Source organism: Hemitrygon akajei, chromosome 9, assembly GCF_048418815.1.
Source record: "Hemitrygon akajei chromosome 9, sHemAka1.3, whole genome shotgun sequence".
Lineage (NCBI taxonomy): Eukaryota > Metazoa > Chordata > Chondrichthyes > Myliobatiformes > Dasyatidae > Hemitrygon > Hemitrygon akajei.
In genome coordinates, this window is record NC_133132.1 from 142,841,080 (window position 1) to 142,903,906 (window position 62,827).

Sequence of the window (62,827 nt, forward strand, 5' to 3'; positions counted from 1 at the left end):
AGAGGTACAGTACTTAACAGTCCCTCTTGGCCCAATGAATCTGTGCTGCCCAATTACACCCATGTGACCTATTAACCTACTAACCTTTTCACTTTTGGAATGTGGGAGGAAAACAGAGTGTCATGGGGAGAACCTCCAAACTCCTTCCAGACAGTGGCAGGTTTGAACCTGGGTCACTGATGCTGTAGAAACTATTTCACATGCCACTCCTTTCTGCTGCAGTTGTATAAGTAATTGGAATTGGGTGTATCGTTGTCACAAATACCCAGAAACTGGCCTTGCATGTTGTTTATATGGATCAATTCATTACACAATGCATTGAGGCAGCTCAAGGTAAAACAGTAACAGAACGCAGAGGCAGCTACAGAGCAAGTGCGGTGCAGGTAGGTGATGGTACACAAGATCATGATGAGGTAGATGGTGAAGTCAAGAGTCCATCATGTAACAGTAGGGTAGAAGCTGTCCTTGAGCCTGGTGGTACAAGTTTTCAAGCTTTTGCATCTTCTGCCTGATGGGACAGGGGAGAAAAGAGAATGAGCATGGTGAGTGGGGTCGCTGTTTTACTGAGACAGAATCCGTGGAGCTCTGGCTGGTTTCTGAGCCTGCCGAGCTGTGTCTACAACTCTCTTCAGTTTCTTGTGGTTACAAACTGAGCAGTGGTAAATCCAGATAGGTGAGGCCACACTTAGAATACTGTGTACAGTTTTAGTCACCCTGTTATGAGAAAGATGTGGTTGAACAGGAAATAGTGTAGAAAATATTTACAAGGATATTGCCAAATCTAGAGGGTCTGAGTTATAGACAGAAGTTGGTAGGCTGGGTCTTTATTCTTTGGAACATAGGAAACTGAGGGACAACCTTGTAGAAATATTTAAAATTGAGGCATAGAAAGGTGGATGGTAATAATCTTTTCAGCAGGATAGGGGAGTCCAAAACCATGGGGCATAGACAGGGTGAGAGAGGCAAGAGTTAAAAGGATCTTTTTCACGTAGTGTGGGGTGGTTATATGGAATAAGCTGCCAAAGGAAGTGGTAGAGGAAGGTACAGTATTATCATTTATGAAGCATTTGCATAAGTACATGGAAAAATGAGGCTTAGAAAATTTGGATCAGCATTGTGGGCACTGTGTTCAGCATGGATTCATTGGGTTGAAGGTTCTATTTCTGTGCTGTTTGGTTTATGATAATAACACACACAGAAAGCAATTGTTGTGCATGTCATATCTCAAAACCTGAGATTGAAACCACTATTAAGCATGAAGGTCAGTACTGTTTTCTTAATGCAAAACCAACTCTTCAAACTTTCCATTTGTAGAGTACATGTAAATAAATGTCAACACATCTGATTCATGAGGGTGCATTTTAACTCCCGAGTGGGAAGCCAGAGGGAGCCAAAGATCTTCTGCAGCTAATGGTCTCCGGAAGAGGCCTTGGTGATCTTAATAGTAATGATTAATTTATAACCTACTGTCAATCAACCTGTCCAAATGAGGTGGAAAGAAACAGCTCATTAATTTCAGCACAAATGAAAATCATGCAGTTCAGTGCAATCTATTGGCGTCAAGAAAGGTTAGGACAGAACGTGAGGAAGTAGAAGCAAGAATAGAGCACAAGGTCTCTCAAGCCTACCTCACCATTCCATACAATGATGTCCGACCTACGCTGACCTGTTCTGTGCTAATTCCTTATAATCCTCAATTCCTCAATCCTTCAAATATTCATCCAGCTCTATCATGAATTTAGCTAATGATCTGGCTGACACCATCTTTGGGGGCAGAGAATTACAGAATTTCACTACCCTTTGGGTTTTAAATGACTGGTCCATTATTCTATAGGGATGTCCCTTTGCAGGTGCTGCTCCCACTAATGGAAGCAATCAGAGGGAATTAAGAGGAAATGAAAAAAAAAATTCATAATCATCTTCAGCAGGAAGCAAGTTTTTGGGAGAGATGATTGAGGTGGGTGGGCTGATGGTTGTGTTGCTGGTGTTAGGTAGAAAAGTTGATAAAGTAATGTCAGGGAATTTCAGTCCTTGACAACATCATAACTTTCTTTTTATAGTGTGGAGCTTACTCCCACCCCCCTGTGAATACAGCAAATGAATGGACAGGACCAGTAACTGGCATCCAGCAGACAAAAGGACACTATGAGATGTATTGATTTTTATGCTTATATATCTCACTTTCATAGGTGTCTGGAGAATGGATTTCTTTATGTTCCACTCAGTGAGAACTGAGTAAATAATAATAAAATAATAATTATATTAGCAATAAATGTCCAAATCACTCATGGCACTCCACGTTCATGAACCATGCAGTTGAAAATTACAATCTATTGCTCCTGGGTTTTGAACTGCTGACCTTTAGTCTCCTAATCTTGACTAAACCCTGCTCTGCTGGAAGCCGGAGGTCCTGTCCTGGCATTGTAAGAGCGTGTGTGTACGTGGGTGGGAGGATCAGGCCTTATTCTGCTGTTTTCCTCTTGTTGCTCGTTGTGTTCTGTGTTCTCCTGCCGAGCATTGTGGGCAGACTACGTAGGCGCTGAAATGTGTGGCGTCACTTGTGGGCTGCCGCAGCAACAAGTATGTTGGTCGTTAACACAAATGGCACATTTCACTGTGTGCTTGTTTCGATGTTCATGTGATCAATAGATTTGAATCTTGAATCTTAAATCTCATTCTCATTCTGCTCACCACCACTGGTACCCTTGCTGCCTCCATCCCCTGTCCCCTGCAACTGACTTGCTCGAAATTTTATAGGTGGTTTTGATTACTTGTTACTTCGATGGTTCTTAACAGTTCATAGTGAGCTCTTGGCACTAGCTCACCCTGTTCCTTTGGTTTCACCCAGAACAGTGTCTCTTAATAACACAAAGAACTGGGTTTCTTCTTAACCACCAACTGCTACAAAGTCCCACCATCTATAGCCCATACTCATTCAGCTGGTACCGCATTCTGCTCTGGATTTGGAATTATTCAATCTCTTCATAACCTTCAGCCCAAGATCTTCATTCAGCTTGCTTGGATCCCAACCTTACTTATGTAATTCAATTCAATTCTTCCTACGTGAGCTTCTGATCATGTCAGAGTGGTTTGCTCTCTGAGATTTTCCTGATGACTCGGTTGATATTGATATTAGGTGAATGCAGTCCACTGTCCTGATAATAAGATCTGAGGTTCAATGTTTTGTGCACCTCAAGCCTTTGTTGTCTTTCAGCATTCTTCCATTTCTAGGACCTTGTATTAACCTTGCCCAGATATCCCACCCTGCAAAAACTCATTTTAGGGAGGTAGCGCCACCACCCCTGTCCCCTGCAACCCCATATCCCCCCACCGGTCAACCTCTGAGGGTGTATGTATACAGGTCATTTGATTATGAAAGAACACAACAATTTATTTGATCACATATTGAAACTATTTACACAGACACACACATACATATATATATTCCTTGTTGAGTATTTTGTTGGCAGTCTCAATGCTAATAGCTAAATGCTAATGCAAATAGCTTTTCTATTTCTTTTACAAACTTTCCTTGTACTGTGATGTGGCTTGCTTGGCAGATTTGAGCATTTTGCCGGAAGTCTCAACCTCATAGCAGTCTGTGTCAATGAATTTGTTAATTTTGCAAGACATCAGATTCACAAGTGTTTTGTGAGACAGCTGACTCCTGAATTCTGTCTTTAATGTGACGCACCATGCTGAATGCCCTTTCTACATCACAATTACAATTTGGCAGCACCAAAAGCAGCTTCATCAACTGGCAGAGCTCTTTGAATCTCAACTGCCCTGTGCTCACAGATTTTACTTTGGACAGCTTCCCCCAGAACTCATCAACTGGCAAACTTTTGTAGTTTGGCACCAGTCCTTCAAGGTTAGTTGAGATATAATCCAGGACTTCCAAGTGGAGCTGTTCTCTTGCATCTGCCTTGATCACATTTGGAAATCTCTCTGCCAAAGTCAAAATCTGCTCTGGATTCACCTCATCCTGGCTCTCTGTAGATTTTTCAAGATTTGGTCTCTCATTGGGAACTTCTCCAAGATTTTTTGAAAGCACCTGCTATAGAATGCTCTGGCATCTTTGAAGAACTGCTTTATCTTGTAAGGGGGGATCTCTTGAGCTTATATTCTATTATCATGGAGTCATTTTTTAAATTCTATTACTACTTTAAGCAAGTCTACAGGGAGTTTGGCCTCATCACGTAGGACATCAATAGAGTAGCACCTTAGCAGCTAGCCAGCTAGTTTAAATAATGTTAGCTATGCTAATGAATGAATGACACCTGTTAAACTCACCTCAACATGTCTTTTACAGTCATTTAACCCACCATGGGCAGTAGAAAATTCACTGTTGCAAACAGTGCAGCGAGCAACACTGTCATTATTTTTGACCCCTATTAGGCAGGGGTGCACTTTAGTGTAGTCTGAGGTGAGGTACGTTTTATATTTTCTTTTTTTGGAACACTCTGCCATGGCGCTGCAGGACACTAAACTGAACTGATGGACAATGAAAGAGAGAGAGGGAGGTCAATTGTAAAGCCCGCATACAGAGAAAGCTGATAGGTCTACTTAGCATGAAGAGAGACCAAGCAGGATGCTCTCTTGGTCACTCTCTCCCTACGTCTGTCACTCACTCTCTCTCTCTCTCCCTCTCGCTCGCTCGCTCTCAAAAAAATCGATTTCCGGGATATTGTATATAATTTGTGGGTGTCAGGGAGCCACTATAAATATGCGGGAGACTCCCGGAACTTCCAGGACAGGTGGGGTGTCTGCTTGCCTTATAATGAAACAGTGGCATTTAGATTATATTCTTATGATTATTTATAGGTGTGCGCCGCTTAATGTCCGTCCAGACAACGTCCGATTGCATATACGTCTGTAGTCCCAATTGGAGAACGTGACGTAGTGGACATAACCAATCTTGTGTTTTGCATGTCTCTTGAGTGTAGCAGCTTTATCTCTCTGTTTAATTTTCTTTTGAAAATATTACCGTAAAGTGCATCATGGCTTCCAAACGCAGCAAAACCACTCCTAGTGACAGCAGCAGTTTAAAAAGTGAAAAAAATTAAAAAGTTTAAAATGAAATAGAAAATTATAGTGTATGTATTATAGTGTACAGTGTACAGTTTTAGTGTAAGTTCTTGGCTATTTAGTCAATACAGGTACACTACAGTACTCCATATAGGTTTGCTAAGTATATAATATGGTGTTCGCACAACTTCCAAATCACACAACGTCCGATTTCACAGAACGTATCATGGACGTTAAACGACACATACCTGTACTTATTCATTTGCTGTGAATTCTGTATTCATTATGATAGCACTAAGGTACTCACTAGAAAGAAAGCTAATTTTTTCTTAATGTCAAGTGGTAACATCAACCATTCCCAAATCAGTAAAGCAGTGTCACTTAGTTATTTTTACTGTGCTGACATGATTTGTTTTTTTCAGTTCACTGCAGACTGCTATTTATTTCTGGAATTTAATTCTTGGTTTCTCTATCAGGACTGCATGCGTACTTATTTGTTAATTAAGCTGCTTTTATATATGAACTGTATTCAAAGAAACATTGGTACATACATGCAATTACCAGTACGTGCCTTGCAGTGAAAAGAGAGAACTAATAGTAGCGCAGACATGTAATTGGGAAACAAATCTCTAATCTATTATTAAGCCTGTCAACAGAGTTGCTGGAAAAGCCACCTTCTGTGCCTTCAGATGGAAACAAAAAACGGAATTCTCTGCATGAATCAACTGTTTTTATTGTGGCTGGAAACTTACCCCTGATCACCTACCGCTGTTTCTGAACTGAAGTGTCACTGCTCCTCCACTTTGACTGGAATGAAGTGCCAACATTTGGGACAGAACCAAATGCAGTCTGGTTGGGACTGAGGCAGGCTAATGTTCAGTCATTAGAAAACAAGACTGAGGACCTCAGAGTAAGATTGCTTTATTAGAGGGACTACTGTGTATTCTGTTTCACAGAGATATTTCTCACTCCCAACTCTCCTGACACAGAACTCCAGTCTGAGGATTTTACGATCCACTGAATGGACTGAACAGCAGTGATAAGGGGAATAGGGACAGCGTCTGCTTTATGAAAAAATCATCATGGTGCATGGACGTGACAGTCTCGTATCATTCCTGTTGCCTTGACCAGGAACATCTGGCAGTGAAGTACTGACCATTCTACCTTCAACAGGAATCCTGAACCATAATCCTGACTGCAGTCAACATCTCATCGCAGGCAGGTATCAAGCTGGCACTGGAGGAACTAAGTGTTGCGATCTACAAGAATGAAACAGCATACCCTGATGCCTGTCAGGGTGCAGTGGGAGACTTTAATCAGGTTAGTTTGATGAAATCTGCCTAACCACTGTCAACACATTATCGGTAATATTGGAGGATCCAACACATTTGACCACTGCTGCCCCACCACCAAGTGTGCCTAGCACTCTATCCCTCACTGCATGTTGGTATACCAAGGAGCTGGCTGCCCTTTTCCTGCCTGTGTGCAGACAGAGACCGAAGAGTGTGGCACCAGTGAAGGGGGCTACTAAGAGCTGGATGGAAGAGGTGAAGGAGATTGTTCAGGATTGTTTCAAATTGGTGGACTGGACCATGTTCAAGGACGCATCAGCAGATCTACATGAATATGCCACAGTCATCACCAGTTTCATAAGGACATGTGTAGACAAGTGTATACCCACCAAGACATGTTGAGCCTTCTCCAACCAGAAGCAGTGGGTGAACGAGGAGATCTGTAATCTGCTGAACACTTGGTCTGTGACAATTAGGGTTATAAGAAGTCCAGGTGTGACCTCCAGAAGGCCATTGCTGGTGTACAGAGGCAAGTTTGGACTAAACTGGAGTAACAGATGGATGCTCAATGGTGGTGGCAGAGCTTGCACAATATAACCTCCTACAAGGCGAGATCGGGCAACATGAGTGGCAGCAAGCACTTCTCACAGACGCAATGCCATTGATAGGCAGAGCTAATACATACCCACAAGTAACCCCACATTTCTGGATGGCCCTGTAATTTGAGTCTCCAAGGCCAACATCTGGGCATCCTTCAAGAGAGTGAATCCATGAAAGGCGCCTGATCCAAATGATGAACCTGGCCGAGTTCTAAAGATCTGTGCGGACCAGCGTATTATTGGGCACATTCACCTCTGTGCTTCTGCGCTCTGAGATTTCCACCTGCTTCAAAAAGACCAAGAAGACTGTGGTACGGTGTCTCCATGACTACTCTGCAGAGGCACTTCCATCAGCTGTAATGAAGTGCTTTGAGAGATTGGTTATGGCATGAATCAATTTTGCCTCAGAAATGTCCTGGATCTGTTCCAATTTCTCTGCCGCCACAGTAGGTCAACAGTAGATGTGACTTCTCTGGCTCTTCACTCTGCTCTGAACTACCTGGACAACAGGAGCTCATATGCTGGGCTGCTGTTGATCAATTACAGTTCAACATTCAACACAATCATTCCACACAAACTCAGGACCTGGCCTTCAAGACCTGGGACTCTGTATCTTCTTCTGCAACTAGATACTTGATGTTGTTATTGGGGTACCTCAGACAGTGAGGACTAGTAACAATATTAAAGAAACTTGTCAGCACTGATAATAGAATAACTGAAGTAACTGGGCCCAGAACACATGCACTCTTACGACTTAAGCAATCCTTTTATTTTACTTGTGCTCCAGGAGAATGGCATGGCCCCTCTCACCCACACTCTTCTGCAGACTGAATACAAAATTGATATTTTTATACAGAATTGGCTGTATTTTATACAGTTCAGGGTATTGATTATTGTAAGTTGTATATGTTTGAATTCCTTATTCGCAAGACCGTATGCCATTCACAACAGAGGTAATAAAGCCTGACTGTCCGGGTAAGCCTATTGCCCCTGCTTGCTCCTGCCCCACTCCATTCTATTCCCCCTTAGTTCAGTCCCTTCCCTCCTACATCCACGGCACTTCTCAAAGTCTCAATCTCCTCCGTAACTTTCAATTCCTTAGCCCTAACCAACTTCTATGCTTGGTTTGAGGTGGAAAATGACGTGGTGGCGAGGAAGTCCACCCCTCCTCCAAATGACCAGGTTCTGTGTCTCACCATGGCCGATGCGAGGGTCAACCCATGGAAGGCTGCTGGACCAGTCAACATCCCTGGTAGAGTGCTCAGAGGATGTGCAGACCAGCTAGCAGATGTTCTCACTGACATCTTCAACATCTCCCTGAGCAGCACCACCATTCCAATGTGCTTCAAGGCCGCCACCATCGTCCCCGTGCCGAAGAAGTCTTCAGTGTCCTGGCTAAATGACTGTCGTCCTGTTGCACTCACATCCATCATCATGAAGTGTTTCAAGAGCCTCGTCATGAGGCATATCAAGACCCTGCTGCCCCCCTCACTGGACACCCTACTGTCCCAACCGTTCAACAGATGACACCATTGCCATCACCCTCCACCTGGCCCCAACCCAACTGGACAAAAAAGACAGGTACGTTTGAATGCTGTTTATAGACTTCAGTTCAGCATTCAACACAATCACCCCTCAGAAACTGATTGGAAAGCTGAGCCGACTGGACCTGAACACCTCCCTCTGCAAGTGGATCCTAGACTTCCTGACTGGGAGACCTCAGTCAGTTTGATCGGAAGCAGCATCTCTAACACCATCACACCGAGTACAGGGGCCCCCCAGGGCTGTGTGCTCAGTCCACTGCTGTTCACTCTGCTGACCCACGACTGTGCTGCAACACACAGCTCCAATCACATTATCAAGTTCGCCAATGACATGACCGTGGTGGGTCTCATCAGCAAGAACGACGAGTCGGCTTACAGAGAGCAGGTGCAGCGGCTAACGGACTGGTGCAGAGCTAACAACCTGTCTGTGAATGTGAACAAAACAAAGGAGATGGTTGTAGACTTCAGGAGGGCATGGAGCAACCACTCCCCGCAGAACATCGACGGCTCCTCGGTAGAGATCGTTAAGAGCACCAAATTTCTTGGTGTTCACCTGGCGGAGAATCTCACCTGGTCCCTCAACACCAGCTCCATAGCAAAGAAAGCCCAGCAGCGTCTCTACTTTCTGCGAAGGCTGAGGAAAGTCCATCTCCCACCCCCCCATCCTCATCACATTCTACAGGGGTTGTATTGAGAGCATCCTGAGCAGCTGCATCACTGCCTGGTTCGGAAATTGCACCATCTCGGATCGTAAGACCCTGTAGCAGATTTTGAGGTCAGCTGAGAAGATCATCGGGGTCTTTCTTCCCACCATTACAGACATTTACACCACATGCTGCATTCGCAAAGCAACAGCATTATGAAGGACCCCTTGCAACCCTCATACAAACTCTTCTCCCTCCTGCCGTCTGGGAAAAGGCACTGAAGCATTCGGGCTGTCATGACCAGAGTTTGTAACAGTTTCTTCCCCCAAGCCATCAGACTCCTCAATACCCAGAGCCTGGACTGACACCTTACTGCCCTCTACTGTGCCTATTGTCTTGCTTATTATTTATTGTAATGCCTGCACTGTTTTGTGCACTTTATGCAGTCCTGGGTAGGTCTGTAGTCTAGTGTAGATTTTTCTGTGTTGTTTTTACGTAGTTCAGTGTAATTTTTGTACTGTTTCATGTAACACCATGGTCCTGAAAAACATCTCGTTTTTACTGTGTACTGTTATGGTCGAAATGACAATAAAAAGTGACTTGACTTGACTCATTTTCACCATGAATGTTCAGTTCCTATACCCCTCTATCCCCCATCAAGAAGGCTTCGAAGTTCTCTGCTTCTTTCTCAATAAAAGAATCAGCCAGTTCCCCTCCACTACCACCCTCCTCCATCTGGCAGAACTAGTCCTCACCCTCAACAATTTTTCCTTCAGCTTGATGCACCATCAATAACTCACGCTGAGACTTAGGAAGCGAGATATCGGCTTTTATTGACTGGAAGAATAAACAGCACTACATCCTGGGGAAAATGAGGGAGAGCAGCAGCCCACAGTCGCCTTTATACAGGGGTCTGTGGGAGGAGCCACAGGAGCAGTCAGACAGGTATATCTAGTTCACCACACAGCTCCTCCCACTTTTCCAGACTCTGGGCTTAGCCATGGGCACCTGCATGGGCCCCAGCTGTGCCTGCCTCTTCATTGCTTACGTAGAACAGTCCATGTTCCAAGTCTTCCCTAGTAATGCTCCCAAACTCTTCCTCCACTATGTTGACAACTGCATTGGCTCTGCTTCATGCACCCATGCTAATTTCGTCAATTTCATCAACTTTGCCTCTAACTTCTGCCCTGCCCTTAAATTCATTTCTGACACCTCTCTCCCCTTTCTCCATCTCTGGAAACAAACTGATGTCTTTTAAAAATCTACCGATTCCCATGGTTATCCTGACTATAACTCTTCCCACACCATCTCCTGTAAAAATTCCATCCCGTTTTCTCAGTTCCTTCGTCTTTGCTGCATCTGCTCCCAGGATGAAGCTTATTTTCCAGGACATCAGAGATGCTCTCCTTCTTCAAAGAACGTGGTTTCCTTTCCTCCACTGTTGATGCTGTCCTCACCCACATCTCCTCCATTTCCCAAATATCCACACTTACCCTGTCTTCCCGCTGCCTTAATAGTGACAGAGTTCCTCTTGTCCTTACCTACTATCCCTACTATTAGTCTCCACATCTAACATGTCATCCACCGCAACTTCCACCATCTCCAAAGGGGTCCTATCACTAAACAAATCTTTTCCTCCCCCACTCTCTCTGCTTTCCACAGGGATCCTCCCTCCATGATTTCATTGTCCATTCGTCCCTCCAGGCACTTCTCCCTGCACGCAGCAGAAGTGCTACACCTGCCCATTCACCTGTCAATCTGCCGGGGTTGTCTATTGTGTCTGGTGCTCCTGATGCCACCTCCTCTATACTTAAGATACCTGTTGTCAATTGGGGGAATGTTTTGTCAAGCGCTACTGCTCCATCCGCCAAAAGCAGAGCTTCCCTGTGGCCAAACACTTGAATTCCAATTCCCAGTCCCTTTCCGACACAGTGGTTGATGGCTTCCTCTCGTGCCAAGATGAGGCCACCCTCAGGGTGGAGGAGAACCACTTTATATTCTGTCTGGGTAGCTTCCAACCTGACGGCATGAATATCAATTTCTCTCCATCTTCCTACTCTGGCCTCTTACCTCTTCTCAGCTGCCTATCACCTCCCCTTGGATCCTCTCCTCCTTCCCTTTCTCCTAAGGTCCACTCTCTCCTATCAGATTCCTTCTTCTTCAGCCCTTTTTCTTTCCAACCCACCTGGCTTCACCTATCACCTTCTTGCTATCCTCCTTTCAGCTATCTTCCTTCCCTGCCCCCAGGCCTTTTCTTCTGGCATCTTCTCACTTCCTTTCCAGTCCTGATGAAGGGTCTCAGGCCGAAACGTTGACTCCTTTTTTTCATTTCCATTGATGCTGCCTGACCTACTGAGTTCCTCCAGCATTTTGTGCTGCAGAGATATTAAAAGTCAATTGAAACTTTGAGCAGAGAGCAGACAATATTTTGAAGTCAGTGAGCCTTGTTGTTGGGTATGTTTCACATCCTTCTGTTGTTTTTTTATTTATTGAGATGCGGTGCAGAATAGGCCCTTTGAGCCATGCCACATGCTCCTCTTTAAATGCCACCCATTGTTCAAATACGGTTGTACCTGGCAATTTTTAAATCTGATCCAGATCCCTTCCCATCACTTTGAAATGAGCTCTTGTCCAATCAACATGTTTTACTTTAGGTTGCTGATTGTCCTTTTCCATTACAAATCTAAACGTTATGATAATGTAATCCCTATCCCCTTAAACACTACTAACACAGAGACTGCTTGGTCCATTCACCTCTTTGCTCAGAACCAGCTATATTTTGTTTGTTTGTAGACAAGCTTAAAATTCTCTTAAACACACATTTGATATCCCTTCCACTCTTTGCCCTTTACTCTGATACTGCTTCAGTCAGTACAGTATTTCAATTTTTGGAATCCCCTAAACTCAACTCTCGGCCCGAAACGTCGACAGTGCTTCTCCCTATAGATGCTGCCTGGCCTGCTGTGTTCCACCAGCATTTTGTGTGTGTTGTTGTTTGAATTTCCAGCATCTGCAGATTTCCTCATGTTTGCTCACTATGGTTCTCGTAGTTCTCTAACTGCCTCCTCAGCCTCTTTCCCTCCATTTGCTAGCTCAGAGTAAACACATTGTGGTGTAATGGTGCCCGAATTATTTCCTAAACATAACCAGTACCAAACTTGTTTCAAGTTAGAATGGAAGGACTCCAACGCTTTGTACTGTCAGTGTGGAATTCCTCTACGCTTCTTGACAAAGGACTAAACGCTTTCCTGGCGTACCAGATACATAGGTGCATAAAGTACCAATATTTTCAAGACTGAAATCTCGTTCTGTATACAGTATAGGTAGCCTACAATAACCTTGGCCTTTTGAGGTGGCCGGTAATTCATCAGAGAACTCTACCTTAATTCCCACTAATCCCCATCCGAGTAGGCCATTGGATGTCTGATCCTCTGAGGATTTGCAGGTGGTAAGGCATGCATTGTTCGGACAAATTCTTTCTTCTCACCTTCCCCTCTCCAACCAAAAATCAAGACCCATTGCAAATGTTTCTACTGCAACTAATTGGTTTCCGTGAACCCGTGTAATGGGCCGCCATAGCCCCTTCAGACTGTATAAGCAATCCAAGCCTTTTCCAATACTTGCTAATTTATCCAGTCCTTCTTTTTCTCAGCCATGGTGCTGTTTGGTACTCTGGACTTTAGCTTATTCAATTTTCTTTCACAACGGTACAAAAAGTGCTTCACAGATTAATTATTATCTATTCTGCAAATTTACATTGAAGTAGGCAGATCACTGTCTCTAAACAGATAAAGTCCAGGGATACATGGGATGCAGAGAATGTCGGCTAGTGCTGAACCAGGAATTGATAATTTTAATTTCTTTGAAGAATTTACATGCTACTTTGATATTTTATGGATGTTCTGATCAGACAGCAGTGTTATGGAAAATAATATATGCACACAATAGGAATTTAAAGCAAGCACAATAAACTGCTGGTAAGTATAAAACTATTTGAACATGTAATGCAGTTAAGGATCAAATTTGCTGATGCATGTAACTATCACACACATAGCAAGTGGTCCTGCAAGGGGTCATGATGCTATAATGAGTGGAATGTGAAGAAGGTGATGGAGTAATGTGATTGGTTGTGAGGGTGTAATAATGTGATGGGTTTGGATTTGATACACTCTGATATCCAATGAAAGTGAGTAGAATGTGGCAGGTAATGTTGTAATGGGACGGTATGTGATCATAATGATGGGCAATTGGATGGATATGCGGGAGCTAGTTTATTGACCTGGGGAGTGAGGAGTAATAATGTTATTATGGGTACAAATGATGTGTAATGACAGTGTAATAGATGCAATGCACGGCAATAATGGTGTAATGGGCAGAATGTGTGGTAACAATGGTGCGATGGAGTGGAATACAAGAGTAATGATGGTGTAATGGAACGGAAGGTATAGTGATGACCATGGAATGGAATGGAGTGCATGGTAGTGACAGTGTAATGGGATGGTCTTTGTGGCAATGACGGTGTAATGGAATGTAATATGAGAGTGATGGTAGTGCAATTGGAATGGAGTTCGTGGTAATGAAGGAATGTGTAAAAGAATGGGCTAGAGATAAGTAATAATAGCAAAATGGGAAGGGTTACGAGAAGTAGTGTGGCTGTGGGATGGAGAGACACTAGTGGGCTGAGACGTAATATTGGTGTAATGGGCTGAGACAATGGGGAATAATAATTTTGCACTGGGCTGGGGTGGCGAGCAGTAATGATGTATTTGGGGGACAACATTGTATGCTGGATAATTCTCTTTGTTGTTTGATCAGAGAAACAGGTTGATACCCAAGATGAAATCCAGCTCCCTTACTTCACAGCAGCCGCAACTTACTGTGCTGAGAGTCATGCTGGTTTACCAGTTCTGTAATGCGGGTAAGTATCTACATTTCATACACAACACTAATCATCATTCACAGACACATTGTTTCCCAAACGTGCTTGCTCATTCAAAGGCTTAACTGTCCAGCACTTCCCTTTCATGACATCAGCCAAAATGAATTCTGGGAGAGGTGCGAAACAAAATGTGAACGTGCTGGAAAACCAGCCGTGCAGGTTGAGAGAGAAGCATAGTTAACATTTGATAATCTTTAATCTTTCAGCAAAACCAGGAGAAGTTCCAAAATAGAGAAATAAACATACACTAAGTGGCGGAAAAATGAGGAGCGAGCGAAGGGAACATTAGTGATATGGTGGAGGCAAAGTGGGACTGAATGACAGACGTACCAGCTGAGAGAGGAAAGTGAAGTGTTGTTAACAACAGCTGATTCAGTTGCTTATTAGTTTAACATAAACAAACTGCTGGAGGAACATAACGGGCTGAGCAGCATCTGTGGGAGGAAAGGAATAGTTGACATTTCAGGTTGAAATCTTGCATTTGGTGGGTTTCCTTGCAAAGGTGTGGCCTGCTGACTATTTTCATTATTTTCAATGTTTCCTGCTGGATTTCTAGCATCCACTTCTTTTAATTTAAAATGCACAGCAGGAGCAGAGTATTCCCGTGGCCATTCCCCTCAGTAATAAATATACCACTTTGGATACTGTTGAGGGGGATGGCCTCCTAGGGGCAAGCTGCAGCGACTGGGCCTCTGGCCCTGATTCTGGTGCTGTGGCTCAGAAGAGAAGAGAGGTGAAGAGAACTGCAATGGCGATAGGAGATTCCATAGACAGAGGAACAGAGATGAGATTCTGTGGACGTGGATGATATATTACCTCCCAGGTACCAGGGTCAGGGATGTCCTGGATTGCATCCATGATACTCTCAAGGGGGAGGGGGAGAAGCTAGAAATCTTGGTGCATATTGGCACCGATGACCTAGGTAGGAAAGGTGAGGAGGTCTTAAAGAGAGATTTTAGGAAGCTAGGTAGAAAGCTGAAAAGCAGGACCTCCACAGGGTAGTAATCTCTGGATTGTTGCCTGTGCAACACGGCAGTGAGGGTAAGAATAGGATGATTTGGTAGGTGACTACATAGCTGAGGAACTGGTGCAGGGGGCAGGGTTTTAGATTTATTTATAATTGGGATCTCTTCTGGGGAAGGTATGACCTGTACAGAAGGGTCGGGATACACCTGAACCCAAGGGGAACAATATCCTTGCGGGCAGATTTGCTGGAACTGTTCGGGAGGCTTTAAACTAATTTGGCAGGGGGAATAGTGCTGAGGATGATGTAGTTGGTTTACAAATAGAGGCAGTGCGTAGTGAGCCTGCTAGCAAGGAGAGGCTGATAGGGCAAAATTGCGGGCAACAGGATGAGTTGCAACGTAGGAGGAGGACAAAATCGATAAGGGTGAATACAGGACTGAAGGTGCTATATTTCAATGCATGCGGTATATGGAATAAGGTAGATGAACTTGTAAATGATGTTGTGGGCATCACTGAATTGCGGCTGAAAGAAGATTAGAGCTAAGAAACTGTAAGGGTGGGAAAGACCCTGATGGGAGTTATATACAGGTGCCCAAACAGTGGTCTGCAAATTACAACAGGAGTTAGAAAATGCATGCAAAAAGGGCAACGTCATGGTCATGAGGGATTTCAATATGCAGGTTAATTGGGCAAATCAGGTTGACGATGGATCCCAAGAGGGGGAATTTCTGGAATGCCGATGAGATGGTTTTTTGGTGTAGCCCACTGGGGTCAGCTATTCCGAAGACTTGAGGTAAAGGAACCTTTAGGGACAAGTGATGATAATATGATAGAATTCATCCTGCAATTTGAGAAGGAGAAGCTAAAGTCAGATGTATCAGTACTGCAGTGGAATAAAGGGAATTAGAGAGGCATGATTGATTGGAAAAGAACACTGGCACAGATGGCAGCAGAGCAGCAATGGCTGGAATTTCTGGAAGCAATTCCTAAGGCACAGGATATACACATCCCAAGTATTCTAAAGGCAGGATGATGCAACCATGGCTGACAAGAGAAGTCAAAACCAACATAAAAGCCAAAGAGAGGAAATACAATCAAGCAAAAATTAGTGGGGAGTTAGAGGATTGGGAAGCTTTTAAAAACCAACACAAGGCAGCTAAAAAAGTAATAAAGAAGGAATAGATGGAATGTGAAGGTAGGCTGACCAATAACATTAAAGAGGATACCAAACGTTTCTTCTGATACATAAAGTGTGAAAGAGAAATGAGAAAAAATATTGGACAACTGGACAATGATGCTGGATAGATAGTAAAGGGGAACAAAGAAATGGCAGATGACCTGAATAAGTATTTTGCATCAGTCTTCACTGTGGAAGACACAAGAAGTATGCTGGAAGTTTGAGAGAGTCAGGGGGCAGAAGTGTGTACAGTTCCCATTATTAGGGAGAAGGTTCTTGGGAAACTGAAAAATCTGAAGGTAGGTAAGTCATCTGGACCAGATGGTGTATGGCCCAGGGTTCTGAAAGAGGTGGTTGAAGTGATCCTTCAATAATCAATTTATTCTGGCCTGGTTTTGGAGGAATGAAAACTTGCAAGTGTCACTCCACTCTTCAAGGGAGAGAAGTAAGGAAATTATAGGCCAGTTAGTCTGACCTCAGTGGTTGGGAAGATGTTGGAATTGGTTGTTAAGGATGTGGTTTCCAGGTACTTGGAAGCACATAATAAAGTAAGCCATAGTCAACATAGTTTCTTCATGGAAAATCTTGCCTGACAAATCTGTTGGAACTCTTTGAAGAAATAACATGCAGGATATACAAAGGAGACTCTGTGCATGTTGTGCATTTGGACTATCAGAAGACCTTTGACAAGGTGCTGCACACAAGGCTGCTTAACAAGTTAAGAGCCCCTGGTATTACAGGAAAGATACCAGCATGGATAGAGCAGAGGCTGACTGGCAGGAGGCAATGAGTGGGAATAAAGGGAGTCTTTTTTGGTTGGCTGCTGGTGACTAGTGGTGTTCCACAGGGGTCTATGTTAGCACTGCTTCTTTTTACATTAGATATCAATGACTTGGATGATGGAATTGATGGCTTTGTGGCCAATTTTGCAGCTGATATAAAGATAGGTGGAGGGGCTATGTAGTTTTGAGGAAGTAGAGAGGCTACTGGTGGATTAGGACAGATTAGGAGAATGAGCAAAGAAGTGGCAGATGGAATACAGTGTCAGGAAGTGTATGGTCATGCACTTTAGTAGAAGAAATAAAAGTGAAGGTTATTTTCTACATGGAGAGAAAATTCAAAAATATGAGGTGCAAAGGGACTTGGGAGTCCTTGTGCAGGATTCCCTAAAGGTTAATTTGCAGGTTGAGTCTGTGGTGAGGAAGGCAAATCTGATGTTAGCATTCATTTCGAGAGGACTGGAATATAAAAGCAAGGATGTACTTTTGAGGCTTTGTAATGCAAGTGAGGCCCCAGTTGGAATATTGTGTGCAGTTTTGGGCTTCTGATCTAAGAGAAGATGTGCTGACATTGGAGAGGGAGGAGGTTCATTAAAATTATTCCAGGATTGAATGGCTTGTCATATGAGGAGCATTTGATGGCTGTGGGCCTGTATTCACTAGAATTCAGAAGAAAGAGAGGTGATCTCACTGAAACCTATCAAATTTGTTGAAAGGTCTCAATAGAGTAGATGTCTTGTATTTTTGGGGAGTCTAAGACCAGAGGACACAGCCTCAGAATAGAGGGGTATCCTTTTAGAACAGCAATGAAGAAGAATTTCTTTAGCCAACGAGTGGTGTATCTGTGGAACAGGTTGACACAGGCGACGGTGGAGGCCAAGCCATTGTGTATATTTAAGGCAGAGGTTGATAGATTCTTGATTGGTCAGGGCATGAATGGATACGGGGAGAGGGCAGGAGATTGGGGCTGAGAGGGAAAATGGATTAGCCATGATGAAATGGCAGAGCAGACTTGATGGGCCTAAATGGCCTATTTTTGCTCCTATATCATATGGTCTTATGAAAACAAACTGCTTGCACTTTTCACCCATTTTACACAACAGTACTAAATCAAAACCTGCATACACGAGAAAGGCTACGTAATACTGCAATGAGATTTGATCACAGTACCTCGCAGAAAGATGTCTTGCATGTACATTACATGTAAATCATGTAAACGTCTTACAATTTTACTGTATGTCTCGCAGAGGAAATCAACTGCAGAAATAGAGTCTATAAAAACCATGTGGAGCACATTGGAGTATAAAATTCTAATAAGCAGTACATAAAGGGAAGCTGACTGGAGAATGGCTGCGATGGTGAGAGACAGATGTACCAGGATTACTAACGACTTAGTCTCTGTCCAATTGAGTTGTTAACATTTCTTCCTCTCTGTATCAATACCCTGGTGTTAAGAATACACTGAAGAGTGACAAGTTGCCAGGATCCAGTGATGTTCATCAGAGCACGCCAAAAATGCTGTTGATCCCCTTTGTAGCCTTTCCAAATTCCCTTATTTTGAAAACCATTCCACTGCTTAGTAAATATAATAGAAAATAATTTGAGAATGTAGATTAGTTATCCTAATAGCTGTTGTTAGGAGATCACTAAATACCTTAAAAAGCTTAATTTATTCACCAAGAGCTAGAGTAGATATGTGAAGAGTAAATGAAGCCAGATGGACCCAATTGACTTTCTTGAAGTTGTGAATTATAATGGACAGGAAAATGTCTATGCATATCATTTATTAGGTGGTATCCAGTGACGTTCCCTTGGTTAGGAAGCAGAAGTAAGGGATCATGGGTAGGAATTCAATATTTCAGGATCTATTTGGGCCTCAACTATTCAATTTATGTATAAACAACTCAGATTACAGGATAAGTGTAGGTGGCAATATAAGAAGTGTGAATGGAAATGATAAAATAAGAGAGCATTGTCACAACTGTACTAACGAAGGTGATCACTTACTTTGTACCAGAACAATGTACTCCATAAACGGTAAAATAACTGAGGGAGTAGAACTCCAAACAAAAACTTTGGAGACCATGTTCAAAGGTCTCATGGTCAAACACAATTAGTAATAAAAGACTAATGGAATCCTGACCGTTACACCTACAGAATATTGCAGGGGTTAAAAATCACAATATAAAATGCAGATTAAAATAGATTTGGAGCACCACAGTCAGATCTAGGCACTTTGCATCTAGGCATCTAGGCATCTTTGGAAAGATGTACAGTATAGAGTTGATTAGATATCTGATTACCAAGGAATAAAAATAAGAGATTACATAGAGTTAGTTCATATTTCCTGAAATTAAACGTTTAACGTAGTAAGCCATATGAATAGGGCAGTTTGAGGTGTAATTGGTTCGGATATCTAGTGCTAGGGAACATGTCTAAAGCAGCAAATGGCTTTTGATACTCAATCAATGGTTCATGTTAAATCTGAGATTATTTTTTATGAAACAGATATATTGAGAAATTCAAAGCAAATGTGAATACATGGATCATGGTCACAGATCGGCCCTGGTCTCAAGAGCAGTTTTGGCTGAAAGGGGAGGAGAAGAACTGGAAGGAAAATAATGAGAAATTTTTCACTTCTGTTCCTGTGGGTGGAATTAAAAGATTGCAGATCTGAAAATCTTGAACAGAAACAGAAATCTGCTGGAAGTACTCAGCAAATCAGGATCTGTGGGGACAGAGAGAGCAAGAGAGCATAAATTTGCAGTTAATTACCTGCACTCTTTGCTTTTCTCTCCACAAGTTGCCTTACCTGTTATTTCCAACATCTGCTTTTCTTTTTCCTATTCTTACATGTTTTTCTAGTGTTCCCTGGCCATAACGTGCCCATGGTGTTTATAATGATTTTTTTACTGTTGCTTCTACCATGTCTGTGGTGCCTTCATGAGCTCTGCTTGTAATATCAATGGTGGATTTGTTAATGATTTTTGCCTTTGGTCCCAATGTGCCTGAGGAGATGTTTTTTGCCTCTATTCGCCGCTTGAACACGCAACATTAATGATGAGTTTTAATTGTAGTAAAATAATGCATTTGGTGATGCTAATGATTAACATGTTGTCATAAGTGAATGCTGAGGAACTCATCAGATTAAGGGTCTTGATCCGAAATGTTGACTTTCGCTCTACAGATGCTGCCTGATCAGCAGTGTCCCTCTAGTATCTTGTCTATTGCTTACTAATGATTAACTCGCTAAGTTAATACAATGTTTAATGCCATTTTGCAGTGATGTCACAGTGCAGGATTCTCAGATGCAATTCTCAGTTTGTTTCTGCTACGTCCCGTCTCGAGGCTTCTTTGAATGAAGACTACTGCATTGCCTTACGATCTTACTCACGCTGTACCCAACGAACTGCTTGGTTCTGCCGCGGGGACCTGGCCTACCACTCTGCTGTGCAAGGAATTGAGGATTTAATGATCCAGCATAACTGCTCCAAAGAGGGAGAAGTCTCATTGCCACGGCGACGGGAGCCAGCAGAGAACCAGGAAAATCCACACCTGCCGGACACTTGCACGTACGAGAAGAGTTTCTTCTTCAAGCAGCGCCAAAAGCCAACCTACCTCTACTGTGGCATCTTTGGGAACCTCCACATCCGCACATTTCACAATGATTTTCAGACATGCCGAGTTCAGGGAGCATGGCCAGTGATTGACAACAATTACTTATCTCTGCAATTGACTAATGCACCAATCTCATCACATCATAACATATCAGCAATCAGTAAGGTAATATCCTTTGGTGTAGCTGACAGATTTAATAAATGAATGAATTGGTTCATTGATTAAATAAATGAACTAACTTTCCAGTGTACTATAGTCATCACTACTGCTGGTATAGTGCACCAGAAAGTTGATTTAATTAATTTCAAATTTGCTTTACTTCGACGTTTGCAAATTAAGTTGCATTAACAATCTCTAAAGGAATGATATTACTGTTCAGTAACATTTACTGTGTTACTGTCAGTGATACCCACATCCTACCAATAAGTTAAAATGTTGACAAATAATGATGTTAATAGTGTAAAGCAGAATGTTGCAAATACTCATTAAAAGAATGGCATTAATTATCACCACAGATGTTAACTTCCATTGATATGGTACTAATGCTGAATGAAATTGTTTCCCAATAGGAAGGTGATTGTGCAAAGTCACTGACATTCAGATAGAAGGACGAAGGTGCCTGTTACAAAGTCAATTTGCTCATAAACACCATCCTAAAGAGTGAGGTCCTGTGAGGCATGTGGGCAGAGCAGAATAAGTTATCCCACTGCAACAACTTGAAAAACGCTTCCCCAGTCTGCAAGGCCTTTGCTGCAAGCATTACCGGCTGTTGAAACAGTCGAGGGAATTGAATGCTTCCAAGTGTCCCTGCGGTTCACAAATATATAAAAGGGATGAAAAATCAGTTAGATGATTTTTTTTAAAGTTGCATCAGTGCTGACATGACAAGTGTGTTTACAGCAAACGACTGGGGAATTAATAACAGCTCTGCTTATCAGGCTACCCTTTCAGTTCAAAGATTAAGATCGCTGAAAAACTAAAAATAGCTAACAATAAATTCAATATTGTACATCACCTTTTTTCCCTTCCTGTATCCTTCTTAACCCTTCATTCCACAGAGCAGGCACAGATGGCTTCCCCAGCATAACTACAAGACAATTCACTTGGTGTTCTGTGAATCCAGGCGAGGCGCAGTACAGGAGTGCAGCAGGGGAAATGCTCACCCCATCTTCCCACCTCCCTAACAGGGCCAGAGTTCCGCTTGGCCTCTCCTACCACCCCACTAGTCTCCGTATCCAACGCAACATCTCCACAACTGCTGCCATCTTCAATGGGATCCTACCACCAAACACACCTTTACTTCTCCCCTTTCTCGCTCCCTCTGCAATTCCCTTGACCCTTTGTCACTCCCTCTTGGCACATATGTCTGCAAGTGACAAGTATGCTCTACTTGCCCAGTTACCTCCTTTCTTATCTCCATTCAGGACCCCAACCAGGTCAGGCAACACTTCACTGAGGGAGTCTCCAACCTGATGGCATGAACATCGATTCCTTCTTCCAGTAAAATTTTTTCCCCTTCCCCTTCTATCGTTTTCTATTCCCCACTCTGGCCTCTTATCTCTTCTCCTCACCTGCCTATCACCTCCCCCCAGTGCCCCTCCTTTTATCCTTTCTTCTATGGTCCATTTTCCTCTCCTGTCAGATTCCTTCTTCTCCAGCCCTTTGCCTTTCCCCTCCACTTGGCTTCACCTTCTATCTGATCCTCCATTCCCACCCTCCACCTTTTTATTCTGCCATCTTCCCCCTTCCTTTCCAGTCATGATAAAGGGTGCTGAGCCAGAAATATCAGCAGTTTATTCTTTTCCATCGATGCTGCCTGGCCTGCTGAGTTCCTCCAGCATTTTGTGTGAATTGCCTTCAAAGTGTGTCCAGCAAATTCGGCACATTTCTTCCAAAATAAACTTAATTCATGATAAAGTACATTTACAAGAATAAACCATGCAATGCCTTTTCATTCTTACACTCGTAGACAATGTGCTTAGTGTTAAATTACATAGTTTATAATGTTGCCACTCATGCGGCCCCTGGGATGGTAGAGTGCTACAGTAGTTGAAGAACTTCCTCACCCAATCCATGAGAGAAAGAACCCTATTCTGTGGACTTCCTCCACTCAGCCTTGCAGTGGCTACACTAGTCCCTCAGCACATAATCCTGCAGCCTGGAGTGTGGCAGTCAGCAGCATTCCTCTATGGACATCTCGATGTGCTGGCAGACCAAAGAGCGCCTTTTACTGAGTTGATGATCTTCCAGCAGCACTTGATGTCCATAGATCAAAGGGTCATCCGTCACACAACTGTGACACAGGCCCTTGCATCTTTCTCCACACCCTCCTTGTATACTAACGACCTGGAATGAGGTCAGTGACCCTCGCGTCCCCACTACCACCCTCTTGGGGACAGTGAGAGCCATCACCTGGGCAGGAAGTAAATCCTAGCAGCTTGGTATAGAATTGCAGGTGTTTCCCAAAGAGTTCCAGAGCATTGACTGCCACTAGAGTATTACGAGGGGAAAGCAACACTGATGAAGAGCACTCAATATGTGAGAGGCACTGAAGATGCAGAGGAACAGGATAAAGGAGAATAATATTGGACTGTTTCAGTAAATGTGAGTGACAGAGAATGTAAATTACAGAGATGATTGACTTTTTCTTTCATTGGTTTACAGGTCACAGCTATTTTTAAGAACTCCAAGGAATGCATAGACCAGAAAGTGTATCAAGCTGAAATTGGTAACGTTCCTGCTGCGTTTGTTGATGGCTCTGTAAATGGTGGTGATAGAAATGGGGCGAACAGTCTGGTTATCAAGAGAAAGTTAAAGGCCAGCCACGTGGAGATCCAGGCAAGTTACATTGGCACAACTCTGATCGTGCGGCAGGTGGGACAACAGCTGAGCTTTGCCATCCTCATGCCAGAGGAAGTGGCCAGTTCACACACAGAGGAGCAGGACCTGCAGCTTTGCTTATCAGGATGTCCGCTAACAGAGCGGATTCCCTGGAGCTCCCTCTTCCACAATGCACAAAGGGCCAAAGCCAAGTGCAAGGAGGGTCTCCCGGTCGAAGACGCCTATTTCGAGTGTTGTGTCTTTGATATCCTGGTGACTGGTAATCCTAATATTTCAATAGCAGCATTCAAGGCCGTGGAAGATGCAAAAGCTTTATACCCAGATAAGGAGCTGCTTCATGTTTTCAGGAACTGTGTGCCCGGTAGGACAACCCCTGGCCACCTTCTACCTTTTGCTTCTGTGCTGTGGATGCTCTTCTGCACCAAGAACATTTTCTTCCAGATCCTGGGTTTTTAAACACTGCACAGGAACCTGTTGTACTTACCTACAATGAAAACCATTCTGAGAAGTGACCCAGCATTGCAGCCTGTTGAAATCAGTGTAATGCTGCTATTTCAGTCATTTGGCCTCTGATGTTCAACTCATAAATGCTCAATTGCAGCAGATAGTCGTGAACATTGCCATGCTGGTGTAGTTAGTTTGGCTGCTATATCCACTTCTCAGTCTTGTCAGATATCCACTCTGTCCAGTATCCATCCATATACAGTCCAATCAAATGCTTTCCAGTGCCTATTTTTTGCTCAAAGATACAGTCCTATAGAGTTCTATCTCATACACAGCCATGCCAGGCAATCGTCACTGCGTAATCACTGTACTATGTAGAGAGACAACATGGCACAGGTACTCCTGGCCCAACCAGCACACACTGCCCAATTACACCCTTGTGATCAAATAACCTACCAAACCGCACATCTTTGGAACGTGGGAGGAAACCCATGTGGGCACGGGGAGGAAATATAAACAACTTACAGACAGTGGCGGAATTGAACCTGGGTCACTTTGCTGTAATAGCATTCTGCCAACCGTTAAGTTACTGTATAATTAAGTACCTATTTACACTCAATGTAAAACAGGTGTTCACTTGTAATGTCAGATATTTATCCAGTCCATGAAATCACTCTCTCTCAGATTTACAAATCTGTAAAATCAGCCTTGCATCAAAGCAACGAAGGCCACAGAGGTAAGAGGGGAGCAACCAAAATATCATACAAGGTGAAAACCCAAAATAAAGTTAAAAATGCTAGAAATGCTCGTCAGGTCGGGTGGCATCTGCAGAGGGAAGAAAGTGAACAACTGTGTTGAGCAGTGTGGAAGTCCTAGGCCATTCAGAACCAATTACATCAACCAGAAAGATCCATTGCAATAAAACTGCTGCAATTCTATAAGTTGTCGGTTGAATGAGTGAGAATCCAAGCCACATTGAGACATATGGACACATTGGTTCAGATAACGTATGTGGCCATGAGACATTCTTTTGTAGATAGCTCTTCAGATCCAGGGGTATCCTGACTTTTTTCTATTTGTTATTTATGGAGTAGAACATGTCTAAACATGACTGAGAGGATAAGTTCAAGAGCACACAATCAGAACTGTTGTTTTAAATGAAAGCTAAATCAATAAATAACATTGAAGGAACCTTGATTCAGCCAACTGCAGCTAGTAGATTTCAGTCAGGCAAAAGAAACCTTTGTGCAAAAGCCACAAGAAAGGATGGTGTACCATTCTACACTAACATATAGAAGCAACTGTTGGACAGTATCAAAGCAAAATGAGGGAAGACTCAAAGCTGCAGAAATGTGTTTTTTTGAGAAGGATGATGAAAATATTATGGAAGGACAGAGTAACAAATGAGGAAATGTTGCAAGAAACCTGAATAAGAAGAGAGCTGATATCAATCAGGAAACGGCGGATGGAATTTCTGGGACATGTACTGAGGAAAGAGAAGCTCAAACATCTTGCAGTGACAGGAAAAATTGATGGAAGAAAGTCACAATCGACAGTGTATGACATTCATGAGTTACATCAAGGAATGGGCAGGAAAAAGTTTTGAAGAGCTTTTTAGAACTTCTCAGATAAAAGACAGATGGAAGACCGTGATCACCCATGTCATACAACACGGCACAAATGATGATGATGTACAAATAGTGTGGCTGAGGTGACTTCAATAGAGATGTATGAAACCCTTTCTTTCACCTGAGTGATTTTTTGACATGGTGGAAATCAACTGTGATTAAATTGTTTCACAAAGTAGGCATGATTCTGGGGACTCCATTAGCACAACTGGACAGTAACATTCACCAAATTAGCATGCTAGCAGAAGGTGAAATTCACCTGATTACTGACTGGAAAATTGTTGTGAATGTAACATGTTGTGCTTCCCATTTTAACTAAGCCCCCTTCCATACAGATTGTTTGTGATGATGCGGGGGTGGGGGGGGGGGGGGGGAGAATGACTTTCATGGCATATATACGTTAGTTCTATTACCAGATCTTGTGTTTTATTTTAAATAAATCTGCTACTTTTAACAAGATCTTTCATACAATGAACACGCAGTTTGAAGAATGTTTGTGTAATTTCTCCTCAGCAATTTAACATTCTAACATGCGTCCCAACAAACTCAATAGCCTGCAATACCAGGGGTTACTCTGACAAATCCAGAATGCATGAGAGAATATTAGACATAGGGTTGCAGAGAGAAAAGAAGATTTTACATGGGTGCAAACTTTTTAAAGTATACTCTCGTCATTTATTCGTAATAAAAATTGCAGCAACTTCTGTAGCTCTGCAGATAGTTCAGAATGTATGTATTCTCCATCAATTTGGTATCCCAAGCAAAAGCACTCTACAACACCACGTGCTTTGCGTTATATGTTCTTCCCTCAGTTAATAACATTTTCAGGCTGTTTAAAGAGCAGCAACAAAAAGAAAAGCTTTCAATGACCGTGATAATCTTTTTAAGATGATTAATCAAATGGAAGGTTTTTATAGCCTTTCATTGCCCCTATCTAGCCACAAACACAAATATCCTAATAATTCAAAGATGGAACTTCCACTTCCACTTTGTAGGACTGCGCAAGGCACAGTTCATCCCTGCACCTTCTAACTCAGTGGTGAAATTGTGATAATGGAGTCATGATCATTGAAAACGCAATTAAAAGTTTCACTAACTGTGGGCCATTTCTACTGAAGCAATTCTCTTCACATTATCTAATCGTATATCTTGGCCAATATTTTTCCAGGTAAGTGATGGTAAATTGCGCCACACATGACCAATAGAAAATAAGGTAGAATTCAAAAGAATTGAGTAACATGGACAACTGATGCAAGTTAGAAATCCCCATGAATTGCCTGGCAACCTGTGTCATTGCATCACTAGCCTTGTTAATTGACTGATGACGGGTTTCAACTCCTTTCCCCCACAGATGCTGCTCAGTCTGCTGAGTCCCTCCGGCAGATTGTCTGTATGTTATACTGCACGTTTATCGCTAGCCAATGATCCTTAGAGAACCACTAGGTATCCTTCACTGGCTCCTCAGCTTCTTCCTCTTGCATCTGACTTTCCACCCTGATGGTTTCACCAGGGTCCAGTGGTACAGCACCACTGTAGCAAGCAAAGCAGCTGAATAATTGTATAAGAATTATATCCCATTCATCTGCATGGGCTTGCTGACCTTATTAAAAAGCTAGGAGCAGGCACATGGTTTACTTACTTTACATAATCATGTTTTTTAATTACTTGTACTTTAAGCTCAAATCAATCTTTGTCATTTTGATTTTTAAAATTATACTTTGCAATTATTTAAACCTATTTGAACACCTTTATCAGAGTTTGTTATCTAGCTTAAGTTTAGAATTTTCGATCACGTTCAATTTTCCTTCTCCAGCTTTTCATTTTAATTAAAATTAGTCTGTTTGGGCTGATGGCCTTGAGAAAGTAATGTATTAAAATGCAGTTCTGTCTGAAATCTGGATTTGCTTCTCAGTGCTCATCATAGGGTCCGACCATCAAAAAATGTCCTCTCTTCTCATCACTCACCTTACCTGCTAGCAGCAGATATCACTTTCCCTTTGCCTATACCTTTGAAATTCACTATAATGCACAACAGCATGGTACAATCAGACCGTATTAATGGAGAGGTTGTAAATTAGATATTATTCACCAAGGGATGTAACAATGGTGACATTATGAACCTTACTAAGGAAATGCAGATTCTGATTTTCACTTGGGCCAACGAGGCAAGCCGGCTGTTTCCTGCAGGAAAACGTTGGCCAGTGTTGGCTGCCTCCCTCATCTTCACTGATGTAAACTGAGGTTTTGGCAGATTTGCTGCCAGAAATTCAGCAATCTGTGTCTACCCTTAACTACCTTCAAGAAGACATATAGCCTCAAGTGTGCGAAAGAAAAACAACTCATCCTTTTCTGTCTCTGCTTGCTCTGACTGGGTTTCCCAATTGTATCTATCACCAAATTCAAAGTAAATTTATTATCAAAGTACATATATTGTACGTCACCATGTACAGCCCTGAGATTCGTTTACTAGCAGGCACACACAGTAAATTCAATAAGCATAATAGAGCCAATGACAGACCACAGTCAACAGGGCAGACAAATAAGCAGTGTGCAAATTCAGCAAACTGTGCAAAGACAAAAGGAAAAATGAAAATAAATATCGAAAAAATGAGATGAAGAGCCCTGGAAAGTGATCCCGTAGATTGTGGGAAGAATTCAATGATGGGGCGAGTGAAGTCCAGCCTACTGGTTCAAGAGCCTGATGGTTGAGGGGTAGTAACTGTTCCAGAACCTGGTGGTGTGGGTCCTGAGGCTCCTGTACCTTCTTCCAGATGGCAGCAGTGAGAAAAGAGCATGGTCTGGGCAGTGGGGGTCATTAATGATGGATGCTGCTTTCCTGTGTCAGCACTCCATGTAGTCATGCTCAGAGGTGGGAAGGGCTTTATCTGTGATGTACTGGGCTGTAGCCACTACTTTTTTTGTAGGATTTTCCGTTCAATGGCATTGGTGTTTCCATAACTGTGTGTGTGTGTGTGTGTGTGTGTGTGTGTGTGTGTGTGTGTGTGTGTGTGTGTGTGTGTGTGTGTGTGTGTGTGTGTGTGTGTGTGTGTGTGTGTGTGTGTGTGTGTGTGTGTGTACACAAGATTTTTATGTAGACTGGTCATTGTAAATTAGAGGGAACATTGAACCAGGTCATACACAGTAAATCCAAGAAACTCCCCGCCACACATCTATCGAAGTTTGTCAAATTTTTAGATATCATGCTGAATCTAGTTGATAAAGAGCATCCTGATGTCTGCACCTTTGCTGTCCAGATGTTCCAGGGTTGAGTGAAGAGCCAATGAGATGACATCTGCTGTGGACCTGTTGGAGCAGATCCAAGTCACTTCTCAGCAGGAGTTGGTATGTTTCATCACCAACCTCTCAAAGCACGTCATCACAGTGGATGTAAGGGCTCAGGGTGATAGTCATTGAGGCGGGTTACCACTTTCTTCTTAGACACCGATATAATTGAAGCCTGCTTAAAGCAGGTAGGTACCTCAGACTACCCAAGTGCGAGGTTAAAGATGTTGCTGAACACTCCAGCCAGTTGATCAACAGGTTTTTAGCACTCGGCTAGGAATCCCGTCTTGGCTGGATTCTTTTCATGGTTCCACCTTCCTGTGAAGAATGCTCTCGTGTTGGCCTCGCTGACTGAAATTACAGGGTCATTAGGGGCTGTGGGAGTTCGTAAATGTTCCTTCGTTTTTTGATTTGAAAAAATGAATGATAATCCAACTACTGATTCATTAAATGCTCCTTCAATTTCTAGTCGTCTTCCAACCTATTGCAGCAGTATTATCCTTTTAACAGCTGCCTTCACATTTCTATTCACAGCAATGGATTATACCCGTTTTCCAGGGATTAATGCCAGTCACTGCTAACTTCCTATGTGAATATGCTCACTTGTAAATGATCCCCAGACTACAGGCAGGAATTGGTGTTCTCTCATTTATAAAAGCACCGCAATTCACCCTAATTCACTCCCACAATTTCATACTTCTGTGGTTGGAATTGCACCACCGTAACTTTGAAAAGTACGTTTTAATTACTAAGCTGCATATCAGAATCAGATTTATTATCACTGACTTAGATGACGTGAAGCTTGTTGTTTCGCACCAGCATGGATTATTTGCAAAAAAATCTAATATTTCTAGTTATCAGTCCATAATTGCATGCTTTCCAATATGTGGGAAGGTTGACATTGGAATTCATCACAGTCAGGGTGCCAGCTCAATCTTTGGCCATTTCAGAAGCAGAGCATTTAAACATCAAGGCTCTCATGGAGCAGCAAGCAAAATTCTCATGGTTCTGCCCTCCTATGTGTTTCTGCAATGTAAACCTACCTTAAGCAGACAATTCAAAGCTCTGGAACAATAACAACGACACCATATCTACAAACATTTGTACAATTTCCCCAAATCCACTGGAAGACTATGCAAATCAACCTTAGCATCCTTCCCAAGCAATAAGCAGTGATGTCTTTCCACCAAATAGTTTCCATTGGGCTGGCCCCATTGACTGCATACCTGATATCAGAATCCCGAAGTAGACATTCCATTTTGAGCTTTGACAAAGGAATGAGATTCAAAGGAAAAGATTCCACAATGTTCTTTAATTTCCTTGAAAACAGTGCAACATTCCCACCATGTCCTGGAAATCTATGGCCCATAATCACTCAAAGTGGAAACAAAGAATTCAGTATAGCACTGAGGACCTTGGGGTCATGGACTGGGAGCACACAGAAGCCTATCATTAACAGCATGGGCGTGAAATAATTTCTGCCCTCTGCATCTATAATAGAGTGTGGTCTCATCAATCAGCTCAGACTCACAGAGAGCAAACAAGACATCATTAATCCTGAAGAACAGCCCAAGAAGAAATGGACAATTGCACAATCATGTTTGGAAACAAATTAATTATATCATAATAATTATTTTCCTCTTTTCTGAAAAAAACATAGGAAGTGACTCTTCCATTACAATAATGATTCAGAAGATTAGACTGGAGTTAGCTAAAATTCAGAATAGTTTAGATATATTTTAAATATTGATACACAGCAGTAAACTAAAATAAAATCCCTTAAAATGGGGATATTGAACCTCTTATCATCGGTTGCTTAGTGAATTACCAAACTATCTTGGCATGCATACAGTTCCACATTCCAAAGGAGTATGGGTTAGGGCGTGCTATGTTGGCATTAGAAGTATGGTAACACTTGTGGGCTGCTCAATTTAGATTGTGTTGGTTACTGATGCAAAACAACACATTTCACCGTATGTTTTGATGCACGTGTGACAAAGCTAATTGATTTAAATCTTTTGAAAGTCTTTTTTAAATACTGCCCCAACACATTGTTCCTTGGCACAGTTAAAATATGGCTAATATTACTTTTGAAATAAGTCCTGGTAAATGGGGAATAAGTTCCCTCTTATCCATCAGATGTTCTTTCTAGTTTCAGCAGAAATGTCTGAACTCATGGAGCATAAGTGCTGGAAAGGAATGGCGATGCTAAATCACCTGTTCCTGAGCTGTCCGCCCAGTGGCCACTTTATTAGGTACCTGAGATAATAATGTGGCCACTGAGTGTATGTTCATGGTCTTCTGCTGCTGTAGCCCATCTACTTCAAGGTTCAATGTCTTGTGCATTGAAAGTCAGTCAAAAAGTGAAAGTACATTTATTATCATATCCAACCCCGAGATCATTTTCCTGTGGGCATACTCAGCAAATCCATCAAAGAGTAACTATAACAGGATCAATGAAAGATCAACCAGAGTGCAGAAGACAACAAACTGTGCAAATGCAAATATACTGTAAATATATAGCAATAGGTAACAAGAACATGAGATAATGAGATAAAGAGTCCTTAAACTGAGATCATTGGTTGTGGGAACATTTCAATGGATGGGAAAGTGAGTGAGTTATCCCCTTTTGTTCAAGAGCCTTATGGTGCAAGTCCTGAGGCTCTTGTACCTTTTACCTGATGGCAGCGGCGAGAAAAGAGCATTGCCTGCTTGGTGAGGATTTCTGATGACGGCAATGTTTCATGTAGATGTGCTCAATGGTTGGGAGGGCTTTACCCGTGATGTACAGGGCTGAATCCACTGCTTTGTAGTATTTTCCACTGAAAGGCATTGGGCCTCTGAGATAGGAACACCCGGGAATTTAAAGTTCCTGACCTTCTCCACCTCTGATCCTCTGATGTGGACAGGCTCATAGACCTCTGATTTTCCTCTCTTGAAGTCAACGATTAGTTCCTTGGTCTTAGAAATGCTCTTCTACACACTGTTGTTGTAGTGCATGGCTATTTGAGTTACTGTCACCTTCCTGTCAGCATGAAGCAGTCTGGCCATTTTCCTCGAAACTCCCTCAAAAACGAGGCATCTTTACCCACAGAACTGCCGCTCACTGGATGCTTTTCATCTTCCACACTGATCTCCGTAAACTCTGGAGACTTTTGTGCATGAAAATCCCAGGAGATCAGCAGTTTCTGAGAAACTCAAACCACCCCACCTGGCACCAACAATCATTCCACAGTCGGAGTTACTTAGATCACATTTCTTTCCCATTCTGATGTTTGGTCTGAACAACAACTGAATTTCTTGACAATGTCTGCATGCTTTATGCTTTGAGTTGCTGCCACATGATTGGCTGATTGGATATTTGCATTATCAAGCAGGTGTACTGGTGCACCTAATAAAGTGGCCACTGAGTGTATAACCAATGTAATCTTGTGCAAGTTCCATTCAGTAAATCTTCAGCCGTCTGGCTGTTCCTTTATAAAATCTTGCATTACAATTACAATCACATGGTGACAAATTGCAGACTTCTCAGCTCGTTATACAAATATTGTATATTGAAAAGACAAATGTTTGATCTGCACAGCAGGTCAATATTAAAGTAACCAAAAGGAACAGGTAGATTAATGCATGAATATATCAAGTACATGCAAGATGCTCTTTTAACACTAGGCAACATTTCACTTAAATTAGTGATTTTTTCGTTTTACAATCTACTGAGAACAAATGCAGTAGCATATATTGAAAGCTTACAATAACTTTTATATTAAAACAGGGCATGTAATGTGGGATACAAATAGGTTTGTATAGAGATTTCTAGAGTAGGTTTAACACATGTTCCCGTAAGATGATGGCGCGCTCGGGCACAGAGACCACTTTGGGTCCAATAAATGGCAGATTTTCTCGTGACTTTTTATGATCGCAAGTCACTGCTGGATACTACTAACATCAAGTACTGCAGGACTATCCCATCAGCGAGTTGCTCGATAGTGATGGAGCTGGATTATTGCGACTGTTGTTGTGATGTCGCCCGCACTCATTGCATGCTGCAGTGCCGAGAAATTGCACAGTCCATCAATCGGTGTGAGTGATTGACATTTGGGATCTTGGACATTTTTATTGGGATCTCAAGAACCTGTTGGATATTGGTAACGCGGAACAGTAGGAGTCCGGTTCGCTGGATCATCGGCAAGACCGACGGCAGGGAGCTGTGTTGCTTCGGCTATGCCTTGGTCAAGCCCTAGGCCGTGTGGTCACCTGTTGCAGTTGTCCAGGAGATGAGACACCAAGGCAGTGTGGGAGGGGCCTTTGTGGGGCATGCTGGAATCCATAATTGGTTGGGGCTGGCCCCTCCTTCAGTGCTGCCCTCCAGTGTCTACTCAATGCTGCCCTGGGGGTGTTCGCTTGGTATTGATGTTCATTCAGTCAGTTCTGCCCTCCTGTGTTGCGTCCAGTGGAAAAACAGCCTGGGCCAGGACAACATCTCATAAATGTAGTAATGTTTTTCTGAAATCGTAACCATATGTTCTGTTGTCACTCCATTTTTCAAGAAGGGAGAGAGGCAGAAGGAATAAAATTATAGGCCAATTAGTCTGACTTCAGTGGTTGGGGAAATGCTGGAGTTGATTGTTAAGTATTTAGTTTTGTGGTACTTGGATGCACATGATAAAATAGGCTGTAGTCAGCATGGTTTCCACAAGGGAAAATCTTGCCTGACAAATCTGTTGGAATTCTTTGAAGAATTAACAGGCATGTTAGACAAAGGAGAATCAGTGGATGTTGTGTATTTAGATTTTCAGAAGGCCTTTGACAAGGTGCCACACATGAGGCTACTTAACTAGAAACCATGATATTAGAGGAAAGATACTAGCATGGATAAAGCATTAGCTGATTGGCAGGAGGCAAAGAACGTGAATAAACGGAGCTTTTTCTGGTTGGCTGCCGGTGACTCGTGGTGTTCAACGGGGCCTCTGTTTTTTTACATTGTATGTCAATGATTTGGATGATGGAATTGATGGTTTTGTGGCCAAGTTTTCAGACAATGCCAAGACAGATAGAGGGGCAGGTAGTGTTGAGGAAGCAGAGAGGCCACTAAAGGACTTAGACAGAATAGGAGAAGGGGCAAAGAAGTGGCAGATCGAGTACAGTGACGGGAAGTGTATGGTCATGCACTTTGGTAGAAGAAATAAAACATAGACTATTTTCTAAATGGAGAGAAAAATCAAAAATCTGAGGTGCAGATGGACTTGGGAGTCCTCACACAGGATTCCCTAAAGGCTAATTTACAGGTTGAGTTCACAGTGAGGAGGGCAAATGGAATGTTTGCATTCATTTGGAGAGGGCTAGAATATAAAAAATACAAGGGTGTAATGCTGAGGCTTTATAAAACACTGATGAGGCCTCACGTGGAGTATTGTGAGCAGTTTTGAGCCCCTTATTTTGAAGAGGATGCATTGAAACTGGAGAGGGTTCAAAGGAGGTTTACAAAAATGATTCCAGGATTGAAAAGCGTGTCATATGAGGAGTGTTTGATGCCTCTGGGCCTGTACACTGGAATTCAGATGAATGAGGGGGATCTCATTGAAACCTATTAACTATTGAAAGGCCTCAATAGGGTGGACACGGAGAGGATGTTTTCTATGATGGATGAGTCTAGGACCAATGGGCCTCAGAATAGAAGGCTGACAATTTAGAACCAATGAGAAGGAATTTCTTCAGCTAAAGAGTGGTGAATCGGTGGAATTCATTGCCATAGACAGCTGTGGAGGACGTCATTGGGTATATTTAAGTTAGAGTTGATAGTTTCTTGATTAGTCAGGGCATGATTGGTTATGGGGAGAAGGTAAGAGAAATGGATCAGCCATATTGCAGACTTGGTAGGCCAACTGGCCCAATTCTGCTCTTATATTGTAAGGTCGTACGTTCTTATTTGTACTGTGTGCTTTGTTCTGTTGGTAATTTCTTTTGCACCTTGACACAGAGAAGCACTGTTTAGATTGACTATATTCATGTATGGTTGAATGAACATTAAACTTGAACTTGAGAGATAAACAGTTAAGATTCTGCAGATGTTGGAAATCCAGAATAATACACACAGAGAATGCTGGAGAAACTCAACAGGTCAGGCAGCCTCTCCGGAGAGAAACAAAGAGTTGCCATTTCAAGTGGGCTTGTTGTAGTGCAAATAATTGTTGGTTTAAAATTGAAATATGTTAATCCTTTTTGCTTTTAACAAGGCAAAGTACAGAGTAGAAGCAAAGCAGAAAATGGTTTGTATGGCTTTTAGGGTTTGTAGGGATAGTTTTGGGGACAGAGAGAGGAGTTAAGGGTCAGATTGGAGTTCAGGGACAGGGATGTGGTGAAGTTAGAGGTCAGGTCACAGTCTGGGCTTCTGCTCTGCATTTGTGGAATAAAGGACATCCTTGGCTGGGTGTCAGGCTGGTAGACCAGTGAAGACGAGGGCAATTTGACCCCACGGGTTAATTCATCATTTGATGCTTGTGATCCCTCCCAAGGTATGTGAGTCAGCGAGACTGGAGTTTGAGGCCTAGTGTTTGGACTGCTGGTTATCTTAGAGCCCAGAGTTCCAGGCCTGGAGTTTGGGGTCCTCTTCCATCATCATTGGCGAATATTGGGGTTTATACCGAAGACTGCAGCCGAAAAGTTAATCAGAAGGCCCGAAGTCGAGGCCCAATGGCCAAAGCCCCGAATCTGTGAGTCTGCAACCCAACTGTTGAAGTTAAAAGCCATTTGCATCAAAACATGCACAGTGAAGTGTGCCATCTGTGTTAGGGGTTGTGCTGGCGGCATCCTGCAAGTGTCGCCACATATCCCGACGCCAACATATCATGCCCACAATGCCCTGTGAGTCCACTGGAGGCTGGAGGCCTGAGGTTGGAGGATGCGTGGGAGGGAGGGACAGTGCTTGTTTGCTGTGGTTGTTGTTGCTTGTGTTGTTTTGTAAACATTGTGGGCACATTATGTCGGCGTCGGAATGTGTGGCGACATTTATGGGCAACCCCCAGCACGTCCTTAGGCTGTGGTGGCTGTTAACATAAATGACACATTTCACTCTGTTTTAACGTACATATGATAAATAAATGAATAAATTAATCTGAACGTGAATTAGCATTGTGCTTCAAATTAATTTACATTTACTCTGCAGTGTATGATGTCTTGCTAAAGTGAGTAATAGTTATTGTCGATTTTAATTGAAATCTCAGAAATTTAATGGAACAGTGTTATACGTTTCAAGTACAATTTTTCAATGTATTATTTTGCTTTCAGTGACAAAGTATTCTGAAGGGCAATATTTTTGGAAGAACAGCCACTTCAAAATATTCATTATTGCCCCTGGCACCACTGGCTAGTTAGCCAGGAGTGAAAATGAAATGATTTCACGACTCCAACAAATTAGAAATCACAAAGACTTTGAGTTCATGGATAATCATTCTGAATGTTACCTTTTATCCCCACAGGACACTCAGCTCTCACCTGTGGCTCCAAGTAGCTGTTTGCATGTGACAGCGGCCACACTGCCCTACCCCACTTCGACAGGATGAGGGTATCTGGCGAGCTCCGTACCTCTGCCTCTATTGCCCAGGTCACTGGAGCAGCCATACATGAGCGAGGAAGAATGGGCTGCGGATCAGCATTGTCCTCAGATCTGTCGAACTGCCGGGAGAGAACGTCAGCCTTTGTATTCTTGCTGCCGGGACGATAAGTGAGGATTAAATTGTACCGTGTGAAGAAGAGAGCCCACCGGGCTTGACGAGAGTTGAGACTCTTAGCATCCTGAACATAGGAGAGGTTCTTGTGATCTGTCCAGACCAAGAATGGATGTTCTGCCCCCTCCAACCAGTGTCGCTATTCCTCCAGGGTCTCCTTGACAGCCAGAAGCTCCCGGTTCCCGATGTCGTAATTCCTCTCGGCCGGAGTCAAGCGATGGGAAAGAAAGGCACAAGGGTGCAGTGGGCTATCCGCAGACGAGCGCTGAGAGAGGACATCTCCAACGCCGACATCGGATGCATCCACCTCGATAATGAATGGCTGAGATGGGTCTGGGTGTTGCAGCAGCGGGGCAGTGGTGAAACGTCGCTTTAGCTCGGAAAATGCTTGGTCAGCATCGTCCATCCAGTGAAATCCTGCCAAGGTCTTCTTGGTGAGTGCATTAATTGGAGCCGCAATGGAGCCGAAATTCCAGATAAAGCGGCGATAAAAGTTTTCAAACCCCATGAAGCGCCGTTCCTGTTCGACTGTAGACGGTTTGGGTTACTCTGAAAACTGCCTGAACTTTACTAGGGTCCATTTGAACACTGGATGGGGTAAGTATATAGCCCAAAAACAACACCTGGTCTTTATGGAAATCACATTTTTCGGGCATGGCGTGCAGATTATTTTCAAGATGCTGTCTGAGTATTCTCCGGACATGCTGGACGTGCTCCTGATAACAGCGGGAATAGATAAGGATGTCATCTAAATCACGAACAGGTTCAACATGTCCCTGAGCACATCATTAACCAACGCATGGAATACAACGGGGGCATTGGCCAGACCAAAAGGCATCACCGGGTATTCATAGTGGCCATTAGAGGTGCTGAAAGCCGTTTTCCACTCATCCCCTTCTCTTATAGGAATCAGATTGTAAGCATTGCGCAGGTCGGTATTGTTGCTCCCTGGAGATGTTCAAACGCACACGCCTGGAAGGGAAGAGGGTAGCGGTTCTTCACAGTGATGTTATTCAGGGGCCGATAATCGATGCGGGGATGGAGTTTGCCATCTTTCTTGCTCTCAAAAAAGAAACCTGCTCCTGCCAGTGAGGTTGACGGATGGATACACCCCATGCTCAATGCCTCCTTAATGTATTCCTCCATGGCCACCGTTTCAGGACGAGGGAGGGGAAAGAGCCGGCCCCGGGGAGGACTAGTGCCGGGTGGAAGGTCTACAGCACAGTCGTATGGCTGGTGTGGGGGCAGAGTGGTGGCCTTTCTTTTACTGAAAGCCTCAAAGAGCTCCGCATATTCGGCCGGAATCCCAGACAGGTCCACATCCTTAGCGGACACGGGAAGGGATTCATGGGATGGAGCTTGAGCTGGACCTAGACAGGTAGACAAGCATGCCGGTCCCCACTTTTGAAGTATCGTCAGAGACCAATCGATCCAATAATGTTGGGTAACCAGGGCAGACCAGTACCAGCGGCCGGTCAGGTGACTTCACCAGATAGAAAGGTATTTCTTCATGCTGGTTGCCATCGAGCACCCGTTGGAGGGGTTGGGTGGAAAGGTGGATCGGGCCGGTTTCCAGAGGTCAGCCGCCCAGCGCCTTGACACTGATCTTTTCTCTTAATTCCGGAGTTGGAACTCCCCATCTTTGAGCGAGAGAGTTGTCCGTAAGTTTCCCGGCTGCACCGGAGTTAATGAAGGCCTGAAGTTCGTGGGTCTGAGACCTCCACGACAAGGAAGCTGCGAGCATTACAGAACTGGGGGAAGCTGACTGAAGAGAGAACCGACCCGTCCGGATTCCCCTCCCTGCTGAGGGGTATTCCGCCCGGAAGTGTCCTGGATCATCAGCGCCGCTCTCGTTCCTCCTGAGACAGGTGAATGCGCCCCAATTGCATAGGCTCCTCTGTGGGCTGGGTGCTGAGTGGTGAGGGAGGGGGAGAGGGCGAGGAAAGACGGTGATCAGGCGGCGTGTAGGACGTTTGAAACATAGCGACACTCAGTTACCCGCTCGTCAACACGAATAGCCAGATTAATCAGGCATCATCCAGACTATCCTGCTCGTCCCGGACAGCGATCTCACGCCGGACCCCTGCGTTCAGTCCACGCTGGAAGGCAGTGATAAGAGATCTCTCATTCCAACCCGTCTCTACTGTAAGGGTACGGAACTTGACTGCATAGGCTCTCACGGTCCCTCTGCCTTGGCGCAGGTCCAAGAGTCCGTGGGCAGCCTCCTGACCCCGTACTGGAAGATCAAAAACCTTCTTTAACTCCGTCACGAAATGTCGGAACAACTGGGCTGCGGGGTATCCTTGCTCCCGTAAAGCGTCGAACAGGCTGAGTGGAGGTCTGTCAAGAAGATGACCATGTACGCCAGTTTTCGCGCATTATCACCAAAATGACCAGGCTGGGCTTGGAATGTCAGCTCGCATTGGGTAATAAAATTCCTGCAACCTTCGGGATCACCAGAATATCTGCCTGGAAGTGGAGTACTCGGTTTCTGTACAGACGCGGGTGTCTCTGGAGGTCCAAATGCGGGAGTCAGCTCCTGAGCATTATTAGCAGAGATTGTGGGGCTTGCGAGATGCTGGGAGTGGGACTGAGGCGGCCGAATTGCGTTGGCAAGAACGTTAATGGCTGTCTGCTGATGTTGGCTGCTCGCAGTAAGTTCGCGGACGGCGGCTGTGAATGCAGAAATCGCAGACACCTGAGTCTGGTCGTCTGCGGTGAGCTGTTGTACAGTTGTGGCTGCGGACAATACCTGTTCCTCCAGGTGAGGTTATCTGCCTCATTGCCTCCGTAACTTCATTGAGAACAGATTCCATTGCTTGTAGCTTGTCTCCTACCTGACCAATGAATGTCACGGCCAAGGTCAGCTCCTCTCTCTCTGCTGGGTCCATCTTTGTGTGTGATCGAGACTTGCTGTCACCACGGTTCGGAGATGGCCCAAGTGCAGAGTGAGAGACACTGAAGCGACTCGATAGTTCACATGCGAAGTGTTCAAGGGAAAATAAAACAATAAACGCTAAAACCCTCAAACGGGAAACGAAGCCTACACTGCGGCTGAAAAGAATATCCGATTATTAAACAAACACAGCGAGTCATCAGAGTCAGTTGGCTCCACAGTCCAATTTCTCAGGCAAGGCCGATGCAAAACAGAAGCGAAGTGTTGTGCTCGGTCCAAGTCTCGACAAGCACTACGACGACAAGTATGGAGTCCAATACTATCACGATTAAAATATAATTAGCTGACACGTGCAAATTCACAACCGCCATTGCCGTATCTGCTGTGCTGCCGAATCCGTGGTTGTGACAACCAATGCTGTCATGGGATAGGTGCTTCCGCGGCAGGCAGGTTGGTGACAATGAGGTCAAGTGCGTTTTTTCCTCTTGTTGGTTCCCTCACCGCCTGCTGTAGTTCCAGTCTAGTAGCTGTGTCCTCTGTGCTGGTACTACCGAGCCACTCTTGGTGATGGACATTGAAGCCCCCCCACCCAGAGTCCATTCTGTGCCCTCAATGCCTCCTCCAAGTGCTGCTCAACATGCAGAAATACTGATTCATCAGCCGATGGAGGACGGTACGTGGTCTTCTATCTGCAAGACGTTACAAAAGAGGTGCTACTTTGTATGGAAGTTTGTGTAATGGTAACCTAAATAATGAAATTACAGGCATTATTTCCCCTCTAAGACTGTTAAGATGAATCTAATATCTTTATGTTTGGGTATTTTTTCTGATTTGTTCTATACAACTTATTTTATTTCTATTTACCCTACCATCTGCAAAGACTCCAGTCCCTCTATTTCCATCATACTTGCTCCGGTGACATTCTGCACAGGTGCCTCAGGAATGTCTTCTTTCTGAACGGCGGATTCTCCTCTACTCTGCAACTCATCACATTTCCACATCAATGCCCTCACCCCCTCTCCTCCCGGACAGTGTAATAGCAGTCTCCTGCAGGCCCTCATGTTCCACCACCAGACTCTACATCCGACAGTGCTTCACCAAGAATCATCACCAGACACATTTCCCCTCCCCTTTCGGTAGTGGGAAAGAAATCATTCCCTTCACAATTCCTTGTTCTGCACTCTGTACCGACCGGTCACCTCCATCAAATGGCACTTCCACGTGCACTAACAAGAGATACAACACCTATCCATGTACCTTTCCCTTTCCTATTTTCCTGGAATCAAAATCATCTTTCCAGATGAGGCAATGAGGTATTTGCACTACTTCTACAGTGTAGAAAGTGTAGAACGAAGGACTGGGTGATATCTTTATAGACCATCTATAAAGGTGGATGTTCTTTTACAGATTGTTGGGTATGATGTTGTGGCCATCACTGAACCATGGCTGTAGGATGGTTGTAGTTGGGAGCTGAATGTCCAAGGTTACACATTGTATCAGAACGATAGGAAGGTCAGCAGAGGGGGTGGCATAGCTCTGCTGGTAAATTATGGCATCAAATCAGTAGAAAGATGTGACATATGATTGGAAGATATTGAATCCTTATAGGTTGAGTTAAGAAATTTCAAGGGTAAAAGGACCCTGTTGGCAGCTATATACAGGACTCCCAACAGTTGCTGGGATGTGGACTACAGATTACGAGAGGAAATAGAATAGGCGTGTCAAAAGGGCAATGTTATGGTAGTCATGGGAGATTTCAACTTGCAGGTAGATTGGTAAATCAGGTTGGTAATGGATCTCAAGAGAGTGAGTTTTTGAAAGCCTACAAGATGGCTTTTTAGAGCAGTTTGTCATTGAGCCCACTAGGGAATCAGTTATACTGGATTGGGTGTTATGCAATGAACTTGGAGTGATTAGAGAGCTTGGTAAGGAGGCAGTGATCTCGATATGATTGCATTCAGCTTGAAATTTGGTAGGGAGAAAGTAAGTCTGATGTAACAGTATGTTAATGGAATAAAGGAAATTACAGAGGGCTGAGAGAGGAGTTGGCCAAAGTAAACTGGAAGGAGATGCTGGAAGGGATGACAGCAGAGTAGCAGTGGTGTGAGTTTCTGGGAAAAATGAGGAAGATGCAGGATAGATGTATTCCAAAAACAAAGAAATTCTCAAATGGCAAAATAGTACAACCATGGCTGACAAGGGAAGTCAGAGCTCATGTAAAAGCAAAAGAGAGGGCATACAACAAAACAAAAATTACTGGGAAGACAGAGGATTGGAAAGCTTTTACAACCCTACAGAGAATCATTAGGAAGGAAAAGATGAAATATGAAAGCAAGCTAACAAACAATATCACAATGGATAGTAAAAACTTCTTCAAGTATGTAAAAAAAGAAAAGAGAGATGAGAGTGGATATAGGACCACTAGGAAATGAGGCTGGAGAAATAATAATAGGGGTCAAGAAGATGGCAGATGAACTAACTGAGTATTTTACATCAGTCTTCTCTTTGGAAGACACTAGCAGTGTGCCAGGTGTTGAAGAGTGTGAGGGAAGAGAAGTAAGTGCAGTTACGATCACAAGGGAAAAGCTGCTCAAAAAGCTGAAAGACCTAATGGTACGTAAGTCACCCAGACCAGATGAACTGCACCCTAGGGTTCTGAAAGAGGTAGTGGTAGAGATTGTGGAGGCATTAGTAATAATCTTTCAAAAATCATTGGACTCTGGCATGGTGCCAGAGGACTGGAAAATTGCAAATGTCACTCCACTCTTTAAGGAAGGAGGAAGGCATCAGAAAGAAAATCATAGACCAGTTAGCATGACCTCAGTGGTTGGGAAGATTTGGGAGTCAATTGTTAAGGATGAAATTATGGAGTACTTGGTGACACAGGACAAGATGGTACAAAGTCAGCATGGTTTCCTTAAGGGAAAATCTTGACAGACAAACCTATTGGAATTCTTTGAGGATATTACATGTAGGATAGATAAAGGAGATGCAATGGATGTTGTATATTTGGACTTCCAGATGGTCTTTGACAAGATGCCACACATGAGGCTGCTTACCAAGTTAAGAGCCCTTGGCATTACAGGAAAGTTACTGGCATGGTTAGAGCATTGGCTGATTGGTAGGAGGCAGCGAGTGGGAATAAAAGGATCCTTTTCTGGTTGGCTGCCGGTGACTCGTGGTGTTCCGCAGTGGTTGGTGATTGGACCATTTTTTTTTAATGCTGTAGTATCAATGATTTAGATGATGGAATAGATGGCTTTGTTGTCAAGTTTGCAGATGATATGGAGATTGGTGGAGGAGCAGGTACTGTTGAGGAAACAGGTAGGATGCAGAAGGACTTAGACAGATTAGGGGAATAGGCAAGAAAATGGCAAATTAAATACAATATTGGATAATGCATGGTCATGCACTTTGGTAGTAGAAATTAACGTGCAGACTATTTTTTAAATGAGGAGAAAATCCAAAAATCTGGGATGCATAGGGAGTTGGGAGTCCTTGTGCAGAACACCATAAAGGTTAACCAGCAGGTAGGGTTGGTGGTGAGGAAGGCAAATGCAATGTTAGCATTTATTTCAAGGGGTCTAGAATACAAGAGCAGGAATGTGATGCTGAGGCTTTATAAGGCAATGGTGAGGCCTTACCTTGAGTATCATGAACAGTTTTGGGCTTCTCATCTAAGAAAAGTTGAGTTGGCATTGGAGAGTGTTCAGAGGAAGTTCACAAGGATGATTCTGGAATGGAAGGGTTATCATATGAGGAACATTTGATGGCTCTGGGTCTGTACTCACTGGAATTCAGAAGGATGGGGGGGGGAGGGAATCTCATGGAAACCTTTCAAATGTTGAAAGGCCTAGACACAGTAATTGTGGAAAGGATGTTTCCCATGGTGGGGGAGTCTAGGACAAGAGGACACAACCTCAGGATACAGGGGTAGCCATTTAAAACAGAGATGCAGAGAAATTTTTTTTAGCCAAAGGGTGGTGAATTTGTGGAATATATTAGCACAGGCAGCTGTGGAGCCCAGGTTGTTGGGTGTACTTAAGGCAGAGCTTGATCGGTTCTTGATTGGACATGGCATCAAAGGTTACAAGGACAAGGCTGGGATTGGGGGCTGAGGAAGGGAAAAAAGGATCAGCCATGATTGAATGGTGGAGCAGACTCGATGGGCCAAGTTCTGCTTCTATGTCTTATGGTCTATATTCAGTCTGCAGGAGTGATCACAAGTCCTGATCTGACAAGTTAATTCACATTTTGGCACAATTTGCTCCCACTTTTCTATTTGCATACTTTGGTCTGCCGTATGTCCCACAGGTGTAGTTAGCAACACAATATACAAAGAAACATAATTTGATCCTAACTGCCGAGAGTTCCTGCTGGTCGCTGATGGAGCAGCTTTCTGAAGTTGCTCCTATTTTACATACTTTACTGTTTCCAACCTGTTTTGAAACCTTATTCTTAAACTTGATATTGCTTCACCATGGCTGCAAGGAGTGCCAAAGGTACGAGAAAAGAAGAGGATCCTCCTGCATCTTTGGAATCTATTATGGATTTGCTTTGAAGACACAGAAAGGAATCCTCTGAGGAGTTCCAGCAACAATTTCAGCAGCTCAGATCTGAAATTAAACAGGTGGATGCAAAATTGGATTCTCTGCAAAAAACCTTAGTTGAACATGATAAACGAATTGAAGATAATGAAGCAACTCTGATGATTTTGGATGCGAAAATTGATGACTTACAAAAGCTTTGTACAAAGCAATCAAAGTCTAATGAAAAATGAATGAGAAGATTATTGACTTAGAAAACAGAAGCAGAAGAAACAACCTACGAATTCTGGGCCTTGAAGAGTTAACTAAAGGTGATCAGCCTACAAAATTCCTTGCAAGTTTTTTGGCACAATTATTTCCTAAAATTTTATCGTTTTTGCCTATGGTTGATCGAGCGCATAGATCATTGGTTCCTAAGCCCGCTCCAGGAGAAAGAACCAGATCGGTCATAGTCTGTTTACATGAATTTCAAAACTTAAGAGCTTTTAATTTGTGAATCCCATCAAAGAGGAATGATTGATTATAAAGGCCAAAAGATTAGAATCGTTGAGGATTTTTCATCTGAGGTCATGAATGAGCATGCTAAGTTTAAAAGGTTATGTTGGAGCTTTTTAACAAAGGTTTCAAGCCTTCTCTTCGTTATCCCGCACGGCTCAGAATTACATTGAAGGATGGCTCGAAGAAGTAGTTCCGTTCAGTTCAAGATGCTCAAGAATTCTTGGAATCAGAAGATTTTCCTCTCTTACTCTTGGTAACCCTTTGTAGCTAACTCTCTTTTTTTGACCCTTTTAGTGTTTTACTAAGAGAATAAGGTTTTAATGAGCTAATACTTTGAGTGTTCATGTATTTTGATTTTTGATATTTTTTGATATTTTATATTATACATATTTTTTGAGGTTTTTTCTTCTATTAATAATGCTTAGTATGGGTATTTATTATTTTATCATTTTGAAATTGCAATAATTAATCTCTGTGTGTTTTTGGTATGAGGTTTAAGTTTTTTCCTCTCTTGTTTTGTCTAGGTTGGAATACTGCTAACCTTGATATAGATTGGAGCTAAATCAGCAGGATTCTTTTTTTTGGGGGGGGGGTGACATTATTAGTAGTAGCTGCTGGCTATCTATTGGTCGGCTTTCTGGCTTTGGTGGGGGAAGGGATTTTTTTTCTGGAAGCTGTATTGGGTTCTCAGTCAAATCTGCTGCTTGGTTACCTTATCTCAAGGTTCGATGTCTGGTTTTAATATACATTCCAGCATGGTAATTATCTTAACCATTCTTTTAAATAGCATTAAAAATGGATCAAACTATTAATATTCTCAGTCTTAACATGAAAGGGTTAAATCACCGTGTGAAACGGAATAAAATTTTTGCCTATATTAAAAAACTTAAGGTCTCAAATATATTTTTACAAGAAACTTATGTACATAAATGTTACAATCCACCTTTTAGCAGGTGGAAAGAGCTACATTTTCATTCCTCTTTTCGAGATAAATCTAGGGGAGTTTCAATCTTTATAGATAATACTGTTCACTTTGTTCAACATAAAGTAGTGTCTGATATTAATGGGTGTTTTGTTATAGTGTCAGGAAAATTAGATAATTAATTAATGGTATTCACTAATCTGTATGCCCCAAATATAGATGACCCAGGATTTTTTGAGCATTTTTTTCACTCTTGCCAGATTTGAGTCTTTATTCATTAGTTTTGGGAGGACTTTAATTGCTGGGTAGATCCAGTTTTTAGATTGGTCATCTTCCAAACCAGCTACCCTTAACAAATCAGCTTTATTTATTCAATCTTTCCTAATGAAATGTGGTATTGTTGAAATTTGGCATTTTTTATATCAAGAAGATAGGGAGTACTCGTTTTTTTTCATGTTCACTGTACATATTCCAGGATTGTTTTTTTTTATTGATAGTCAAATGATACCACTAGTTCGATCCTGTGAATATAAAGTGATTGCTGTTTCAGATCATGCTCCTGTGCTTTTATCTTCAAACCTTCCTGGTCTCCCTCAAACAAATAGATTTTGGCATTTTAATGTAACTTTGCTATCTGATAAAGGTTTTTTAAAGTTTCTGGAGAAACAAATGATTCTATTCTTGAAGAGAATATGCTAGAAGAGATGTCTACTCTTATTATATGATATGCTTTTAAGGCCTATATTAAAGGACAAATTATTTCTTATACTGCAAGTATTAAGAAAAAAGCTAATAAAAAGTGAATTGATTTAGCTAATCAGTTGAAACAATTAGACCAAAAATATGCTTTGGCTCCAGATCCTTCTTTATGTAAAAGACATGTTGAAATTAAAACTAAATATGATCTTCTTTTAACATATCCAATTGAAAGTCAACTCCTAAAAGATAAAAGTCAATTCTATATTCATAGAGACAAAACAGGTAAATTATTGGCTAACCAATTAAAAACCTTTATAGCGAAAGGGCAAATTAAAGAAATTTGTAAAGCTAATGGTGATAGGACAACTGATCACTTAGAAATAAATTATACCTTTAGAGAATTTCATTCTAAACTTTATAGTTCTGACTCTCCTAAAGATAATACTGTAATGAATAATTTTTAGAGCAATTAAACATCCCTGTACTTTCTGTTGATAATTGAAAGCAGTTGAATCAACCTATTTCTTATGAGGAAATTGCCGAGGCTATACATTCACTGCACTCCGGGAAGACTCCAGGTCCTGATGGATTTTCTGGAGAATTTAACGAGGCTCTTTCCTCATTGTTTATACCTCATTTATGTTCTGTCTTTTTGGATTCCTTTAAGTTGGGTAGGCTGCCACAATCTTCTTATGAAGCTTCTATTTCGCTTATTCTTAAAAAAAAAGAACCCAACTGAATGCTCTTCATATAGACCAATTTCTTTACCTAATGTTGACACTAAAATTCTATCCAAAGTTTTGGCTCATAGACTTGAAAATATTTTACCATCTATCATATCTGATGATCAGACTGGATTTATTAAAAACACTATTCCCATTTTAATATTCGTCGTTTACTTAAAATCCTCCTTCTAAGGAGATATCGGAATGCGTGATATCTCTAGACGCTGAGAGGGCTTTTGATTGGGTTGGATGGAATTATTTATTTAAAACCTTAGAAAAATTAAACTTTGGGCCCAATTTCATTCAATGGATTAAGTTACTTTATTTATCTCCTTCTGCTCAGGTTCTTACTAATTTTCAGAATTCTAAACCTTTTAAACTCCAACATGGAACCAGACAAGGATGTCCTTTGAGCTCTTTGCTCTTTGATCTGGCTTTAGAACCCTTAGCCATTGCTTTTCGAGAATCTAGTGATATCACTGGTATTTTAAGGAGAGGTTCTACCCACAAAGTTTTGCTCTATGCTGATGATCTATTGCTTTTTATTTCTAATGTTGAGACCTCGTTACCTCCTATGCCTTCTTTACTCTCCTGTTTTAGCCAGTTTTCAGGATATAAATTGAATTTACATAAGAGTGAACTTTTCTCCTTGAATAAACTGGTATCAATTAGTACTAACCTTCCTTTTAAAAATGTAAGAAATCAATTTATCTATTTGGGTGTAATAATTACTAAGAATTAAAGACACCAACTTAAAGAAAATTTTCTTACTCCAATGAATTATGTGAGAAGGGCACTATCAAACTGGTCGCCCCTCTCTCTATCGTTGATTGGTCGAATTAACTCTATTAAAATGAATATCCTGTCCAAATTTATATACCTTTTTCAGGCCTTACCCATTTTTATTCCTAAGTCCTTTTTTGATTCTCTTGATTCAATTCTATCTTCGTATATATGGAAAAACAAACATTCTCAATTAAATAAAGTTCACTTTCAAAAAGTTAAAAAGAATGGAGGTTTAGCTTTACCAAAGTTTAGGTTTTATTTCTGGGCAGTCTATATATGAAATCTTACGTTTTGGTCATATTACATTAACCGTGAGGACTGTCCAGTATGGGTCTCTTTAGAAGCTAACTCTGTTAAAAAGATTTGCTATTATTTCTCTTCTAGGATCCTCACTTCCTTTATCTTTAAATAAACTAACTGACAATTTGGTAGTTAAACATACTTTGAGGATCTGGTTACAATTTAGAAAATTCTTTGGTTTATTGAGATTTTCTCTTTCTAGTCCTATTTTTTCAAATTGTTTTTTTAAACCTTCTATGACCGACGTAGTTTTTAAAGAATGGGATAGATTGGGTATTAAATGCTTCCAGGATCTGTTTGTTGGAGGAAGTCTCTTTTTGCTTGAACAACTGTCAGCTAAATATAGCTTACAAAAAAACTCACTTTTTTCAATATTTACAAATTAGATACTTTCTGTGATCAGTTACATACATTTCCTATGAGTCCTGATAAGAACTTATTAGATGTAATTTCTAATTTGAAACCTTTTCATAATGGCTCAATATCCAATATTTATGGTATGTTGTTGGGAATAAGAGAGGCTCCTTTAGACAAAATTAAAAAATGCCTGGGAACAAGATTTACAGATTTCAGTTTCTGAGGAGACTTGGAATGAAATTTTAAAATTGGTTAACACTTTATCACTTTGTGTTCGCCACTCCCTCCTACAATTTAAAGTGGTCCACAGGGCCCACATGTCCAAAGACAAGCCATCTGGTTTTTATCCAGATACGTTTCCCTAATGATAGATGTAACAATGGAGAGACTTCACTAATCCATATATTTTGGACATGTCCGAGTCTTGAAAAATACTGGAAAGGAGTATTCCAAACTTTTTCTGTACTTTTTAAAGTAAATTTTAAACTTTGGAGACATCTGATTTGTATATATTGGCTTTTATTTCTCTTTTAGCTAGGAGGGTGGTGTTGCTTAAATGGAAGGATGCTGTTCCACCTACTCACGCTCAATGGTTACGTGATGTTATGTCATGCTTAAATTTTGAGAAGATCCGTTGTTCAATTTCTGATTCTAACCAAGACTTTCAAACATTGTGGGGACCATTCTTGAATTACTTTCAAAACCTTTGATTTGGTGTTATAGTATAGATATTACATAGATATAACATAAATCACTATTTTCCATCTTTCTTTCTTTACCATACAGCTTTGACTTTGGTGGGGGTTTAGATTTTTTTTTATAATAAAATTATTGCAATTCAAATTACAATTTCATTAATGTATGTGTTTGATTATGAATACAGGGTACTGCGATTGCAAGTGTGATTTAAATATAATGTATTTGGTACTATTCTATCTTTTTTGATTCATGATATATATTCTCATGTACTCTGTATTCTTCTATGTGAAAATTAATAAAAATATTGAAAAAGAAAAGATCCTAACTGCCCCATTAATAGGTCTCACCATACCAGAGATGCTTCCTTTGCTCTACCCATCCCTCTCCCATCTTCACTGCTACTGAAAACAACCATTGCCTCTTGTTCCCATTTCTGATAAAAGGTTACACTGCTTTGCTTTCTGCATATACCTTCCAACTTGCTGAATGTTTTTAGGTTTTTCTGTTTCTAAATTGCAATTTTTTAACATTTGGCTCAGGATGTCTATTAAGACCATAAGACATCAGAACAGAATTAGACCATTCCACCCATCGAGTCTGCTCCACCATTCCATCATGGTTTATTTATTATACCTCTGAACCCCATTCTCCTGCCTAAATCCGCCTGCAGACTCCCTTCTTCCTCAACCCTTAACACTATGTGCCCCTCCATCTATCTTCACATCATCTGAAAATGTGGTCACAAAGCCATCATTTCTGTCATCCAAATCATAGACATATAATGGGAAAAGAAACAGTCCCAACACCAACCCCTGTGGAACACCACTAGCTACCAGAAGCCAACCAGAAAAAGCTCCCTTTATTCCCAGTCTTTGCCTCTTGCCAGTCACCCAATCTTCCATCCATGCTGGTATCTTTCCTGTAATACCATGAGCTCTTGTCTTGTTAAGCAGCCCCATGTGCCGCACCTTGTCAAAGACCTTCTGAAAATCCCAGTAAATAAAGCTTCAAAGTACAGTAATTATCGAAGTATGTATACAGAATACAGCTCTGAGATTCATCCCCCTGCAAGCAGCCACGAAACAAAGAAATAGCTTGGAACCCATTCAATAAAACATCAAACACTCAATGTGCAAAATAAAGAACACATTGCACAAACAGCAAAAAGCTAGTGAACACGGGGAATATCAAACATCAAACTGGGAGTCCAGTAGTACTCAGTTTAGTTCAGTTCAGCACCGTGCCACAGGCTGCTGGGCCATTCTTCACCCAGTCTGCATTGATTGCCCAGATCAAACCAATCAAAACAGCAAAAGAGTAAACAGAATCCAGGAACACATGCAACATGAACCTCGAAGTCCACAAAAATGAGTCCACAGCTTCCCGGATCAATCCCCGCATTGTGAATCCCAAGACTCCTAGACTTCCCTCTGAATGCAGCTCGCAAGAAGGAAAGGAAGACCGGTCATACGCAGGCAGATGGCGCCAATCACCCGCCCATCCTCTGCTCTCATCCTCCTTGATTCTGCTCATTACACCAATCGGAGAGAAGCAATGGAGTCGATCATGAACTCACACCCCAAATCCAGGTTTCCAGGCCGTCAGGCTGCCCACTCCGCTCCAAACCTTGGAGACAGCAAAGTGCCAGATCACTCAATCACCCCAAAACCTCGTCATCAAAATGTAAATCACAGGTTCTAATTGCACACAGATTAGTAGTAGAATCATATTTGGAAGAAGAGGTTAAGTTGTTGTTTTGTGAACTGTCTGCAGGACATCACAATTGGTCGCGTTGTTCCTGGCGCTACTGACTCAACTTTGTCTATCCTGCCTGTTACTTCCTCAAAGAATTCCTACAGATTTGCCAGGCAAGATTTCCCCGGCAAGATTTCCCCTTAAGGAAACCATGCTGACTTCTGTCTATTTTATCATGTGTGCCAACTATCCCAAAGCCTCATACTTAATAATGGACTCGAATATCTTCCCAGGCTAACTGGCCTATAATTTCCTTTCTTCTGCCTCCCTCTGTTCTTAAAGAGTGGAGTGACATTTCCAACTTTCCAGTCCTCCGGAACTAATCCAGAATCTAGTGGTTCTTGAAAGATCATCACTACTGTCCCACAATCTCTTCAGCCACTTCTTTTGGCACCTTGGATTGTAGCCTATATGGTCCAGGTGACTTATTTACCTTCAAACCTTTCAGATTCCCAAGCACCTCCTACTTAGTAAAAACAACTAGACTCACTTCTGCCCCGACACTCTCAAATTTCTGGCACACTGCTCGTGTCTTCCATAGTGAAGACTGACGCAAAGTGCTCATTAAATTTGACCGCCATTTCTTTGTCCCCCATTACTAACTTTTCAGCGTAATTTTCCCAAGGTCCGATATCCACCATCGCCTCTCTTTAAATATCTGAAATCTTTTGGCACCTCTTTTATATTATCAACTAGCTTCCCTTCTTTTCTCTCCTTATGGCTTTTTAGTTGCTATCTGTTGCTTTTTAAAAGTTTCCCAATCCTCTAACTTCCCTTTAATTCTTGTTGTATTTCATGCCCTCTCTTTTGGTTTTATGCTGTCCCTGACTTCCCTTGTCAGCCATAGTTGCCTCATCCATCCTTAGAATACATCTTCACCTTTAGGATATATCTATCCTGCATCTTCCAATTTACCCTCAGAAACTTCAGCCGTTGATCCATTGTCATCATGCCTACTAGTGTCCCCTTCCAATCAATTTTGTCCAGCTCCTCTCTTATGATTCTGTAATTCCCTTTACTCCACTGTAATACTGATACAGCTGCTTCGTCTTCTCTCTCTGATACTACAGGGTGAATTCTATCATATTATGCTCACTGTCTCCTAAGAGTTCCTTTACCTTAAGTCCTCCAATCAAACCTCATTCGTTACACAAAACCTAATCCAGAAAAGCTGATCCCCTAGTGGGCTCAACCACAAGTTGCTCTAAAAAGCCATTTTGTAGGCATTCAATAATCTTAAAATAATCTAATAGTCTTAATAAGCTGGTAAGGAAGGCGGGCTCTGTCGTGGGCAAAGTACTGGAGAGTTTAACATCGGTAGCTGAGCGAAGGGCGCTGAGTAGGCTACGGTCAATTATGGAAAACTCTGAACATCCTCTACATAGCACCATCCAGAGACAGAGAAGCAGTTTCAGCGACAGGTTACTATCGATGCAATGCTCCTCAGACAGGATGAAGAGGTCAATACTCCCCAATGCCATTAGGCTTTACAATTCTACCGCCAGGACTTAAGAACTTTTTAAAGCTATTATTAATGCTTTTTGAGATGGTGATTTAGATGCATATCATATTTTTTTTACTGAGTTAAGTATTGTATGTAATTAGTTTTGCTACAACGAGTGTATGAGACATTGGAAAAAAGTTGAATTTCCCCATGGGGATGAATAAAGTATCTATCTATCTATCTATTTATCTATCTATTCTGCAAATTCCTGCTCTTAGGATCCAGCACCAACCTGATTTTCCCAATATGCTGCACATTGTAATCCCCCATGACTATGTTATATTGCCCCTTTTGTCTCGAACCATGAGGTCATCGAGCTACGTGCCTTTTCTATCTCCTGTTGTAATTTGTATCCCACATCCCAACTACTGTTTGGAGGCCTGTATATAACTCCCATTAAGGTCTTTTATTCTTTGCCATTTCCTAACGCTACCCACAAGGATTCCACATCTTCTAATCCCAGATCACCTCTTTCTAAGGATTTGCTTTCAGTCTTTTTTTTTTACAAACAGAGCCACCTCACACCCTCAGCCTATCGGTCTGTCCTTTCAATACAAGGTGTATGCTTGGATGTTAAGCTCCCAACTGTTATCTTCTTTCAGCTATGACTCAGAGATGCCTGCAACGTCATACCTATCAATCTCTAACTGCGGTACAAAATCATCGACCTTATTCCGTATCCTGCGTGCATTCAAATAAAACACCCTCAGTCCTGTATTCATCACCCTTTTCAATTTTGAGCTCATGCAACACTTCAACTCATCCTACAGACTGCAATTTTACTCTGTTATCTGCCTGCCCTTCCTCACAGTCTCACTACGCACTGCATCTGTTTGTATACCAACTGCCTCATCCTCAGTTCTATTACTCCTGTTCATATCCCCCTGTCAAATTAGTTTAAACCCTCCTCAACAGCTCTAGCAAAGCTGCCTGCAAGTATACTGGTCCTCCTTGGATTCAGGTGTAAGCCGTCCCTTTAGTGCAGGTCATACCTTCCTCAGAAGAGATCCATCCCAAAGACCCAGAAACTGAAACTTTGCCCGCTGCACCAATTCCTCAGCCTTATTGTCATATTCTTACCCACACTGGCACAAGGCACAGGCAGCAATCCAGAGATTACTACCCTGGGCGAATTACTTTTCAGCTTCTACCTAACTCCCTATATTATCTCTTCAAGGCCACCTTCATTTTCCTACCTACGTCAATGGTACCATGACTTCTGACTGACACTAGACACTAGAACACTACAGCACAGTATAGGCCCTTCAGCCATTGATGTTGTGCCGACCCATATATTCCTAAAAAGTACTAAACCCACACTACCCCATAACCCTCTATTTTTCTTTCATTCATGTGCCTGTCCAAGAGGCTCTTAAATACCCCTGTTTTAGCCTCCACCACCATCCCTGACAAGTCATTCCAGGCACTCACAACCCTCTGTGTAAAAAAATTACCCCTGATATCTCCCCTAAACTTCCCTCCCTTAACTTTGTACATATGCCCTCTGGTGTTTGCTATTTGTGCCCTGGGAAACAGGTACAGGCTATCCATCCTATCTAAGCCTCTCATAATCTTGTAGACCTCTATCAAGTCCCCTCTCATCCTTCTATGCTCTAAAGAGAAAAGTTCCAGCTCTGCTAACCTTGCCTCATAAGACTTGTTTTCCAATCCAGGCAACATCCTGGTAAATCTCCTCTGCACCCTCTCCATAGCTTCCACATCCTTCCTATAATGAGGTGACCAGAACTGAACACAATACTCTAAGTGTGGTCTCACCAGAGATTTGTAGATTGGTCACCTTCCCCCTTTCTCCAAGCCATCCCCGACTCTGGCACCTGGGAGGCAAATTACCATCTGGGTATCTCTTTAACAGTATCCAAAGCAGTATACTTATTATTGAGAGGAATGGCCACAGGGGTAGTTTGCCTATTCCCTTTGACTCTCCTGACAGTTACCCAGGTACCTACCTCCTGGAGCTTAGAAGTGACTACCTCCCTGTAGCTCCTATCACTTCCTCATTCTCACATAGGATGCAAAGGTCATTGAGCTACAGCTCCAGTTCCTTAACACATTCTCTAAAGAGCTGCATCTTGATGCTCTTTGTGCAGATGTCATTATTAAGGAGACTGGAGGTCTTCCAGAATTCCCACATCTCACACAAAGAACAAATCTCTAACTCTGGACCCATTATAGGCACTCTAGCTCCGCACTATCAGATAAACAAAGAGAAAAATGTCTTACTAGAAACTTAGAACCTCGACCTGTGTTTGCCCGAGCCTGTTGATCAAAGCTTCCTACACTAACACTGGCCCATTCCGAAACTGCTTACACCTTTTATTGCCTCAAATAAAACTCACCCCCGACAAGACTTTTCAAATGGCTCCCGCTTCTCACTCACTATTTCAAATTATGACTCATTCCTGACGAGACATGTTTTTCAATTATTTCCAAACTGAGCCCACTGGATTACTTAACAATCACACAACACACTGCAGATTCACGCAAAACTTGAACGAGGGCCCTGCCTTAATCCATTAAAAGTAATCCAACCGTTATCGATTTCGGTATCAGCTCTCCAGTAGAGGCACCATTGGAACTACTTCAAGGGGCACCCATCCAGAATTCCAACCATCCCGAGGAAGAGTGGAATTGAAAATTCGCGTTTGCACACGTTTAAGGACATTAGGCCACTAACTGTAACAACTCTTACTTGGGCATCAACCCTGTAATTGTCCCTCCACTGAAACTAAGTGTCGAACGAGCTTTGCATCAGATTTTACTGAGTGAGGTGCACCCGCTCTCACTGCTGGAATCAATCCAACGAACGGTCACAATTCGCCTCAAATGACGATCAGAACGAACGCCCCGAATCGCGCACGTCTCCGTGTAAGACCATGTGGGTGAAATGGGCGGCGCACGGCAAACCCCGCCTTTACGAAGCTGCCGTTTTCAACATTTCTGAAATCTGTATTTTTTAAATATTTTAAAATAATTTTTAAAAGATAAAATGAAACGTATAAACATTTTGAAAAATCTCAAGCACGTCTGCAAACCAAATACATTAAAAAAATAGCAATTAATTCTTCTTCACTCGCATAAAATCTCCATTTAAATGAATTGATTTGGCGGATCCCGCGGTGGGTCTAACCTCGAACGAAAGCACTCCGGGTATACAGGCAGCCAGCAAATCACGAGCAGAACTTATTCAGTAAGTTCGAGACATCCGCAATAGTGGGAGAATTCCTGAATTTACCCGTACTTGACAGGAAAAAAATGTTAGGAGTTCTACATGGAGCTATTAGCAAACTTCATAAAAATCGGGCTCTTTAATGTTGCACCGAACACTGCCACAAGAGGGAAGACTTCTTTGTAATCAATTATGCGACCAGGCAAAGATTGAACAAAACTTGTACTGTTACGCGTCAGCGCGGGATTAATTATGGGAATGCTGTTCATTCATATGTGTCTGTCTTCCAAAATTCTCTATGTTTTGAAATTACTGAGGACAAATAATATTTCATTCTCATTAGCTTCATAAATTTTGTAGACTGCACACAATCGGTATACTCGCTCTACGATTAAGTCCCCCCCCCCCCCCCAAATGTTGTACGTACGGGATAAACGTTGTTAGTACAAGGTACTCGCTGTAATTTCTTTGCCAGTTGACCCAATATTGATTTAACGCGGTAAAAAGTACAATGTGAAATTCTGGTCGCTGGGAAATCAATCAAGCGAAATGACTTTGTGATCCAACTCAAATCATTTGGAAAAGTAGAGGCTTTGTGAAATCCGTTGAAGTCAAAAGTGTTTAATATAAAGAGTAAATTATGTGTTGTCTTCATATGGCTGTTGGGCGTTGATACTCAGTGCCCAGTTTAATAGGTACTGTACACGAGTTGAACCTGCTGTGGTCTTCTGCCGCCGTGGTACATCCACTTCAACTGTGCTGTGCGTTCAGAGACGCGCTTCTGCACACCACTGTTGTAACGCGTGGTTATTTGAGTTAATGCTGCCTTTCTGTAACTTTGAAACAGGCTGGCCAAGCTTACAGGTTTCTCCTCTGACCTCTCTCTTTAAGGAAGCGTCTTCACCCTCTGGACTGCCGCTGACTTTTTTTTTTGACTTTTCGCAAGTCTTTGCAAACTCTCGGGACTATTGTGCGTGAAAATCCCGAGAGAATTTCTGAGCTACTCAAACCACTCCGTCTTTCCCTCAATGTCAGCAAGACCAAGGGGCCGATTACTGACCTCAGGAGGAGAAACCTGGAGGTCCGTGAGTCAGTCATCATCGGTGGGTCAGAGGTGAAGAGGGTCAGCAGCCTTAACGTGCTCCATGCTATCATTTCAGAGGATCTGTCCAAGACACGGCACATAAATGCAATTACCAGGAGAGTACGAGAGCGACTCTACTTCCTTAAGAGCTTGCGAAAGTCCGGCATGAATCTAAAACTTTGACAAACTTCTAAGTGTGGTGGAAAGTGTATTGACTGGCCTCATGGCAACCTGGTATGCAAACACCAAAGCTCTTGAGCGGAAAAGCCTGCAAAAAGTGGTAGATGTAGCCCAGTCCACAGTGCACACAATCCCAAGAAAGCAGCACCCATCACCAACGACCCCCCCCCCCCCCACACACACACACCGCACCACCCACACCATACTCTCTTCTCACTGCTACCATCAGGAAGAAAGTACTGGAGCCTCAGTACCCACACCACCAGCTTCAGGAACAGTTATTACCGTCAACCATCAGGCTCTTGAACCAAAGGGTATAACTTCACTCAACTTCCTCTGCCCCATCATTGAAATGTTCCCATAACCTGTGCATTCACTCTTAAGGACTTCTCTATGTTTATTGCTTGCTTGCTTATGTATGTATGTATGTATGTATGTATGTATGTGTGTGTGTATGTATGTATGTATTTATTTATTATTTTCTTTCTGTATTTGCATAATTTGTACCTTTCCCAAATTGGTTGTTTGTCTTTCCTATTGGGCGTAGCCATTCATCTATTCTGTTGGGTATCTTGAATTTACCATGTATGCCCACAAGAAAATAGATCTCGGGGTTGTACTGTATATGGTGACATATATGTACTTTAAAAATAAATTTACTTTGAATTTTGAACATTGAACAATCATTTTATGGTTACAGTTACTTAGAGTACACTTCTTCCGCATTCTGATGTTTGGTCTGAATGACAACTGAACTGCTTGACCATGTCTGCAGGCTTTTATGCATTAAGTTGCTGCCACACGATTGGCAGACTGGATGTTTGCATTAATGAGCAGGTGTACAGGTATCCCTAATAAACTGGCCACTGGGTGTGTTTGCCTAACATGGAGAAACAGGGATTAGATGGGGTGCAGATATCTTATGTTTGACACAATTTCATTTACAGTTGATAAAATTGCCAACTGTGAAATTGTTTCAGTAATATCATCATTAACAAAAACCTACCACTGCAGCCACAGCAGTCAAACAAATGATTTGCTTTAACTAAAAGGCAATGAATTATACGGTTCAACAAGATTTGTTTTAAATTTAAATAATATTCGCCTTGCAAAATATAATGCAGAATCTAGGAATGCTACATGCAATAACCAAAGTTCAGAAGCAGTCTTAATAACACAATGATCAAGTCTGTCAATTTAGCTCTCAATAACCCATTTTAAGCAGAAAAACCTTGCATGAACAAGAGTTAAGCGACATTGTATTTTTGATAAGTATTTCTAATGTTACATTGGTATGTTCCAGTTCATTGCTGTAGAAAATATTGGGATAAATCCTTTAATGTTTGTACAGTTGTATCTGCTACCAGTCATAATGCCAACATTTTAAATAGGAAATTCCAGCTTGGGGTCTGCTATTTTAGCAAACAAAACAAGCAAATATGTGTTTTATTCTAGTATTTATTTTACTTACAATTATGCAGGAAGTCAATTAGTAAAGTAACAGATTTCATACCAGCTTTGGTATCATTGGGATTATTCCTTTTGTTACCTCAAATGTTAGAAGTTAAACTTGTATAGCAAAATGTCCTTGAATACTGAATATTCCAGATTAATATATTTGTCATAAGCATTACAAGAAGTCTGATGGCCTTCTAAATTATGGAAAGAATCTTTGTTGTAGGTACTGATGCTGTGACAATGCATGCTGTCTGATTACAAAAAATTGTTGCACTTTTGGAATTTATTATGGCAGTTGCTCATATGGGCTACAAGTACCAGGAAGGTCTCAGTTGTCTCCAATCCAAAAGGCATTATTCAAAGATATTTCTTAATGAAAACATATTAATACTTAAAAGATATACAATGTTGTTAGCCCACTTTAAAACTCTTATTAAAAAGGTATCAGCATTAAGATCATAGGAAAGACTTGATGGTACTTGACATCATTACTGCATATTATAGTCTTATTTAGGTCTCAGTACATACTGCTTTAGGGAACTTTCATACAGTTCCTTCAATTGGGCAGCCATTGGAAATGCTATTCCCATAAGGAAATTTCTGGGAAATTTGTGAAGAGCAAATGCATGGTTAACAATGCATGTTTTTAAAAAAATATTTCAAGTCGTACATCAGTTTACTTGGTAAGGCATGACACTGATTCACATTCTGTCAGCTTCAGTTTGCCAATTCAAAATTAATTGCTGGAGATACCACTTACAGCACAATAGTTTATCCTTTGTCCTATTGATATTGTATTAAACATAGGGTTGGTTTAAAAGAATTATCCAGGGAAAGAAACACATAGGGTCAGAAAAGCCAGTTAACAAATGAAAACTTGTGAGGAATTTTAATACCCCAAAATCTATACCATTTCATTTATTTGCTATAGTGTGAATTTGGTTCTACGCTTGACACTGAGTCTGGTGCTGAAGTATTAATCTTATTGATAAAAGCAGCATTGTCATTCATGTGGTCAGAGTTTATTGATTCAACAAGTAGTAAACAGATTTTTGTAGCTGATCAAATCCAGAATTGACACCACTTGCTCGGCCAATGAATTGAAAGCGAGGGATTCCTTTCCATAGTGCAGCATATTTAGTTACTTAGCAAACCAAGCCTATCCGATCAGCCAATACAGGAACAAACTTTAGTGAAGCCTATTCAGTCTGGAGCATTGACCAACAAAGCACCAGCTATACTGCTGATGGGAAGAAAGACAATCACAAGATCAGTAAATGGAGGAAAATCAAATAATACAAAGTGATTAATAATTTATGTGCTTACAACTGATCCCAGTCACCTAGGTGATTGCATTTCCGAGGCAAGTTTAGAACATGACAAACAGAAGTAACAGGAGACTATTAGCCCCTTCTTCCCCAGCACTCAAGATCACGGCTGACCTTTCAACTTTTCTTTACTGGCACTAACCCAGATATCTATTAATATCTAAAAATTGTTCTCTATGCCAACTGCATTCAGTGACTGAGCCTCCACTGTTCTTTGGGTAAAGAATTCCAAAGATTCACTGAAAAAAAAATCTCACTGTTTCTCAGTCAAAATACGTAACTTCATATTTTTCCACATTGTATTTAATTGGCTATTTTCTGTCACTTAGCACCCTCCTCGCACAGAACTTGGATATATCATGTGTGGTTCCATTCGTCATCAGGATATGCCGTGTTGTATGACACGGGTGATCATGATCTTCCATCTGTCTTTGATCTGTCCACCATGTGAGGGGTCGTTGCCAGTGGGGAAGACACCTTTCATGCTGTTGCTCTATCCATGACATTAACGGTTCTAGACAAATTTTTATACAGAATTTGTCTGCCATTGTCTTCTTCTGGGCAGTGACCCCCATCTCTTCAGAGGTTATCACGAGGAAATCTGCAGATGCTGGAAATTCAAGCAACACACACAAAATGCTGGTGGAACACAACAGGCCAGGCAGCATCTATAGGGAGAAGCACTGTCAACATTTCGGGCTGAGACCCTTTGTCAGGACTCATTCAGAAATCTGATGAAGGGTTTCGGCCCGAAACGTCGACAGTGCTTCTCCCTATAGATGCTGCCTGGCCTGCTGTGTTCCACCAGCATTTTGTGTGTGTTGCTCTTCAGAGGTTGTCTGCTTGGCATCAGTGGTCACATAACCAGGACGTGATCTGCAACAGCTGCTCATACGACCGTCCACCACCTGCTCCCATGGCTAAAGTGACCCAGATTGGTGGGGGGTGGGGGTGGTGGTGTGGGAAGGACTAGGCAGGTGCTACACCTAGCCGAAGGGTGACCTACAGGCTAGCGGAGGGAAGGGGCACCTTCCACCTCCTTTGGTAGAGACTTAACTCCACCCCGCCACCCATTGTCTAAATCATTAATACAATTTGTGAGAAGTTGGAGTGTCAGCACCAATGCCTGTGGTAATCACTGTTCATTACCTTTAAATTTCCTTTTTGTTCCCACTCTGTGTTCAGCCCATTAACTATTAAATTAAATAAAACAGGTGGTGTAAGAAGAGAACAAAAATAAAGTGAGGTAGTGTACATGGGTTCATTTTCCATTCAGAAATCTGATGGTGAAGGGGAAGAAGATGTTCCTAAAACACTGAATGTGAGTCTTCAGGCTCCTGTATCTCCTTCCTAATGGTAGCAATGAGAAGAATGATTTGCCAAACTTGATTTCCTTCTCATAAATCTATATTGATATTGCCCAGTTCTATTATTATAACACTCTCTTATTTCCACTTTCTTAACAGATTCCAACATTATTCCTAGTACTGAAATCAGATTGGCAATATATGTCCAAATGAAATAAACGGCAGAGTTGTAAACTTAGTCAGCTCCATAATGGGCACTAGCCTCTGTAGTACCCAGGACGTCTTCAAGGAGTGATGCATCAAAAAGGCAGCATCCATCATTAAGGACCCCTAACACCCCGGACATGTCTCTTCTTATTGCTACTGTCAGGAAGGAGATACAGAAGCCTGAAGGCACACGCTCAACTTCTTCCGCTCTGCCATCTGATTTCCGAATGGGCATTGAACCCATGAACACTACCTCACTACTTCTTTAGTTCTACTTTTGCATTATTTATTTAATTTAACTATTATATATATATACTGTAATTAACTTTTTTTCTCTATTATGTTCTTGTGTTCTTTTGCTGGAGATTGTACTTCTTTGGGATGAATAATACTTGTTGCTTATCAGTACATGTATTCTTTAAAACAAATTGTTTCAGTGTCATTCCCAGCAATGAAAGAGTAAGAGTATTTCTGTTCAGTAGCTGGTGTCTTCAACATTTTGAAATGGAGGATTTAGCCATTAAATTAGAATTGTCACTGTCAAGTGACAATTTGTGAATATATTCAATAATTAGTATTCACCAAGAAAATGTCAGTGCCAAATTATTCTTAAAAATCAACCTCCAGATTAGTAAGCTTCCATGGTGATCCATCTGCTCCTATTTCTCACTTATATGCCTTTTCCTTGGAACAGTTTTGTGTTTGTATTCTCAGCTTTTGCCTCACTCTTTGATTTGTTTATCTGTCTGTGGCTTAGCTTCATTTTCCCTTTTCTCAGCCATTTTCTATCTAAATAGAATAATAAACAAAAACAGTAAGAGAAAACTGACCAAATTCTTAGATACAATGTCTCACAGTCTCAATTCCCTCTGTTTTTCCCCTTAGAAAGAAGGGGATTACAAGTTTTTCCCCTAGTGTTTTTAATTAAAAGAAGTATTGCCAGTCTATTTATTGATTCTTTACAGGCACAGTTTATTGTTTTGTGAACTGTTTCACAACCGATTGTGGACAGAAGTATCTGTGAATTCAGCAGTAAATGAGTACAGTGTGTGTTGAGAGAGGAGTGATAATACATTTCGTATGATCTTAGTGATGGAACTAAGATCTTGATGACAGATTTAACAACAAATTGCATTTATACTGCAAATTTAACATAGAAAAATGGTTGGATATGAAATTGTGAAAGGTATCCCAATGCAAGGAGCAAGTTTAGGCAAGAAATTCAGAGCACGGGCAAACTTAGATCAAAAGATAATCGAAGTGTAGAAATCATAAAGTGCAGGGCTGGAAGAGATAATTGTGACATGGAAGACCAAGATAATGAACAAATCTAATACATGGCTAAGACTTTGAAGCTTTGACTTTGGGAATGTGGGGAAGACAAGTAACTGTTGTGTAAAATTTAGACAACAGAGTTTGGAATGAGCTTAGATTTGTGGAGTGACAAGACAGGGAAGCCGACCTGCATACTTTAGGAAAAGTCAAACCACATTATCAAAGACAAGCTGATAGTTTCACTGGTGTGGAAGATGACCAGTGATCTCACAGATGTGGAATCAAATGATCTTTGTGTTCTTTTAGTTATGATTGTATCATCTAGTCTCAAACCAGCTGAAATTTATTCTGTTCATCTAAATGATGAAGAGCCATTTGGACGATAACAGTAAATGTTGGAAATGTTTAACAGATCAGATACCATCTGAAATGAAAAAAAGAGGCATGTCAATATCCACTTTCATTGACCGAAGAATTATTTAGTGTTAATAAAGTGATTCTGTAAGCACATATTTATTTTCTCAATACAGAAGGCATGGTATCCAGCATTATCTGTTTTTATTTTGGATTTCCAGCACTTGCAGTATTTTGCAATATTTCTTGTATTT

General features: G+C 42.0%; 1 protein-coding gene across 3 annotated transcripts; it reads left to right on the top strand.

Annotated features, from left to right (window-relative positions):
• The first annotated feature begins 419 nt into the window (after positions 1-419).
• Positions 420-26,133, top strand: LOC140733605 (repulsive guidance molecule A-like). Of its 3 annotated transcripts, none has more exons than XM_073057166.1 (4): positions 420-542; positions 13,923-14,025; positions 20,252-20,751; positions 23,251-26,133. In XM_073057166.1, exons 1-4 carry the CDS (start codon positions 534-536, stop codon positions 23,881-23,883), a joined length of 1,245 nt encoding a protein of 414 aa, XP_072913267.1. In that variant the 5' UTR covers positions 420-533; the 3' UTR covers positions 23,884-26,133. The 3 variants fall into 3 exon arrangements, with proteins under 3 accessions (XP_072913267.1, XP_072913268.1, XP_072913269.1); XM_073057167.1 differs by lacking the exon at positions 420-542 and adding an exon at positions 12,910-13,084; XM_073057168.1 differs by lacking the exons at positions 420-542; positions 20,252-20,751 and adding an exon at positions 13,055-13,084.
• The last annotated feature ends 36,694 nt before the right edge of the window (positions 26,134-62,827 follow it).

What these genes read in the sequence shown, in the direction of transcription:
- LOC140733605 (XM_073057166.1), top strand. An exon ending in TTACCAGTTCTGTAATGCGG is followed by an intron (nt 14,026 to 20,251) that starts GTAAGTATCTAC and finishes GCCATTTTGCAG; the next exon opens with TGATGTCACAGTGCAGGATT. An exon ending in ACATATCAGCAATCAGTAAG is followed by an intron (nt 20,752 to 23,250) that starts GTAATATCCTTT and finishes ATTGGTTTACAG; the next exon opens with GTCACAGCTATTTTTAAGAA.